The sequence below is a fragment of the Rutidosis leptorrhynchoides genome, chromosome 11 (assembly GCF_046630445.1).
Source record: "Rutidosis leptorrhynchoides isolate AG116_Rl617_1_P2 chromosome 11, CSIRO_AGI_Rlap_v1, whole genome shotgun sequence".
NCBI lineage: Eukaryota > Viridiplantae > Streptophyta > Magnoliopsida > Asterales > Asteraceae > Rutidosis > Rutidosis leptorrhynchoides.
Genome location: NC_092343.1, coordinates 83,700,398 through 83,772,486, shown reverse-complemented (window position 1 = coordinate 83,772,486; position 72,089 = coordinate 83,700,398). Strand labels below are relative to the sequence as shown.

The following is a 72,089-nucleotide window of genomic DNA, read 5'->3' as shown; positions in this document are numbered from 1 at the left end:
AAGACCATTAAAGGAAATGTCACCTCTTCTAAGCCACCTAATGTCTCGGAAGCAATGCGCATGGCGCACACCTTAATGAACCAAATTATCAGCGATGAACCGGAAAAGGCAAAATCCGAATTGGGGGTTAGCAGTGAGAAGAGTAAGTGGGACAACAACAAGTAGAGAGCCTATGATCAAACCCCTGCTAAGAGGCACAACGACGGAAGGAACCCTAACCTGAACACCGGCTCGAACCCTAACTACAAGGGCAGCCTGCCGCAGTGCAAGAGATGCTACAAGCATCACACCGGGTATTGCAACGTGGTTTGTGAAAAGTGCAAGCGGACTGGGCACATTGGTAAAGACTGCAAGATCACCAACCCAACTGTGAAGACAAACCCTACTGGTCCAAGGAAGTGTTATGAATGTGGACAACAGGGCCACTTCAAGAATGAGTGCCCGAACAAGAGAAAGGATGGTGGACCGGCTCGTGGAAGGGTTTTCAACATGAACGCAAGGGACGCCCGAGAGGATCCTGACTTGGTCACAGGTACATTCAATATCAATAATCTACTTGCTTCTGTCTTATTTGATACTGGTGCCGATAGGAGTTATGTATGTAGACACATTTGCGATAAGATAGACTGGTCGTTAGTCCCTTTAGAGGAGTGTATACTTGTTGAGGTAGCCAATGGGAAAGTTGAGAAAGTTGACCAAGTTGGTCGAGGAGCTATTATCAACTTAGCTGGTGTAAATTTCGAGATTGATTTAATACCTATCAAACTAGGAAGCTTTGAGGTGATTGTCGGTATGGACTGGTTGTCTAAGGTAAAAGCCGAGGTTGTCTGTGGGGAGAAGATTCTTCGAATACCTCGCGAGAATGGTGTGCCACTGTTATTTACGGGGAGAGATGTAACTCGAAGCTGAACCTCATTAGTTGGATGAAAGCACAAAAGATTATGAAGAAAGGACGTCTTGCTATTTTAGCACATGTGAAAACGTTGGAAACTGAGGAGAAAAGCATAGATGATGTACGAATTGTGAATGAATTTCCCGATGTCTTTCCAGAAGAGTTGCCTGGATTATCGCCATCAAGAGCAGTGGAGTTTCAGATTGATTTAGTGCCAGGAGCTGCACCTGTAGCTCGCGCACCTTATCGACTCGCACCTTCCGAAATGCAAGAGTTGCAGAGCCAATTACAAGAACTGCTAGACCGTAGATTTATCTAACCAAGTTTCTCGCCTTGGGGCGCAGCTGTTTTGTTTGTGAAGAAGAAGGACAGATCTTTCCGCATGTGTATCGACTACCGCGAACTCAACAAATTGATAATCAAGAATCGGTATCCCCTTCCCAGAATTGACGATCTTTTCAATCAACTGCAAGGATCAAGCATTTACTCTAAGATCGATTTGCGATCCGGTTATCACCAGTTGAGGGTGAAGGAGAGTGATGTGATGAAAACTGCGTTCAGAACTCGCTATGGTCATTATGAGTTTCTCGTGATGCCATTCGGTTTAACCAACGCACCTGCCGTGTTCATGGACCTCATGAATCGTGTCTACAAGCCATACTTAGACAAGTTCGTTATCGTCTTCATAGACGATATCCTCATCTACTCCAAAAGTGAAGAAGAACATGAGCAACATCTTCGATTAGTGCTTGAACTCTTGAGACAAGAGCAACTCTATGCCAAATTCTCCAAGTGTGATTTTGGTTGAAGGAAGTCCAATTTATGGGTCATGTTGTGAGTAGCCAGGGTATCAAAGTTGATCCCGCAAAGATCGAAGCTATCAGTAAGTGGGAGACCCCCACTACTCACATTCGCTAATTTTTAGGCCTCGCCGGTTACTACCGAAGATTTATTAAAGGTTTCTCTCTGATTGCGCTTCCTTTGACCGAACTGACTCACAAGGGGAAGAAATTCATTTGGGAACCCGAACAGGAATCAGCATTTCAAACCTTGAAAAAGAAGCTAACCACCGCACCTATCTTATCACTTCCTGAAGGCAGTGACGATTTCATCGTATATTGCGATACCTCGAAAAGTGGTTTTGGTTGTGTATTGATGCAAAGATCGAAGGTTATTGCCTATGCTTCTTGTCAACTGAAGATTCACGAGCGAAACTACACTACTCATGATCTTGACCTTGGAGCCGTTGTCTTCGCATTAAAGCTGAAGAGACACTATCTTTATGGAACTAAAAGTACTATCTTCACTGACCACAAAAGTCTCCAACACATATTCGATAAAAAGCAACTGAACATGAGACAACGACGATAGATCGAGACGCTGAACGACTACGATTGTGAACTTCGTTACCATCGTGGCAAGGCCAATGTTGTAGCCGATGCCTTAAGCCGAAAGGAGAGAACTGTACCTCTTCATGTTCGGGCCTTGAACATCACCATCCATTCAAATCTCGATAGTCAGATCCGAGTAGCCCAAGATGAGGCTCTCAAGGAGGAGAATATATCTCATGAACATTTGAACATTCTTGTCTCTAAATTCGAGGTTAAGGAAACTGGACTCCGATGTTATGCTGAAAGAATTTAGGTACCTTGTTATGGAGATCTACGAAACCTTATACTCGATGAAGCCCACAAGTCGAGATATTCGATTCATCCCGAAACGGGCAAAATGTACCACGATCTTAAAGAACATTATTGGTGGCCTAATCTTAAGAAGGATGTTGCAACTTATGTTGGTAAGTGTTTGACTTGCTCGAAAGTTAAGGCCGAACATTAGAGGTTTTCTGGGTTACTTCAACAACCGAAAATCCCACAATGGAAGTGGGAAAGGATAACAATGGATTTCATTACCAAGCTACCAAGGACGGTGGGCGGATACGATACCATCTGAGTTATCGTTGACCGTCTTACCAAATCTGCACACTTCCTAGCTATGAAGGAAACGGATACGATGGAGAGACTCGCACAACTATACATCAAAGAGGTTGTATCTCGTCATGGTGTACCCTTATCGATCATCTCAGATAGCGATCCCCATTTTGCTTCTAGATTTTGGCGTTCCCTACAAGAAGTCATGGGAACCCGTCTCGGCATGAGTACTGCATATCACCCACAGACCAACGGGCAAAGTGAACGCACGATTCAGACTTTGGAGGACATGTTGCGTGCATGTGTTATTGATTTCGGAAAGGCCTGGGAAAGGCATTTGCCGCTAGCTGAATTCTCTTACAACAACAGTTATCATTCGAGTATTAATGCCGCACCTTTTGAAGCGTTGTATGGCAGCAAGTGCCGTTCTCCTATTTGTTGGGCCGAAGTAGGCGAAAAGCAAATCACTGGACCCGAGGTAGTCCATGAAACAACGGAGAAGATTGCTCAGATTCAAGCGAGACTCAAGACGGCCCGTGATCGTCAAAAGAGTTATGCCGACCTTAAACGTAAAGACTTCAAATTCAACGTGGGTGACTGTGTAATGTTGAAGGTCGCACCTTGGAAGGGTGTAATCCGTTTTGGAAAACGTGGGAAGCTCAACCCGTGATACATTGGTCCTTTCGAAATCTTGGAGCGTGTTGGACCCGTTGCTTACCGTCTGGATCTTTCGACTCAATTGAGCTCAGTTCATCCTACTTTTCACGTATCGAATTTGAAGAAGTGTCTTGCTGAACCGGAACTTGTCATACCACTGGAAGAACTTACGATTGATGAAAAACTCCACTTCGTGGAGGAACCTATCGAAATTATGGACCACGAGGTCAAAACTTTGAAACGCAACAAGATTCCAATCGTCTGAGTTAGATGGAATGCCAAACGAGGACCCGAGTTTACCTGGGAACGAGAGGATCAAATGATGCAGAAGTATCCTCACCTTTTCCCAACTCCTCCATCTACCTCAGCTTAAAATTTCGGGACGAAATTTTCTTTAACAGGTGGGTAATGTGTAGTGACCCGAACTTTTCCATGTTTATATATATTAATTGAGATTGTTATTTTACATGATTAAGTGTTTCCAACATGTTAAGCAATCAAACTTGTTAAGACTTGATTAATTGAAATAGGTTTCATATAGACAATTGACCACCCAAGTTGACCGGTGATTCACGAACGTTAAAACTTGTAAAAACTATATGATGACATATATATGGTTATATATATAGTTAACATGATATTATGATAAGTAAACATATCATTAAGTATATTAACAATGAACTACATATGTAAAAACAAGACTACTAACTTAATGATTTTTAAACGAGACATATATGTAACGATTATCGTTGTAACAACATTTAATGTATATATATCATATTAAGAGATATTCATACATCATAATATCATGATAATATAATAATTTAAAATCTCATTTGATATTATAAACATTGGGTTAACAACATTTAACAAGATCGTTAACCTAAAGGTTTCAAAACAACACTTACATGTAACGACTAACGATGACTTAACGACTCAGTTAAAATGTATATACATGTAGTGTTTCAATATGTATTTATACACTTTTGAAAGACTTCCATACACTTATCAAAATACTTATACTTAACAAAAATACTTACAATTACATCCTCGTTCAGTTTCATCAACAATTCTACTCGTATGCACCCGTATTCGTACTCGTATAATACACAGCTTTTAGATGTATGTACTATTGGTATATACACTCCAATGATCAGCTCTTAGCAGCCCATGTGAGTCACCTAACACATGTGGGAACCATCATTTGGCAACTAGCATGAAATATCTCATAAAATTACAAAAATATGAGTAATCATTCATGACTTATTTACATGAAAACAAAATTACATATCCTTTATATCTAATCCATACACCAACGACCAAAAACACCTAAAAACACTTTCATTCTTCAATTTTCTTCATCTAATTGATCTCTCACAAGTTCTATCTTCAAGTTCTAAGTGTTCTTCATAAATTCTACAAGTTCTAGTTACATAAAATCAAGAATACTTTCAAGTTTGCTAGCTCACTTCCAATCTTGTAAGGTGATCATCCAACCTCAAGAAATCTTTGTTTCTTACAGTAGGTTATCATTCTAATACAAGGTAATAATTATATTCAAACTTTGGTTCAATTTCTATAACTATAACAATCTTATTTCAAGTGATGATCTTACTTGAACTTGTTTTCGTGTCATGATTCTGCTTCAAGAACTTCGAGCCATCCAAGGATCCGTTGAAGCTAGATCCATTTTTCACTTTTCCAGTAGGTTTATCCAAGGAACTTAAGGTATTAATAATGTTCATAACATCATTCGATTCATACATATAAAGCTATCTTATTCGAAGGTTTAAACTTGTTATCACTATAACATAGTTTAGTTAATTCTAAACTTGTTCGCAAACAAAAGTTAATCCTTCTAACTTGACTTTTAAAATCAACTAAACACATGTTCTATATCTATATGATATGCTAACTTAATGATTTAAAACCTGGAAACACAAAAAACATTGTAAAACCGAATTTACGCCGTCGTAGTAACACCGCGGGCTGTTTTGGGTTAGTTAATTAAAAACTATGATAAACTTTGATTTAAAAGTTGTTCTTCTGGGAAAATGATTTTTCTTAAGAACATGAAACTATATCCAAAAATCATGGTTAAACTCAAAGTGTAAGTATGTTTTCTAAAATGGTCATCTAGACGTCGTTCTTTCGACTGAAATGACTACCTTTACAAAAAAAACTTGTAACTTATATTTCTGAATATAAACCTAAACTTTTTCTGTTTAGATTCATAAAATAGAGTTCAATATGAAACCATAACAATTTGATTCACTTAAAACGGATTTAAAATGAAGAAGTTATGGGTAAAACAAGATTGGATAATTTTTGTCATTTTAGCTACGTGAAAATTGGTAACAAATCTATTCCAACCATAACTTAATCAACTTGTATTGTATATTTTGTAATCTTGAGATACCATAGACACGTATACAATGTTTCGACCTATCATGTCGACACATCTATATATATTTCGGAACAACCATAGACACTCTATATGTGAATGTTGGAGTTAGCTATACAGGGTTGAGGTTGATTCAAAAATATATATAGTTTGAGTTGTGATCAATACTGAGATATGTATACACTGGGTCGTGGATTGATTCAAGATAATATATATCAATTTATTTCTGTACATCTAACTGTGGACAACTAGTTGTAGGTTACTAACGAGGACAGCTGACTTAATAAACTTAAAACATCAAAATGTATTAAAAGTGTTGTAAATATATTTTGAACATACTTTGATATATATGTACATATTTGTTATAGGTTCGTGAATCGACCAGTGGCCAAGTCTTACTTCCCGACGAAGTAAAAATCTGTGAAAGTGAGTTATAGTCCCACTTTTAAAATCTAATATTTTTGGGATGAGAATACATGCAGGTTTTATAAATGATTTACAAAATAGACACAAGTACATGAAACTACATTCTATGGTTGAATTATCGAAATCGAATATGCCCTTTTTTATTAAGTCTGGTAATCTAAGAATTAGGGAACAGACACCCTAATTGACGCGAATCCTAAAGATAGATCTATTGGGCCTAACAAACCCCATCCAAAGTACCGGATGCTTTAGTACTTCGAAATTTATATCATATCCGAAGGGTGTCCCGGAATGATGGGGATATTCTTATATATGCATCTTGTTAATGTCGATTACCAGGTGTTCACCATATGAATAATTTTTATCTCTATGTATGGGATGTATATTGAAATATGAAATCTTGTGGTCTATTATTATGATTTGATAATATATAGGTTAAACCTATAGCTCACCAACATTTTTGTTGACATTTTAAGCATGTTTATTCTCAGGTGATTATTAAGAGCTTTCGCTGTCGCATACTTAAATAAGGACGAGATTTGGAGTCCATGCTTGTATGATATTGTGTAAAAACTGCATTCAAGAAACTTATTTTGTTGTAACATATTTGTATTGTAAACCATTATGTAATGGTCGTGTGTAAACAGGATATTTTAGATTATCATTATTTGATAATCTACGTAAAGCTTTTTAAACCTTTATTGATGAAATAAAGGTTATGGTTTGTTTTAAAATGAATGCAGTCTTTGAAAAACATCTCATATAGAGGTCAAAACCTCGCAACGAAATCAATTAATATGGAACGTTTTTAATCAATAAGAACGGGACATTTCAGTTGGTATCCGAGCGTTGGTCTTAGAGAACCAGAATTTTGCATTAGTGTGTCTTATCGAGTTTGTTAGGATGCATTAGTGAGTCTGGACTTCGACCGTGTTTACTTGAAAAATGATTGCTTAACAAATTTTGTTGGAAACTATATATTTTTAACATGTGAATATTATGTGATATATTAATCTCTTAACGCGTTTGATATTATGTGATAGATGTCTACCTCTAGAACAAGTCCCATTGACTCACCTAATAATAATGAAGAGTCAAATGTAAATTGGAATGATTCATGGATTGATTCACAAGTTCCCGAAGAGGAACTGGAAGAAGAGTCGGAACCGGAAGAAGAATCGGAACCGGAAGAAGAATCGGAACCGGATGAAGAAATAGAACCAATGGGAGAAATAATAAAACGGTTAAGTAAAAGAAAATCCTCAACAAACCGACCAAGGTTAATTATGGTCAATGGTGTTTCCGCCAAGGAAGCAAAATATTGGGAGGATTACCAATTCTCCGATGAATCGAATTCCGACGAGAATTCCGATGATGTTATAGAAATTAACCCAACTGAATTTAAAAAGGTAAAAGAAAATAATAAGGGAAAGGGCATAAAAATAGAGAAATCTAATTCCAACCCCGATGAACTTTATTTGTATCGTCAACAATGACCCGGGAACCTCTAAACCACCAGGTTTTTCTAAACCAATGTGGAGAACGACGGCTCGTATTAGGGGAACATCATATATCCCTAGAAACTTGGCAAAACGAACCAAAACTGAAGAAGAAGAAACGAGCGAGTCGAAATAAGATAGTTGTATTCGTGTGGTGTAATATATGTAATATAGTGTGCTTATGCTTTATGATATATGTAAAAATTGCTTGTATTAATAAGTATTTTTTTTTATGAATCTAACTCTTGTCTATTTTACAGTATAAAAACACAAAATGGATAGACAACCCAATATTTTAAGAGACCTACCCGGAGACATGATTGATGAAATCTTGTCTAGAGTCCGTCAGAATTCTTCGGCACAACTATTTAAGGCGAGATCAGTTTGTAAGACATTCGAAGAACGTTCCAAGAATGCCTTGGTTTATAAAAGGCTTTCGTTCGAAAGATGGGGGATATCACATTGGGAAATCCATAAGTTACGATGTGTTTACTTTGACGCATATATTGCGGGGAACCCAAATGCTATTTTACGCAATGGGTTAAGAAATTATTTTGACTCAATATATCCGAATATTGGACTTCGTGATTTAGAAAAAGCGGCTAACATGCAACATAAAGAAGCATGTTATGCTTACGGATTAGTAATTTTAGCTTCTCACCAAAGTGAGAACAAGAACATCGGGCTACAACTATTAAACAAAACATTCCCACAAGTGACGGAGTCTGTAATTGGGGTAAGAAATGAGGTTTTTAGATTGTTACGGGACTGTTGGACATTACGTAACCCTCGTCCCTTTGACGACGTTACAACACGCTGTCTTATCAACGGCCATAACGGTTATGTTCCACAAGACCAAGGATGAGAAGTAGTCCTAGTAAAACCAGAATGCATGACTTGTTTCTGGACGTATGAATTACGTGTCTTTATTGCCTTTGCTAAACAACTTGTGTACTAGCTACAATTATCTTCACAACCATCTTGTATCAAATTTATTGTGTGCTATATTTCATGCTATATGTAAAATAAGCGGTATTGTAAGTTTGTAAAATATTGTGTAAAAGTTTGAACGTGAAATATTATTATAATCAGTTTTTCATATAGAATTGTAGTAGTTGAATTGTATATTAGCTACTAAGTATGAACTTAACGGGTAGGTATTACCCGAATTTAAACTTATAAAACGCTAATATGAAGAAAAAGCTTTTATAAATGAGTTCATATTATGCTACGAAATACTATTAACTACTCTTAATATTCTGTATGATTAACTTGTTCCATTTGACTATTTTGAAGGAAATGGCACCGACTACTCGACACACCGTGAATATGAATGAAGAGGAATTTCGTAGTTTTCTAGCTTCAAACATAGCCGCAGTACAGGCTGTGCTACATACCAACAATAACCTTGGATCTAGCAGTACAGGAAATCGTGTAGGATGCACCTACAAAGAATTCACTGCCTGTAAACCTTTGGAATTTGATGGAACCGAAGGACCGATCGGATTGAAACGGTGGACCGAGAAGGTCGAATCGGTGTTTGCCATAAGTAAGTGTACTGAAGAGGACAAAGTTAAGTACGCTACGCATACCTTCGCAGGTTCTGCGTTAACATGGTGGAATACCTATCTAGAGCAAGTGGGACAAGACGATGCGTACGCACTACCGTGGTCAGCATTCAAGCACTTGATGAACGAGAAGTACCGTCCCAGAACCGAGGTCAATAAGCTCAAGACAGAACTTAGAGGGTTACGAACCCAAGGATTTGATATTACCACGTACGAAAGACGATTCACAGAATTGTGCCTATTGTGTCCGGGAGCGTTCGAAGATGAGGAAGAGAAGATCGACGCGTTTGTGAAAGGATTACCGGAAAGAATCCAAGAAGATATAAGTTCACACGAGCCCACCTCCATACAACAGGCATGTAGAATGGCTTACAAACTAGTGAACCAAATTGAAGAAAGAATTAAAGAACAGACTGCTGAAGAGGCCAATGTGAAGCAAGTCAAAAGAAAGTGGGAGGAAAACGGTGATAAGAATCACCAATACAATAACAACAGCAATTACAACAATAATCGCAACAATTATCCCAACAATCGCAACATCAATCGCAACTACAACAAACGGCCCAACAACAACAACAACAACAACAACAACAACAACAACAACAACAACAACAACAACAACAACAGCAACTACAACAATCATCCCAACAACAATAATAACCGCAACAACAACAACAATCAGAAGCAGCTATGCCAAAGGTGTGAAAAGTATCACTCGGGGTTCTGCACCAAATTTTGCAACAAGTGTAAAAGAAATGGTCATAGCGCGGCGAAGTGTGAGGTCTACGGACCAGGGGTTAATAGAACGAAAGGAACAAATGGTGTCGGAACGTGTAATGGTGGAGCAAGTAGTGTCGGAGCAAGTTATGCCAATGTAGTTTGTTATAAATGTGGAAAACCGGGCCACATTATTAGAAATTGCCCGAACCAGGAGAACACGAATGGACAAGGCCGCGGAAGAGTTTTCAATATTAATGCGGCAGAGGCACAGGAAGACCTGGAGCTTGTTACGGGTACGTTTCTTATTGACAATAAATCTGCTTACGTTTTATTTGATTCAGGTGCGGATAGAAGCTATATGAGTAGAGATTTTTGTGTTAAATTAAGTTGTCCATTGACGCCTTTGGATAGTAAATTTTTACTCGAATTAGCAAATGGTAAATTAATCTCAGCAGATAATATATGTCGGAATCGAGAAATTAAACTGGTTAGCGAAACATTTAAGATTGATTTGATACCAGTAGAGTTAGGGAGTTTTGATATGATAATCGGTATGGACTGGTTGAAAGAAGTGAAAGCAGAGATCGTTTGTTACAAAAATGCAATTTGCATTATACGAGAAAAAGTAAAACCCTTAATGGTGTACGGAGAAAAGGGCAACACGAAGCTACATCTTATTAGTAATTTGAAGGCACAAAAACTAATAAGAAAAGGTTGCTATGCTGTTCTAGCACACGTCGAGAAAGTACAAACTGAAGAAAAGAGCATCAATGATGTTCCCGTTGCAAAAGAATTTCCCGATGTATTTCCGAAAGAATTACCGGGATTTCCCCCACATCGATCCGTTGAATTTCAAATAGATCTTATACCAGGAGCTGCACCAATAGCTCGTGCTCCTTACAGACTCGCACCCAGCGAGATGAAAGAACTGCAAAGCCAATTACAAGAACTTTTAGAGCATGATTTCATTCGACCAAGCACATCACCGTGGGGAGCTCCTGTTTTGTTTGTCAAGAAGAAAGATGGTACATTCAGGCTGTGTATCGACTACCGAGAGTTGAACAAACTTACCATCAAGAACCGCTACCCACTACCGAGAATCGATGACTTATTTGATCAACTACAAGGCTCGTCTGTTTATTCAGAGATTGACTTACGTTCCGAGTATCATCAAATGCGGGTGAAAGAAGATGATATTCCAAAGACTGCTTTCAGAACACGTTACGGTCATTACGAGTTTATGGTCATGCCGTTTGGTTTAACTAATGCACCAGCTGTGTTCATGGACCTTATGAACCGAGTGTGTGGACCATACCTTGACAAGTTTGTCATTGTTTTCATTGATGACATACTTATTTACTCAAAGAATGACCAAGAACGCGGTGAACATTTGAGAAAGGTGTTAGAAGTATTGAGGAAGGAAGAATTGTACGCTAAGTTTTCAAAGTGTGCATTTTGGTTGGAAGAAGTTCAATTCCTCGGTCACATAGTGAACAAAGAAGGTATTAAGGTGGATCCGGCAAAGATAGAAACTGTTGAAAAGTGGGAAACCCCGAAAACTCTGAAACACATACGCCAGTTTTTAGGACTAGCTGGTTACTACAGAAGGTTCATCCAAGACTTTTCCAGAATAGCAAAACCCTTGACTGCATTAACGCATAAAGGGAAGAAATTTGAATGGAATGATGAACAAGAGAAAGCGTTTCAGTTATTGAAGAAAAAGCTAACTACGGCACCTATATTGTCATTGCCTGAAGGGAATGACTATTTTGTGATTTATTGTGACGCATCAAAGCAAGGTCTCGGTTGTGTATTAATGCAACGAACGAAGGTGATTGCTTATGCGTCTAGACGATTGAAGATTCACGAACAAAATTATACGATGCATGATTTGGAATTAGGCGCGGTTGTTTTTGCATTAAAGACTTGGAGGCACTACTTATATGGGGGTCAAAAGTATTATATATACCGACCACAAAAGTCTTCAACACATATTTAATCAGAAACAACTGAATATGAGGCAGCGTTGGTGGATTGAATTGTTGAATGATTATGACTTTGAGATTCGTTACCACCCGGGGAAGGCAAATGTGGTAGCCGATGCCTTGAGCAGGAAGGACAGAGAACCCATTCGAGTAAAATCTATGAATATAATAATTCATAATAACCTTACTACTCAAATAAAGGAGGCGCAACAAGGAGTTTTAAAAGAGGGAAATTTAAAGGATGAAATACCCAAAGGATCGGAGAAGCATATTAATATTCGAGAAGACGGAACCCGGTATAGGGCTGAAAGGATTTGGGTACCAAAATTTGGAGATATGAGAGAAATGGTACTTAGAGAAGCTCATAAAACCAGATACTCAATACATCCTGGAACGGGGAAGATGTACAAGGATCTCAAGAAACATTTTTGGTGGCCGGGTATGAAAGCTGAGCATCAAAAACCATCAGGTCTACTTCAACAACCCGAAATCCCGGAATGGAAATGGGAAAACATTACCATGGATTTCATCACTAAATTGCCAAGGATTGTAAGTGGTTTTGATACTATTTGGGTAATAGTTGATCGTCTCACCAAATCAGCACACTTCCTGCCAATAAGAGAAGATGACAAGATGGAGAAGTTAGCATGACTGTATTTGAAGGAAGTCGTCTCCAGACATGGAATACCAATCTCTATTATCTCTGATAGGGACGGCAGATTTATTTCAAGATTCTGGCAGACATTACAGCAAGCATTAGGAACTCGTCTAGACATGAGTACTGCCTATCATCCACAAACTGATGGGCAGAGTGAAAGGACGATACAAACGCTTGAAGACATGCTACGAGCATGTGTTATTGATTTTGGAAATAGTTGGGATCGACATCTACCACTAGCAGAATTTTCCTACAACAACAGCTACTATTCAAGCATTGAGATAGCTCCGTTTGAAGCACTTTATGGTAGAAAGTGTAGGTCTCCGATTTGTTTGAGTGAAGTGGGGGATATACAGATTACGGGTCCGGAGATAATACAAGAAACTACCGAGAAAATCATCCAAATTCAACAATGATTGAAAACCGCCCAGAGTCGACAAAAGAGCTACGCAGACAGTAAAAGAAAAGATATAGAGTTTGAAATTGGAGAAATGGTCATGCTTAAGGTTTCACCTTGGAAAGGTGTTGTTCAATTTGGTAAACGGGGGAAACTAAATCTAAGGTACATTGGACCATTCAAGATTATAGATCGTGTCGGACAAGTAGCTTACCAACTGGAGCTACCTCAACAACTCGCGGCTGTACATAACACTTTCCACGTCTCGAATTTGAAGAAATGTTTTGCTAAAGAAGATCTCACTATTCCATTAGACGAAATCCAAATCAATGAAAAACTTCAATTCATTGAAGAACCCGTCGAAATAATGGATCGTGAGGTTAAGAGACTTAAGCAAAACAAGATACCGATTGTTAAGGTTCGATGGAATGCTCATAGAGGACCCGAGTTCACCTGGGAGCATGAAGATCAGATGAAGAAGAAATACCCGCATCTATTTCCAGAAGATTCGTCAACACCTTCAACAGCTTAAAATTTCGGGACGAAATTTATTTAACGGGTAGGTACTGTAGTGACCCGAACTTTTCCATGTTTATATATATTAATTGAGATTGTTATTTTACATGATTAATTGTTTCCAACATGTTAAGCAATCAAACTTGTTAAGACTTGATTAATTGAAATAGGTTTCATATAGACAATTGACCACCCAAGTTGACCGGTGATTCACGAACGTTAAAACTTGTAAAAACTATATGATGACATATATATGGTTATATATATAGTTAACATGATATTATGATAAGTAAACATATCATTAAGTATATTAACAATGAACTACATATGTAAAAGCAAGACTACTAACTTAATGATTTTGAAACGAAACATATATGTAACAATATTCGTTGTAACAACATTTAATGTATATATATCATATTAAGAGATATTCATACATCATAATATCATGATAATATAATAATTTAAAATCTTATTTGATATTATAAACATTGGGTTAAAAACATTTAACAAGATCGTTAACCTAAAGGTTTCAAAACAACACTTACATGTAACGACTAACGATGACTTAACGACTCAGTTAAAATGTATATACATGTAGTGTTTTAATATGTATTTATACACTTTTGAAAGACTTCCATACACTTATCAAAATACTTCTACTTAACAAAAATACTTACAATTACATCCTCGTTCAGTTTCATCAACAATTCTACTCGTATGCACCTGTATTCGTACTCGTACAATACACAGCTTTTAGATGTATGTACTATTGGTATATACACTCCAATGATTAGCTCTTAGCAGCCCATGTGAGTCACCTAACACATGTGGGAACTATTATTTGGAAACTGGCATGAAATATCTCATAAAATTACAAAAATATGAGTAATCATTCATGACTTATTTACATGAAAACAAAATTACATATCCTTTATATCTAATCCATACACCAATGACCAAAAACACCTACAAACACTTTCATTCTTCAATTTTCTTCATCTAATTGATCTCTCTCAAGTTCTATCTTCAAGTTCTAAGTGTTCTTCATAAATTCTACAAGTTCTAGTTACATAAAATCAAGAATACTTTCAAGTTTGCTAGCTCACTTCCAATCTTGTAAGGTGATCATCCAACCTCAAGAAATCTTTGTTTCTTATAGTAGGTTATCATTCTAATACAAGGTAATAATCATATTCAAACTTTGGTTCAATTTCTATAACTATAACAATCTTATTTCAAGTGATGATCTTACTTGAACTTGTTTTCGTGTCATGATTCTGCTTCAAGAACTTCGAGCCATCCAAGGATCCGTTGAAGCTAGATCTATTTTTCACTTTTCCAGTAGGTTTATCCAAGGAACTTAAGGTAGTAATGATGTTCATAACATCATTCGATTCATACATATAAAGCTATCTTATTCGAAGGTTTAAACTTGTAATCACTAGAACATAGTTTAGTTAATTCTAAACTTGTTCGCAAACAAAAGTTAATCCTTCTAACTTGACTTTTAAAATCAACTAAACACATGTTCTATATCTATATTATATGCTAACTTAATGATTTAAAACCTGGAAACACAAAAAACATTGTAAAACCGAATTTACGCCGTCGTAGTAACACCGCGGGCTGTTTTGGGTTAGTTAATTAAAAACTATGATAAACTTTGATTTAAAAGTTGTTCTTCTGGGAAAATGATTTTTCTTATGAACATGAAACTATATCCAAAAATCATGGTTAAACTCAAAGTGTAAGTATGTTTTCTAAAATGGTCATCTAGACGTCGTTCTTTCGACTGAAATGACTACCCTTACAAAAACAACTTGTAACTTATATTTCCGACTATAAACCTATACTTTTTCTGTTTAGATTCATAAAATAGAGTTCAATATGAAACCATAGCAATTTGATTCACTCAAAATGGATTTAAAATGAAGAAGTTATGAGTAAAACAAGATTGGATAATTTTACTCATTTTAGCTACGTGAAACAACAACAACAACAACAACAACAATACCCAATCCCGCGCCTGCGAGGTATGGGGGAGGTAAGGTGTAGACAATCCTTCCTCTACCCTAAACTAGAAGAGAAGTCGTTTCTGTTATCACGAGTCGAGAGAATTCTCCACCCACGGTAAAGGAAATTCATCCCCCTCTCTACTCCAGGGTAGAGAGATTGCTTCCGTGAGGACCTCCGGCTAAAAAAAAGACTCTTTTTTTTTTTTTTTTTTTTAAACTAGAAAATAAAAATTAAAAAATAAATTAAAACATACAAAGATTAATAAAAAAAAAAAAATAATAATAATAATAATAATAATAATAATAATAATAATAATAATAATAATAATAATAATAATAATAATAATAATAATAATAAAATTGGTAACAAATCTATTCCAACCATAACTTAATGTGAAAATTGCTAACAAATCTATTCCAACCATAACTTAATCAACTTGTATTGTATATTATGTAATCTTGAGATACCATAGACACGTATACAATGTTTCGACCTATCATGTCGACACATCTATATATATTTCGGAACAACCATAGACACTCTATATGTAAATGTTGGAGTTAGCTATACAGGGTTGAGGTTGATTTTAAAATATATATAGTTTGAGTTGTGATCAATACTGAGATATGTATACACTGGGTCGTGGATTGATTCAAGATAATATATATATCGATTTATTTCTGACATCTAACTGTGGACAACTAGTTGTAGGTTACTAACGAGGACAACTGACTTAATAAACTTAAAACATCAAAATGTATTAAAAGTGTTGTAAATATATTTTGAACATACTTTGATATATATGTACATATTTGTTATAGGTTCGTGAATCGACCAGTGGCCAAGTCTTACTTCCCGACGAAGTAAAAATCTGTGAAAGTGAGTTATAGTCCCACTTTTAAAATCTAATATTTTTGAGATGAGAATACATGCAGGTTTTATAAATGATTTACAAAATAGACACAAGTACATGAAACTACATTCTATGGTTGAATTATCGAAATCGAATATGCCCTTTTTTATTAAGTCTGGTAATCTTAGAATTAGGGAACAGACACCCTAATTGACGCGAATCCTAAAGATAGATCTATCGGGCCCAACAAGCCCCATCCAAAGTACCGGATGCTTTAGTACTTTGAAATTTATATCATATCCGAAGGGTGTCCCGGAATGATGGGGATATTCTTATATATGCATCTTGTTAATGTCGATTACCAGGTGCTCACCATATGAATAATTTTTATCTCTATGTATGGGATGTATATTGAAATATGAAATCTTGTGGTCTATTATTATGATTTGATAATATATAGGTTAAACCTATAGCTCACCAACATTTTTGTTGACGTTTTAAGCATGTTTATTCTCATGTGATTATTAAGAGCTTCCGCTGTCGCATACTTAAATAAGGACGAGATTTGGAGTCCATGCTTGTATGATATTGTGTAAAAACTGCATTCAAGAAACTTATTTTGTTGTAACATATTTGTATTGTAAACCATTATGTAATGGTCGTGTGTAAACAGGATATTTTAGATTATCATTATTTGATAATCTACGTAAAGCTTTTTAAACCTTTATTGATGAAATAAAGGTTATGGTTTGTTTTAAAATGAATGCAGTCTTTGAAAAACGTCTCATATAGAGGTCAAAACCTCGCAACGAAATCAATTAATATGGAACGTTTTTAATCAATAAGAACGGGACATTTCATAATGTAACGACCCTGGATTTTCTAACGTTTAATTAATAATATTTATTATTAATACTTGCGCTTTAATAAATGTATTTTTTTTGTTATACATTTACTTGTTACCGTATTTAACTTTTCAGTGCCCGACTTGTCTTTGTGACACGCGTATCTTCCACGAATAATATTTGAATATTATTTACATTCTTGATTAATTATTATTAATCATTTTTAATTAACTAATGTTAGTAGTTAATTACTTATGCTTTTATTTTAATTTGTTGCATACTTACTTGGACTTGGGCTTTAATTAATGGATTTGGACTTGGAAGCCCACCCTACACTCTTAATGGACTTGTAAGCCCATGTTATATGCTAGTATTACATTAAGAATAATCATGGGTTAATTAACTTAATTTGGAGACAAAACACTTCAAGCATGCATGCATCCTTTTCCGTACTTTTAACCTTATTACTTCTTCTAGCTCTCACCTTCATCCCACACTTGAAAGTTTGCTAGTTGACTTCCCCTTTTGTGCCTTGCAAACCGTCAGCCTCTTGTGTGCCAAGGGAGGAGTTTAAATTTTTTTTTTAATACTTATTCACTAGTATCCTTCCATTTTACACACACACTTCATTTTACATTTTCATTCTCTCATCTTTTCTCTCTACCTTGTAAGTAAACAAGCTTTAATTTCTTCTTTCTTTTCTTCTAAAAACCGAATACTAGCATAAGACATCATCATCATTTGCTTAATTTGTTACTTGATTATTTTTTGTTGTTGTTAAAGATCAAACTTCCTAGTTTGCATCTCCATGAATCTTGCTTTCTTCACTCTTTTGTTTGATGAAGAACCAAGAACAAGAACCTAAACTTGTTAGTTTATGGTTCTACATTTAAATGTTTTCAAGATTTAAAGTTCATAAGTTTCATTATCATACTTGTGTTCATGTTTGTAGACTTAAATCCTAAGATCCAAACTTTGATTTGAATCTTCCTAAGTATGAAACAAACATGAACATAATACTTGTACTTTAGTTAAATTCTTTCTTTTGTAAGTAATTTAAAGTTGTGATGTTGTTAATTTGCGTAAGTATTACTAGTTAATCTTGATCTCATATTTCTTGAAACAAAAGTTAAACTTTGTAAGTTCAAGAACATGGAAGTATAACTTTCTAGTTATAACTTCATATACTTATGATAGATCTAAGTTTATATAACTTATGGTCTTCTAATTTTATTGTATATAAGAGCTTATAAGCTTACATACACTTTGCAAGATAAAAACCTAAGTTTCATGACTTATGGTTTCATTAAAGTTAAGATCCAAGTTCTATAACTTAGGGTTTAACTTAAGAACACTAGATCTAGACTTTTGAGTCTAGGATCTTCAAGATCTAACTAAGAACTATGTTCTACAACTCAATATCTTGTTTATTTAGTTTACTTTCAAGTTTGTAGCTTAATATTACTTTTATAACTCATGTATGTGTCGGATCTACGATCTTGATGTAACTTTGGTTCATCAAACTACTTACAACCCTTAATTGAGTTGTGCTACTTATCTTAGACTTACACTAGTCTATTATGATGGTCAAACCTTGGTTAAGATTATGCAAACCCATCAACGAGTTGTACACTTGAAGCTATACGCATCAAGGATGAGAACCGTGATGAGCATCAAGCACCAAGAACTCACCGGAACACCTTTCTTACTGTTTTATGGAACTTATCAGACCACCTGGGCTACTGGAAAGTGGATTTTCAGTTATTTTGGTTCGAGTAGATGATTTTCCGTTTATACTTCGTCTTAATCCGAGTTACGGTTTAGGATCTATGGCCTCCCGAAAGTCACTACACCCTATTAACGTTGTGCTGAAATTTCTGACCTACTCGCACTTAAACCGTCACCACGGTCAAACGAAGATGAGTTTGGTTCTGGAAATTGGTCAGTACCTAGGGGACGCACATACGGAGAGATGGCCACTAGTCTCACCCCATTTCAGTTTGTATAGAGGTCGTGGAGACTGAACGAAATCAGACCTTGTTTCAAACCCTAGTTTTGATTGAAAACTTACTTTACCCTTTTTGATAAATGATGAATGATGATGATACTTAAGACCTAATTTACATACTTTTAAACCTTTGGAAACGATTTACTGACTTAGTAACTTTTGACTTAGGTTGAGGACCTTCCGGACCAATCACTTGCTTACTATTCTCGCGTATCGACTTTTACTACTTTCCACTGTGAGTTATAGCATCCCTTTTTTACTTTAACTATTTTGGGAACTGAGAATACATGCGCGTTTTATGTTTTACATACTAGGTACGAGTACTTAAACTTTATATATTTGTGGGTTATACAACGGCATAAACTTTCCCCTTAGCTCGATAACGTTTAGTCATTGGTCTTTGAACCGGTGAACGCGAATCTTAGATATGGATCCATAGGGTTTGACATCCCCACTCGGGCTAGTCGCGCTAGCATTTAACAAGTGTTTAATACTTCGTAAACATACGCACTCGCCAAGTGTACTTTTAGGGGGTTATAAACGTTAAGTTAGTTACCAAGTGCCCACGGTTGAACATATACTTTTCATACTGTTTTGAAATACGAAATCTCGTGGCCTACCTTACATTACTGTTATTCTTAAACTATAGCTCACCAACCTTTGTGTTGATGTTTTTAAGCATGTTTTTCTCAGGTGCTTAAGGTTTGCTTGCTTCCGCTGTAGTTGTCATGCTTTGTAGACTCCCGCTGTGCTTATTAGAGATGTCACCGCATGAAACGTTTAATTTGCATTCAAACAATGTTATTTTTGAAACAATGTATTTGTAACGACCTATGGGTCACGTACTATTATTTTTGCTTGCTATTCATAGAAGCATACTTTCGGATGTTAAACATTTGACGTTGGTTAAAACGTCACCTTTATCATGAATGCAAACTCATTTTGAAACAGCATATAGTATTTGACCTTGTAATGATCATGTTGTTGATGATTCGTACACGATGGTTTTGTATGGGGCATCACAGCTTCGTGTGCGGCTGCCATTTCTCTGCGCACTTTGAGTAAATCAAGGTTAGTGCGCAGGTCCCGAGCATTCTTGTCCTGACTAAACAAGAACGTTCGCTCTGTGGGTACAGCTATTTCTACAGGCAGGACCGCTTCTGAACCATATACCCGGCTAAATGGTGTTTCTCCGGTGCTATTCTTCGGTGTCGTGCGGTGCGCCTAAAGGACTTTAGGAAGCTGATCCTCCCATCCTTTTTGTTGTTTTCCTAACCTTGCCTTGATCGCATGGACTATGTCTCTGTTAGGATACGTTTGATAAAACTGAATAATTTAGCGCTGAATGGTTTAGAATCTGAATGATTCAAAGCCTCTGAATAAAGTTTGTTCTGAATGAAAATAAGCTGTTTGATAATCATTTAGAATGAACAATAAAAACTGGGTAAAATTACCTTATTAACGTTAACATGAATAAAAAATTTAATATAGTTGTTGATTAAGTGTTCAGGATAATTTGAGGAGAATATTACAGAAAATTTAGGCACTTAATGGTTAAGAGAGCATTTCAGCTCTGAAAGGTTCAGCACTGAATTCTGAACCATTCAGCACCATATGTCATTCAGAGTTCAGAAACAAACACGCTGAATGCTGAACGGTTCAGCATTCAGTGCTGAACCATTACATTAAGAGGCAAACAAACACACCCTTAGTGACTTTGCATTGTCCGTTTGCTTGAGGGTGTGCAACCGACGTGAAGCTTTGTTTTATGTTTAGCCCTTGGCACCAACTGCGGAAAGGTTCTCCTTCGAATTGTGTCCCGTTATCGCTTACTATCCCGTTTGGGATACCGAATTTGCAAACAATACTTTTCCCGAAAAAGACCCAGGCGGTTGGTGATGCATTGAAATCGAGAGGGTCTGATTACAAAAGGAGTAACAAGGTTCAAGGTGTTGAAAACAAATGAAATTTAGGTCAATTTAGTTGGGTCATGTTGGTGTAACAGTCTCTCATTTTGGTGCGCTTAAGGTGTACCTTGTGTTGCATTGGAGTTTCATGATGAATATTAATGAAAATTTTTAGCTTTTTTAAGAAAAGTATTCTTAGAATAAGTAATATGTTACACTAGCATCTTTATTGGTAAATTATGAGAAACCAACAAACACACGTAATGCATTATTAGAAGTATTCCTCTGTTTTATTTCATTTCAAGCATTTCCGAAAAAAATAGCTTGTGTTTTCACTACAACAGAGAATTTAAATAGACCCATAACTCGTAGTGTCCTTAGACCATTCTCAACCATGACACCCTTCTTCAAATTAACACACTGACACATCTCTGCTATGGACTTCACCTGAACAATATATTTGCATATCTTGGACTCAGCTCCTCACATCGATTGGACACTCAAATCACCTCTTATCTAATATGTCGAGACTCTGTTAGACCATACTATGAACCATCACTAGATGATCCTCCATATTTCATCTTTCTCTCCTCTCCAGAAGAATGAGAGGTCATCCACAGAGATAACATACGAATAGAGAGACATCTAGAACAACTTGTGAATATTCTGAACTGTATTAGTGACTCTATCCAAAACAACCTATAAAGGGCTTATTCATGGAGTTCACATGTTTTCCAATTAATTCTAAAGCTACGTCCATAAGTAATATACTAAGACTTGTGTTCATCATCCTATGTTTACCTGTTTATTATCATATATGCTCAAAAGTGTAATAACTTATGTATTAAACTCGGATAAGGAGTTAAGGGGGAGCAATTCTCGAGGGCGAGCTTAGTTCTAGGGAGAGCTAACCATTTTTGCTTCGGCAAAAGGGGGAGAAAAAGTAGAGTAAGTGATGTTAACACTTGTGGGTTTATGGAAAGTTACCTATCATCACTTATAGGTTTGTTGCCACTGCTTCCATGCTAAATACTTACTAAAAAAATGGAAGATGATTGGAATTTTCTTACAAATATTCTTAAAGCAGATTTCTCAGAAATGTTTCCAATGCTCGGTACTTCATCTCAATCTCAACCTCGAACAATAACACCACCACCGCCATCACCACTGCCAGTTCCAAACTGTCATAATGAGTACATAGAACTTAGATACAATATTCCAGGTCTGGGGGGTATCCTGCAGGAGGCTTATCATCGGAGAAGCGAGGTTCAACAAAAAGAGGCTGAATATTTGAGAACTACCTAGGAATTTATAAGAGAATTTCTTGAAGGGGAAACATATGATGATAGCGTTGAACAAATTTCGTGACTTTATGTGATACAGTGGGAATATCCTAATGGTGGTAATAATAAACCGTGTTTTCTTTTTTCACATTAAACTTAAATCAATCGTGTATTTTTTCACATAAAAGTTAAATAATCAATCAACTTGTTTTTGTATTTGCATGAAGCGGAATAGAATTTAGGAGCAATACCCGGTTGTTTGAATAAAGGCAAAGTCGATAAGGGGATTGGTGTTATCAAGTCTTGTGTTCCAAATGCACTGGGTGATTTTACAGTTATGTTAAAGGATATTACAGGTTCTATTTCAGATGTAATTCATCACAAAATCCTAATAGAGGTCAAGGGTTATATGTTTTAGATGTGTTCTGGTAGTCCAAAATGCTTGTGCATATATGCCTCATTCATCATGTCGTTCTCTTAACATTACAAAAAAGAACTTAGTAAAGCTCTTCTACAAAGATGGTTATGAATTTACATCAACGTTTAGCTTTTCTCAAAATATCAACGTCTTTCACGAGATAAATTTGTTTCAAGTATTGTTGTTTAATTTAATATTTAGATGTCATTTCCACAATTAATATGTATTAGACTTTTGTATGTTATTTTATTATTTTTTAAGCACCAAGTTATATATTTATACTAGTTTTATGAGCCCGTGCGTTGCACGGAAACGTTCAAAATTAAAGAATTAATCAATTACTACCTCTGTCCCACCAGAAGTGTCGACTTTTGACAGTGTTTATTTGTCATCTTTGACTATAAATATTTATGTTCGTGTTATATATTTGATGAAAATTATATGAATGAATTGAGTTTTAATTGTGTTTTCACTGATATAACTTTCATCAAATATAATATAACACCAACAAAAATATCTAAAGTTAAAGTTAAATAAGGAAGACTGGAAAAAGTCAAAGTGGACACTTCTGGTGGGACGGAGGTAGTATAATAAAAAAAATATTATATGAGCCCGTCGGTTGAAATCGAACAAAAAATACCAATTAGTTAGTTATAAGAAAAACGATACATAGTTTTTCAAAATAAATGAGGTTACTTCATTTGTGAACCAAATATATTATAAAAATCAATGCAAATAGTTTTATGAGTCCGTCCGTTGAATGAAAACATAAAAAATACTAAATAATCGATTATAAGAACAACAATGCATAGAGCTTTTTTTAAGCAACGTTTAACAATTGTTATCTAATTAAATTATTAGAGCTGAATGTTAATAACTACACAATAAAGTTTTTCTAAAAATCAATGCAAAGTTATTAAGATACATGTCAATTAAAATGACCACCAATATGATATTTTCATATTGTATATTTCAAGTTTTTTAATTACATTATTATTTTGTTAATTAACAGGATAGGATACATGACAATCAAATTGAGATCAATTACAACAATTTTTTTTTTTTTAAATACATAAAAAGTTTATGAGCGGATAAGCCCATAAATCATAATATTATGATAATATGGATATTATTATGATTATGATATATGATATCAATAAAACCTCCTTAAGTGTAATCTTAAAAGATAATGTAAAATATCTAATTTATTTCTCTGTATATATAATATCATAAAAGATTTATGATGCTATGTTTCACAATATAAATGTGTTCCGTTTTCTAATGATTAATTACATTCCTTTTATTCACCCTTTTTTATCATACGAATTACATATACATATCTTTTAAGATTTGGACAAATTTTATTTAATATATCTTTTATTAAGATTAAGATTTACTTAAATATTACTTTTGTTGAGAAAATGACACGTAGGACTATTTGGTTTACTTTAAATAAGAAAATTATACGTAGGATTATTGGCACGCGCTTTATAATAATGTATAGATATATATACATATATATATATATATATATATATATATATATATATATATATATATATATATATATAGTGGTAGGATCAAGAGGGAAGTAACCAATCGGGGGGAAGCAAAAACTTTTTTTATGCTTTTTGAAAAAACTTTGTTCACGAACATTATAGATGAGATGAAAATATGAACATTTAGTAGAGACACTTTGTGATAAATGTTTTTATTTTGGCGGAAAAACGCTCAAAGAAGTAATATATAACAATTATCGTGTTTTTCGAGCGTATGTTGAGGTTTTAGCTATTGGGGTTTAGATATTAGGGTTTAGATATTAGGGTTTATAGGGTTTAGATATTAGGGTTTAGAAATTTAGGGTTTAGGGTTTAGATTTAGGGTTTAGATTTAGGATTTAGATTGAGTTTTTAACACGAACGGTTTAGAGTTTAGGGTTTAGGGTTTAGGGTTTGGTGTTTTGAGTTTATGAAATAAACCCAAAACACCAAACCCTAAACCCTAAACCCTAAACCTTAAACTCTAAATCGGGCTAAATTTTACTTCACAAAACATGGAAGAAAAAAAAACGTTCATATTCTTCATGAACAATATTATCTTGAATGGTATATTTGTCGATCGTTTTCCCGCCTTAATAATAACATTCATCACGAAGTGTCTCTTCTAAATGTTCATATTTTCGTGTGATCTTGATGCCAGGAAAAAAAATTCAAAAAAAAAAAAAAAAATTGCTTCCCCCGCTTCCCCCCGATTGGTTACTTCCTCATTGATCCTGCCTATATATATATATATATATATATATATATATATATATATATATATATATATATATATATATATATATATATATATATATATATATATATATATATATATATACCAACTCTCAAGGTATACTTTGCGACACTTGCTCCTCGTACAAATAATACGCGTGGCCCAAATTTGACCGTCACTCGCAATTCCCAACGGCCTCGTGCGACTCGTGTTGGCTCGACCATGCGTCTAGGTCCCAGTTCGGGACATAAAAGTCCTCGGCACAACAGGGAAACATGACGAGTCACACAATGGGTTTGCGACTAGTGAGGGCCTTTCAATAATAAGTTTTTTTAAGGACGATTTGTTATAGATCGTTGGTGAAATGGACGTTTCGGTCAATATCCCTATTTTTTCTCCAATATATTAGTAGTAGTCGAACCTATATATTAGATGATGACAAATCAGTATCAACTTTGTCTTTTAAGAAGGACAAATGCTACAATGTACAATTTATTTTACAGCTTTTTAAGGTAACATGCATCATGTTTTGAAGCTCATTATTAATCATCCGACATAACATAGCTAAATAATGGAGCACTAAGAATGCATCATATCAAAGGTACCCAACTGACTCATATCACGTCGTCTTAAAAGTAAAAGGTACATCAAGCTCACTTAACTATATAATAATGGGTAATAATGGGTGATGACATGTACACAACAACTGAACAAAGTAAAACATGATGTTTGTATACATAACAAAAATGGGTTGTGTACATATCACTCCTCTATAACAAAATGATTAATCCTAATATGATTTAAAATCTAATAATTTAAATTTTTTGATTTAATTAGTTTTGAGTGATAATAAAGTATTTGATAATCATTTTAAATGATCATTCTAAAATATTGTAGAATATCATATCAACTTTTTACGTGAATAAATAAACACAATATAATATAGTTATTTTATATTGTTCTAGATATAATTTAATAAGAATTTTAAAAAAATGAGGATGTTTAATGGTTAAAAGGTAAATAAACCATGTAAGGTTCAACGAGAGGGGCTAAATGAAGCTGTCAATGCACACCGAGTTTGGGAGGTTTGAAGGAGGGTTCTTGTTATGTTTTTTTCGGGGAAAATTTGTTGTTACATTCAATTCGGATGCTAATCTCATTGCTGATAGCTCGTGTGGTGAGAGTTCTAGATAGATTAAGAATAAAGAGGGTAAGGAAATTACTTCGGAGGGTGTTAAGTCGGGTTTAATCAACTCTAATCTCAACAAGAAAAAGAAGATGAAGGCAGTTGATAATGATGCGGAAGGTGATCCGAATGGAATGTAATTTTATTTCTCAAACCGCTTGGGTAAACCTATTCGTTCTTCGAAAGTGAATGGCAAACTTCTAATACCGATTCCTTCGGATAAGACTGTAAGCATTGAAGTGGAGAGATTTTGTAAGAGTATGGATGGTTTGTGTGGTGAGTCGAGTCTGTCAAGTACTTAGACAGAGTTGTTGTCTTCGGTTGGGTCTTGTTTCAAGGTTGTTTTGTTTGTGTGTAGTCTCGCAGGCTGTAGGTTTAGTTTACTGGGGAACACTTCTATTGCAGTTATGTTTTGTACGTGTTTGTAATTTTGTTTGCGGGTTTCTTATTTGTTGAAGGGTTTCCCGTTATTAATAAAGTTCGTTTTTCGGCAAAAATAATAATTAAATGAATAGTTAAATGAGCATTTTTTGGACATTCAAACTTCAGTCATTTAGAGGTTACAAATAAACACGTTGAATGTTGATATGTTCAAACCTTCAGTGCTAAATAATTTAAAGGCAATCAAACACACCCTTAGTGACATGTTTCGAGGGGCCAACTAACTTTTCTAACGACACCAACTAATTACACGTTAAACGCACATCATAACTTGAATGATCACTTATATATTATACATTTAGGGTTCGTTTGTTTTTCAATCTACAGATTTTAGTATGTCTTATTTCTGCGCGCCCGCGGACATTTTTACTGCAGACTGTTTGTTTTTCTGAAGACTTAAGATCAAATGATGTCTTATTCTGTCTGCAAACTCGCAGACTTATGTAAAGACCCGTCCTAATCCATAAGAACGAATACAATAACATATGATTACATCGCGAGGTATTTGACCTCTTTATGGTACATTTTACAAACATTGCATTCGTTTTAAAAGACAAACTTTCATTTCATCGAAAGTTGACAGGCATGCATACCATTTCATAATATCCATCTATAAATGATCTAATCTGTCATTTACTTAAACATAATCTTTACTGAACTCAACGACTTGAATGCAACGTCTTTTGAAATATGCCATGAATGACTCCAAGTAATATCTTTAAAATGAGCAAATGCACAGCGGAAGATTTCTTTAACACCTGAGAATAAACATGCTTTAAAGTGTCAACCAAAAGGTTGGTGAGTTCATTAGTTTATCATAAACGATCATTTTCATCATTTTAATAGACCACAAGATTTTCATTTCCATTTCTCATAAATATACGTCCCATACATAGAGATAAAAATCATTCATATGGATTGAACACCTGGTAACCGACATTAACAAGATGCATATAAGAATATCCCCTATCATTCCGGGAAATCCTTCGGACATGATATAAACAACATCGAATTACTAAAGCATCCGGTACTTTGGATGGGGTTCGTTAGGCCCAATAGATCTATCTTTAGGATTCGCGTCAATTAGTAGATCGGTTTACTAATTCTTAGGTTACCAAGCAAAAAGGGGCATATTCGGCTTCGATCATTCAACCATATAATGTAGTTTCGATTACTTGTGTCTATTTCGTAAAACATTTATAAAAATTGTGCATGTATTCTCAGCCCAAAAATATAAAGGGTAAAAAGGCAAATGAAACTCACCTAATGTATTTTGTAGTAAAAATACATATGACTATATTGAACAATGCAGGGTTGGCCTCGGATTCACGAACATATATCATTCGTATATATATTAAAACATATATTCGTAATCGAGCAATTATATATATATTTTGTTATTAATAATATACTTGTTATACTATATGTTATTTTAATATATTTAGTTTATATGTTTTATATAACTATTACTTATTATTAATAATAAAAACTGTATATTAAGGTTTAGTATATATATTTATATATTAATTGATATAACTTAACTAATATTTTTTTAATAATAAAAGTGTAGCGTAATGTATTTTTTACATAAAAGTATCTATTTATGATATTATTGATATTTTTTTTTAGTGATAACAAAATAATAATTTTAATAAGAATGATAATAATGATAATAAGTTTAATAATAATACTACTAATGATTATATTAATAATAATAATGATAATATTTATAATAATACTTATGTTACTAATAATAATAGTACTAAAAGTAATACTAATACTAATTTTAATCATAGCATTTATGTTCTCATGATAATACATATATTAGTTGTTAAAACAAATATAGTAATAACCATGATAAAAATAACAATATCCTTATTTATTACTATAATCATATTAATAATAATAATAATAACTAATAATACTTAATGGTACTACTTAATAATAACTAAAAATGGTAATGATAATAGTCATATTATTAATATTAACATAATATTAACAATAACAATATTTAATAATAATAATAACAATAATTTTTGATATTAAAATCTACCTTTGAAGCCTTTAAAAAAAAATAGTTGCACCAAGCAAGGATCGAACCCGAGACCTCTCGAAACCCATCAATCCCCTAAACCATCTGGGCTATGCCCGTTTGTCTGTTTAAACTCTATACCAAAATCTATTTAACCCATTTTCAAATATTCATCTTCTTCTTCCTTTTAACCCAATCAACCCAGGAACGAATCAAATCAAAGAATTGGTTACAAACAACTTTTAGGTTCCTCCAACTAGTTACTAACTCGTCCCAAATTAATTGTTTGCAATAAAAACGAAAAAAAAATAAAAAGAAAAAGAAAAGGCTGCTGTCGCTGCTCATAACAAAAAAAAAAAAAAAAATTTGATTAAGAATTTGAGGACGTTTTGGCTAAGGATTACAACACGAATTAAGTTTTAAATCACTCCTAGAATCTTTTGTAATCATCAATTGAACCGAAACCATCAAAACTAAATCGAATTTCACGAAGAACGAATCTGTTGACTTTTTAAATTTAAACTTTGACTTCAAAATTTGAGATGAATTGAAGGAATTAACAACTGGAATTTAGCAGATAGTTTGACCAAATAAATCCTAACACAACTGCATTTTTACATTTTGTAATTAATTACGAAATCAATGTTTGAAAAAAAATGAAAACGAGCAGATGTAACGATGTAACACCCCGTTATTCCGTACACGCTTAAAGGTACACACCTAATCAATTGTACGTCTATAACTTGCTCGATATGCGGCTAGAATAGCTAACTTGTTAGTTGTGTGTGAATGTGTATATAAATGCATATATATGTATGTAGATGAGTTTGGGTAGTGTTCGGTCTCGTGAGACTTAGATTGAGGCTTGGACGCGTATTGGGGAAACGAGGATGAAGTAATTAGTCGAGGAAACCTTGGAATTGTGTAAAATAGTCGAAGGGGTCTGTTGCAGTCAATTGTCGCGCCGCGACAAGGGGGTCCGCGCCGCGGCCCACCAAAGGATTTTAGAACAGGAACCAGCCTAAACTGAATAAACCTTTTTAGTGTATCGTCGCGCCGCGGCAGGCCTGCTGGCCAGATTTCGGATTTAGTTCAAATTAAGGGATTTTGAGGGGAAAAATGGTAAATAGACGTATAGATCAGATGGGTGCATTAAATCTGGTCCACTAGATCATTTATTTCATTTTCCTTTTTCCTTTTTCTTCAATTTCTCTCCCAAAACTTTAACACCCAATTTAATTCAAAGTGAGATTGAGAGAGGAAGAAGTGAGGGTTGATCTTTGGAGCTAGTATTAAAGTTGATCCTTGTGACTCTAGCTACGTGGTGATAGTCTCGGTAAGTTCTAACTCTAAGTTTCGCGTTTTAATTGATTATGGCTAGGGTTTTGGTTAATAGAAACTTGTATGACCCATTTGGGAGTAAAATGGGTGAATTTGGGTTAGGTTGTTATAATGAAACCCTAATGGCCATAATCTAGGATTTTGGTCTTGTAATTGTGAGTTTGAAAGTGTTAATGGCTTTGTAAGCATTAAACACTTGTTAGAATTGAAAGAGATGTCAATTGGGTCAAGAATGTACTAGTTGACCTAGTTTGGGTAAAATGGGTGTAAATTACCCTAGGTGGATGTCATTTGAGGCTAGTAGACTTTAATGCACTAATGTTGGTAATTAAAGTCGAGTCTTGGCCTTTAAGGGGGCGGTTGTGGTGTAGTTGGGTCATTCAATGCGAATTGAGTCATTAAATGCCCAAGTAAATGTAATGTGGTTAATTCCACTAGTTTATGTATTGAATTGGTACTTAATGTAATAGGTACTTGGCTTTGAGTTGGAAGCGAATATTCATCATCCTTGCGTCAAGGTGAGTGGAATAATTATGCGTGAACGTATATAATGTATTTATTTGTGTGGTGTGAATGTGGAAGTGTCGCGGTGTTTAAGACACCACATTCTAAGTAACGAGTAGCATTGTCGCGGTGTTTAAGACACTACTCATGGTATGATTGACTTGTGGTATTGTCGCGGTGTTTAAGACACCACAATGTCATGGGAGTGGAAGTGTCGCGGTGATTAAGACACCACTCATTGTATTGAATGAAGTGTGGATTCGTCGCGGTGTTTAAGACGCCACATTGTTGTAAGGGTGAGTTAGTCGCGGTGTTTAAGACATCACCCGGGGACTAGTGATTACGCGGTGTGTAAGTAACACTAGTGGACGTTATGAACTCCAAGGGTCTTGTAAGTACCGCTTCCCATGTTCGAATTGGTTAACCAAGGTTATGTGAATTATGTATTGGAAGTATTAATTTATGAATCGTATGCTATTGTACTATTAGCTACTTGTGGGATTGTGAATTATTGGTATATGCTTATTAATGTAGCATGCTTGATGAATTGTTAAACTCGAATATGATGCTGTGTAAGTGATGCGAGTAAGTAGATTATATATGATCATGTATAATTATTGCATTCACTAAGCGTTAGCTTACCCCTCGCGTTGTTTATCTTTTTAGTTGCAGGTGAGGATAAAGGGAAGGGGATTGTTGGACACTAGATGTCCTTGACGATGTGCTTGTAGGAGCTTTTGGAAGTTGACCACCTTTTGGGTAGTTTAGTCCCAAACCATGCTCGTTGGGTCGTTTGGTTTATAAACTATCATTGTATTCGGTCAAACTTGTATTAACTTAATTAATGGCCTTTGTGCCTTTTGTAAACATTGGAAATGGTTGTACGTTTTAATGGAACTTGTGATTTGGTCTACATATTTAATTGGCGCATAAATGTGTATATATATATAAAAAAAAAAAAATAAAAAAAAAATAAAAATAAAAAAAAAAAAAAAAAAAAAATTTATCGTACGGAGTACGGGTTGGGTTGTTTCAAGTGGTATCAGAGCATGGTCTAAGGGATTTAGGTGACTTGGGATAGGCGCCTAGACTTAGACTTTTGTGTGTGCATTGTGCGGACTTGTAGGACTTTGGGTCGGACCGGGTCTTGGTTAGCGCATGGGTTTATATGAACTAATCATGCGTTATTGTTTGTGTTGTATAGCAATCATCGAGCGAAATGAACGTTGTACTAGCGAGTTAACGCGACGTGCCCGCGTAGTAATGATTAGCTACCCTTACTACGGGTGCAAATCGTGTCAAACAAGCGATGTACGACGATTGTCGAGCGAGATGGAGTGGTATGATGTATATGTATATATGTGTCATGTCTTTAGTTTCGTTGTTTAATCTTTTCCGTTTTATAGAATGAAGATGAGAAACGGACACGACACCGATATTGGGGGCACGAGCGAGGACCCCGAGTTCACGGCCAAGGTCGAGGCCATCTTTCAACGCCAAAAGGCGGAGTTTCGCGAAGATGTTAAGAAGATGTTTCTCGAGACGATTGACGAACAAGTCGTCACTTTGGTTAAGGAGCAAATTAAGATTGCTCTTCAAGAAGAAAATGGGGGAAGGCGTGACTTTTTCTTCAAGAACTTTAGGGATGCTCAACCTCCTACTTTTGAGGGCGATCGGGACCCACTCAAGAGTGCCCGATTCATCTCCGATATGGAGGGGGCCTTCCGTACTTGTGAGTGTCCACCCGACAAGAAGACTAGGTATGGTTGTAGCATGTTAAGGGGTGACGCGAAATTGTGGTGGGATGCTAAGATCCAACTCTATGGTGAAGAACAATGTATGGACTTCACATGGGAGGAATTTAAGGCGGAGTTCTTCGATGAGTACCGAACTTCGGCCGATCTTACAAGACTTAAGGACGAGCTACGTACCTTGAGGCAAGGGTCGATGGACTTGAACACTCTCAAATCCGTGTTCTTGTCCAAGACGCAATTTTGCTCGGAGTATGTCGGGAATGATAAAATGTTGAAAGAAGATTTCTATCGAACCTTGAATGATAGTTATCAAGAAAAGATTAGCGTAAACGTGGTAAAGAGCTTCGATGAGTTGTTTAATATGGCGAAAGGGTTTGAAGCGATTGTGTTGAGGAAGAGAAAGTATGAAGGTTCGAGTCACTCAAATTTTTCAAGCAAGAAGTCAAAGAAAGGCCCAACCGAGAGTGTGGGGAGTGTGAAGAAAGGTGCCACGGGGGATTTCCCCTATACTTGTCATAATTGTGGGCGAAGGGGGCATATGGCTCGTGATTGTACCAAACCATCTTCTACTACAAAATTCACTTGCTACAATTGTGGGAAGGAGGGACACAAGAAACCCGAGTGTCCCGAGTTGCGTAATGATAATGCTAAGCGGATAGAGAAGGCAGCGGGTACGGCTAGGGGTCGTAACTACTTGATGTCTAATGAAGAAGCCAAACAATCCAATGAAGTCGTTTCAGGTACTTTCATGGTTAATTCTAATCCGGCTCGGATACTTTTTGATAGTGGTGCTAATTTGTCTTTCGTATCTCCAAGATTTGTGCCTAAGTTAAATAAACCGCTAGTAAAGTTGAGTCGTCCGGTAGAAGTTGAAATAGCGGATGGCAAGACGGCGCTAGTGGTTGATGTGTGTAAAAATTGCAATGTTGTGTTTGGCGCCGAAAGTTTCGAAATTGATCTTATTCCGATGACTTTGGGTGATTTTGATGTAGTCGTTGGTATGGATTGGCTCGATCGTTATAGAGCCGATATTGCATGCCACGACAAGTTTATTCGTGTAAAGACCCCAAGTGGGGGAGAGATGATTATTCATGGTGACAAACGAAGGAGATCGGTGCCGATATGCACTTTTGCTCGGGCACGACGTCACGTTATTACCGGTGGTATGGCTTTCCTTGCTCATGTTGTCGACACTCGTAATGAGCCACCACCTATTCGTGAAATTCCGGTAGTTAATGAGTTTGAAGATGTCTTTCCGGATGAGTTACCGGGTGTTCCGGCGGAAAGACAAGTAGAATTTCGCATCGAGTTGGTTCCGGGGGCTACCCCCATTGCTAAAACTCCTTATCGTTTAGCACCAACGGAGATGCAAGAGTTATTGAATCAAATTCAAGAATTGCTCGAGAAGGGTTTTATCCGACCGAGTGCTTCGCCATGGGGCGCTCCGGTCTTATTTGTGAAGAAGAAAGACGGTAGTATGCGTATGTGCATTGATTACCGTGAGTTGAATAAAGTGACGATCAAGAATCGTTATCCACTACCTAGGATCGACGATTTGTTTGATCAACTTCAAGGCGCAACGTATTTCTCCAAGATCGACCTACGGTCCGGCTATCACCAAATGCGGGTCCGTGAGGAAGATATTGAGAAAACGGCTTTCCGAACGCGTTACGGGCATTATGAATTTGTAGTTATGCCCTTCGGTCTTACGAATGCACCAGCGGCATTCATGGATCTTATGAACCGGGTGTGCCAACCTATGTTGGACAAGTCGGTTATTGTGTTCATTGACGACATACTAGTCTACTCGAAAAGTATGCACGAACATGAACGTCACTTGCGTGAAGTTTTGAAGACGCTAAGAAAAGAGAAGTTGTATGCAAAGTTCTCTAAATGTGAATTTTGGCTAAGGGAGGTTCAATTCCTTGGTCACATTGTGAACGAAAGCGGTATCCAAGTGGATCCGGGGAAGATTGAGACGGTGAAGAGTTGGGGACGACCGACTACGCCCACGGAGATCCGAAGTTTTCTCGGATTGGCCGGTTATTATCGTCGGTTTATCCAAGACTTTTCTAAGATCGCTTCTCCATTAACGAAGTTGACAAGGAAGAGTGCTAAGTTCAATTGGGAAAACGAGCAAGAAATTGCTTTTCAATTATTGAAAGAGAAGTTGTGTCAAGCTCCGGTGTTAGTGTTACCGGAAGGTGTCGAAGACATGGTGGTTTATTGTGATGCTTCCTTAAATGGGCTCGGGTGCGTTCTTATGCAGAGGGGTAAAGTCATTGCTTATGCCTCTCGGCAATTAAAGGAACACGAAACGAGGTACCCGACTCATGATCTTGAAATGGCGGCGGTTGTGCATGCGTTGAAAATTTGGCGCCATTACTTGTATGGTGTCAAGTGTACGATATATTCGGATCATAAAAATTTGAAACATCTTTTTACTCAAAGAGATTTGAACTATCGTCAACGTAGATGGATGGATGTGGTGAAGGATTTTGATTGTGAGATACTTTACCATCCGGGTAAGGCGAATGTGGTCGCGGATGCGTTAAGTCGGAAGACTCAACATCCGGCGATACGTGTAGCATCGTTACGTTTGATTATCACTAATGACTTTCTTGAAAAGATGGTTGAAGACCAAATAGAGGCTTATGTTCACGATAAGCACGCGGAACGAATTGTGGGCCAATCGGAGTTCATTACAATGGGCCCGCGGGGTTTATTGTCGTTTCAAGGAAGGGTGTGGGTGCCTAAGGCGGGTGATTACCGACGGGTGCTACTCGATGAAGCACATAAGTCGAAATATTCCATTCATCCGGGTGCGACGAAAATGTATCATGACTTGAAGAAAGATTATTGGTGGCCGGGCATGAAACGCGATGTTGTAAAATACGTCGAACGATGTGTTACTTGTTTGCAAGTTAAAGCCGAGCATCAAAAGCCGTATGGTAAGTTGCAACTGTTAGAAATCCCGAAGTGGAAATGGGAGCACATTACCATGGATTTCATCACTAAATTACCTAAGACGGCGAGAACTCAATATGATTCGATTTGGGTGATCGTGGACCGGTTGACGAAAAGCGCTTTGTTTCTTCCTATTAAAGAAGCAATATCGTCGGAGGCCTTGGCTAAGTTGTTTATCAAGGAAGTGGTCTCGCGACATGGCGTTCCTATATCTATTATCTCGGATCGAGATACCCGTTTTACATCTCGATTTTGGGAAAAGTTTCACGAAGATATGGGTACACAATTAAAGTTGAGCACGGCGTATCATCCCCAAACGGACGGTCAAACCGAACGTACAAACCAAACTTTGGAAGATATGTTACGGGCGTGCATTATCGATTTCGGTGGTAGTTGGGATGAGCATTTACCTTTGGTGGAATTTTCGTACAATAATAGTTTTCACACTAGTATCGGGATGCCACCGTACGAGATGCTTTATGGTCGAAGGTGTCGAACTCCCATTTGTTGGGGAGAAGTGGGTCAAAGAGAAATCGGAAGTACCGATTTGGTTTTAGAGACGAATAACAAGATTGATATTATTCGGGAGCATTTGAAGAAGGCTCAAGATAGGCAAAAGTCGTATGCCGATAAACGTAGACGAACGATCGAATTCCAAGAGGGCGACATGGTTATGCTTAAGGTTTCTCCATGGAAGGGTGTGATTCGGTTTCGAAAGCGAGGAAAGTTAGCTCCTCGGTTTATTGGTCCTTTCAAGGTAGTGGCACGTGTTGGTGAGGTTGCTTATCGATTAGAGTTACCCGAAGAACTTGCGGGAATTCATAATACGTTCCATGTTTCCCATCTTCGCAAGTGTCTTGTGGATGACTCGTCTTGGGTGCCGTTGGATGAGATTACCTTGAATAACAAGTTAGAGTATGCGGAAGAACCGGTCGCAATCCTTGATGAAAAGGTTAAGATGTTGCGGAACAAGGAAGTTAGAACCTTCAAGGTACAATGGCGGCATCGAAAGGGTTCCGAGTTTACATGGGAATCCGAAGAGTTTGTTTTGGTTTACCTTCCGGCTTGTCACGCGGCTTGGATCGCGAGGACGCGCTCCGATCTAAGTGGGGGAGAGTTGTAACACCCCGTTATTCCGTACACGCTTAAAGGTACACACCTAATCAATTGTACGTCTATAACTTGCTCGATATGCGGCTAGAATAGCTAACTTGTTAGTTGTGTGTGAATGTGTATATAAATGCATATATATGTATGTAGATGAGTTTGGGTAGTGTTCGGTCTCGTGAGACTTAGATTGAGGCTTGGACGCGTATTGGGGAAACGAGGATGAAGTAATTAGTCGAGGAAACCTTGGAATTGTGTAAAATAGTCGAAGGGGTCTGTTGCAGTCAATTGTCGCGCCGCGACAAGGGGGTCCGCGCCGCGGCCCACCAAAGGATTTTAGAACAGGAACCAGCCTAAACTGAATAAACCTTTTTAGTGTATCGTCGCGCCGCGACGATTAATGCCGCGCCGCGGCAGGCCTGCTGGCCAGATTTCGGATTTAGTTCAAATTAAGGGATTTTGAGGGGCAAAATGGTAAATAGACGTATAGATCAGATGGGTGCATTAAATCTGGTCCACTAGATCATTTATTTCATTTTCCTTTTTCCTTTTTCTTCAATTTCTCTCCCAAAACTTTAACACCCAATTTAATTCAAAGTGAGATTGAGAGAGGAAGAAGTGAGGGTTGATCTTTGGAGCTAGTATTAAAGTTGATCCTTGTGACTCTAGCTACGTGGTGATAGTCTCGGTAAGTTCTAACTCTAAGTTTCGCGTTTTAATTGATTATGGCTAGGGTTTTGGTTAATAGAAACTTGTATGACCCATTTGGGAGTAAAATGGGTGAATTTGGGTTAGGTTGTTGTAATGAAACCCTAATGGCCATAATCTAGGATTTTGGTCTTGTAATTGTGAGTTTGAAAGTGTTAATGGCTTTGTAAGCATTAAACACTTGTTAGAATTGAAAGAGATGTCAATTGGGTCAAGAATGTACTAGTTGACCTAGTTTGGGTAAAATGGGTGTAAATTACCCTAGGTGGATGTCATTTGAGGCTAGTAGACTTTAATGCACTAATGTTGGTAATTAAAGTCGAGTCTTGGCCTTTAAGGGGGCGGTTGTGGTGTAGTTGGGTCATTCAATGCGAATTGAGTCATTAAATGCCCAAGTAAATGTAATGTGGTTAATTCCACTAGTTTATGTATTGAATTGGTACTTAATGTAATAGGTACTTGGCTTTGAGTTGGAAGCGAATATTCATCATCCTTGCGTCAAGGTGAGTGGAATAATTATGCGTGAACGTATATAATGTATTTATTTGTGTGGTGTGAATGTGGAAGTGTCGCGGTGTTTAAGACACCACATTCTAAGTAACGAGTAGCATTGTCGCGGTGTTTAAGACACTACTCATGGTATGATTGACTTGTGGTATTGTCGCGGTGTTTAAGACACCACAATGTCATGGGAGTGGAAGTGTCGCGGTGATTAAGACACCACTCATTGTATTGAATGAAGTGTGGATTCGTCGCGGTGTTTAAGACGCCACATTGTTGTAAGGGTGAGTTAGTCGCGGTGTTTAAGACATCACCCGGGGACTAGTGATTACGCGGTGTGTAAGTAACACTAGTGGACGTTATGAACTCCAACGGTCTTGTAAGTACCGCTTCCCATGTTCGAATTGGTTAACCAAGGTTATGTGAATTATGTATTGGAAGTATTAATTTATGAATCGTATGCTATTGTACTATTAGCTACTTGTGGGATTGTGAATTATTGGTATATGCTTATTAATGTAGCATGCTTGATGAATTGTTAAACTCGAATATGATGCTGTGTAAGTGATGCGAGTAAGTAGATTATATATGATCATGTATAATTATTGCATTCACTAAGCGTTAGCTTACCCCTCGCGTTGTTTATCTTTTTAGTTGCAGGTGAGGATAAAGGGAAGGGGATTGTTGGACACTAGATGTCCTTGACGATGTGCTTGTAGGAGCTTTTGGAAGTTGACCACCTTTTGGGTAGTTTAGTCCCAAACCATGCTCGTTGGGTCGTTTGGTTTATAAACTATCATTGTATTCGGTCAAACTTGTATTAACTTAATTAATGGCCTTTGTGCCTTTTGTAAACATTGGAAATGGTTGTACGTTTTAATGGAACTTGTGATTTGGTCTACATATTTAATTGGCGCATAAATGTGTATATATATATATATAAAAAAAAAAAAAAAAAAAAAAAAAAATAAAAAATTTATCGTACGGAGTACGGGTTGGGTTGTTTCAAACGAGCTGCTGCATAGTTCTTTTTTATTTTTTTCTTTTTTTAAATTCACTCTAACAGCAGAAAATAATTAAAGAGGGTAATTGAATATTTGATGTGTAAACCTCCATCGATCTTTGGTTGATTAATAGAGAATATATGGGATCGACAGGTGCAAGAAATCAGATAGGGAATATAAGAAAAAAAAATGGAATTGAAAAGGATGCCTAACTGTTTTTTTTTTTTTTTTTTTATAGCTGAATTATTGTACTTGATGTAGATCCTTAAGATATCATATGCGTTTTATATATTTTGTATGTTTCTGTATTGGAATTCAACTGGTAATAGATTTGCAGACAAGGAAATCGATCACAAGGATAATAGGAAAAAAAAAATGATCTTATACAGATTTCGTACCCTTTTTTTCTTGTTTTTATATAATTAATTAATATTAATAATAAATATATTAATAACAATAATAATACTAATTTAATAATAATTATATTAATAATAATATTATTATTTATAAGGTACTAATAATACTAAATTTAAAAATAATAATATTATGATATTAATAATATTGGAATTGATAATTTTAATATCAAATATAAGTTTAATAATAATTAATGATAATTATAATAATAAGGATGATTTTAAATGGGAACAATAATTATAAAAATATAAATAACATAACAAATTTAATGCATCAAATAATAATATTCATATTAATGATATTAATATTAATATTAATATTTATTTTATAATAATAATGAGAGTAATAATAATAATATTATTATAATAACTATATTTTTATCTTGTAATTACATATATTAAGATTACAATTTATTAATTATGTAATATCTAATAATTTTATAACATATATATAATAACATATATTGAATATTTAATATTTATACAGTTTAATGCATTACAATATACATATAATCATTAAGTATAGATATCATATATATATATATATATATATATATATATATATATATATATATATATATATATATATATATATATATATATATATTCATATATAGATTTATATCGTATATATACATATATATATTTATGTATATATTTATCCTAATAGAACTTAATTATTTTATTTGTTATTTTTACATTTTAATTCTAATGATCCATTTATATTTTATGATTTCCAATACATACATTTATATATATATATATATATATATATATATATATATATATATATATATATATATATATATATATATATATATATATATATATATATATATATATATATATTTACAAACAGTTGTTCGTGAATCGTCGAGAATATAGACAAAGGTTCACTGAATCCATATAAATAGTTCAAAGGTCAAATGCATACATGAACACGGTTCAAAGTTTATGAGACTCAGTTTAACAGACTTTGCTTATCGTGTCGAGATCATATAAAGATTTAAGTTTAAATTTGATCGAAAATTTCCGGGTCGTCACAACTTAGAAATGTGATTCTAAGTGCTGCAAACATATAAACAATCAGTCTTCAATATTCATCATAAGACATTTAGACCACATCTTCTTTACAGACATGGTCCGCACATGTTCAGACAAAAACATCTTAAGAACAAACAGCACCTTAATGTTTAATTTAGTGTTTTAACATATTTTCATTTGTCAGAAAAATGGCATAAGTTGAAAGAACATAAAAATTTACGTGCTTCACGGCCTCATTACTTCATATGATTGATGTCATATATCGGTGTACGTCAACGAATAAAATTGGAATAGATGTATTTAGTTCTTTTTATAGTTTTTTCCATTGATTTTTTCACAACTTTAACCTACAACAAACACATTTTGTGAATAGTAGATCAAACTTGCAAAATAATTTTCCGCTCAGTATTACCCTCCATCTCACTATAAGTGTCCACATTTAACTTTCAAAGTCTTACTATATTCACTTTGACCGTAAATATATTTTTTATGTGTTATATAATATTTGATGAATTTATATGGATGGATTTGGTTTATAAAAATGTTTTAATTTATATAATTTTCATCAAATAATATATGACACAAATAAAAATATTTATGGTCAAAGTTAACGAAGAAAAGCCTTTAAAAGTCAAATATGAATACTTATAGTGGTCGTAGGGATTAGTATAATTGCCTGCTAAAAGTTTTGTACGTGATAAGTTGGGATCCCTCTATATCTCATACAAGTAGTAAAAAACGTGGTGGTCATTGTATGTAAAGCGCCGAGACGATGTTTAATAATGTAAACCCTCTGTGTAGAGGATATTATTTAACTACATAGGTTACACTAAAACCCCAATGTACTCTACAAGAAAAATGCTCATTTGTGACGATTTTTTAGTGACGACTCAATATTTGATCACTAATAATGCTATTTAGTTACCATTAAAAAAGTGGTCACTAATTTTTGGTCACCAAACGATATTAGTGACCAATCAAATGGTCACTATAGTGACCAATTTTGATATTTTGATCTCTAAAAATATTTTGTGACGGATCTATAGTGACAAGAAGTGACCAACCTATTTTGGTCACTAACTTGATTTAGTGACCATTTTACTGTTATTAGTGACCAATAGTCTTCGTCACTAAAGCTCATTTTTCTTGTAGTGGGTAACCCTAATAGATTTTAAACACACAATTGAAGTTAAACCAATAAACCTAATCTATCATCAAATAAAAACAACTATCATAAAGACTTTAACTATATAGTTGTCCCCCTTCATCATAGTTGACAGACATAAAACGAATAAGATGTACTCCGTAGTTTATTGACACTTATACAAAATAATGTTGTTTGAAAGAAGATGAACTTATGCATATGAAAAACACAGATTTGAACAATCTACTATGGGCCGGAGTAATGATATTGGACCACCACACTTTATAGTTAACTCCTCATTACTCGCTCTAAATAGGTCCACTCCACTTGCACCAACTATTATCATTATTAAATGACTAATAATTTCATCGTTCTCATGTTTATAATAACTTTTCAAAAGATTATTAATGTTTGATTTTATTCGGAGAGGACGAGTATTTTATAATCAAATATACGTAGTTATGTGGTCGCCCAAAATATGGTGTCACTGTGGTTCGAATTTGACACGTCTTGTGCAGGTATCAGGACTCCAAAATGATGGTTAAACTTATAACAATGTTATTGAACAATATATGTCACACAAAAAAGCATCAAATAAGTAAACTATAAACTATAGAGTATAACTTAAAAATCGCTATCGAATTGCAAGCGGATATTGACATGTGGTTGAGTAATTTAAGCATGGTACCACTTGGAATGGATATAAGTACAAGGGGCTTCAATTGATTTCGATCGTAGGAATAAATATAAAGATAACCTTAAGTTGCACATACAACTATATAGGGATTAAGGGATGTGATCGAACATAACATTTTTTAACTTGTATCAAATGGTTGATGAGCTATTGTCCAAAAATAGCAAGGACCATCTGTAATAAAAGCGCCTCAAAGTGATCCAACAAATGTCTCAATATTGAAAGTGAAATATGTTTGACTCCATCTTCTATTACAGCTTTGTAGGAGACCCACGCCATATGCCATGCACACCAAGGTGTTGTTTTTGGCACTTTTCATCTCCTTTAAGAGATTTATGTTCTCCTTTAAATGATTTATGTTTAATGAGTAAATCACATAGTTGTGGTTGAAATATTTATATCCATCGAGATGGCCTAATAGTTGGCGTTTAGCATCACATCTTAAATTTAAACCTCATGACCAACACATTTTGAGATCGCTATGGAAAGGATCGGAGTTGGTCGTGGAATAACCCAATTAATTCGCATACATTTGAGTACAAGTATTGTATCAACCCTCCATTAAAATATGCATTAAAAAAACGGCAACTAAATCGAAGCTATGAGTAAAAAGATATATCCATTCAAAGTTCTGGAGCAAAAAGCATCATGCACCAAACACCAGACACCGTGTGTGGTACTTGGTACGTGGTGAGTGTGTCGCGAGGGAAAATGGTTGTCTTGGTAAGGGGCAGATCCACCCAAGAGCAACCGGGGTCACCCGCCCCCGAGGATCGAAATTATTTTTAACAAAATTATCATTGGTATTTTTAATAAAAAGGTTGTTGGGCTCTGTGGTTATCAAGGTTGTAAAAGTCGCGAGTCGGGAAAGCATCGGTCGAGACCTAAAAAGGATGCGTCGGCCGAATCGGGGGACGCGTCTGGGACACATCGGTCGTTGACCAACGTTGACTTTATTAATAATTTCTTAAATATATATTTATATATATGTAAAATAGTTGATTATATACCATAAATTTCTTAAATAAGAACTTGAATTTAAAACAATCAAACTTCAAACTCAATTAATGTTACCGAGCACATAATCAGTAAGAACACATAGAAAAGAGCGGCCCAAAATATGAAAATAAACCCTAATTTTAAAATATATCAGATCTTGACGAAAATTTGACAGACTTTGACCGTCTTTGACAGACTTTGACTGAACTTTTAGCTCTGACCGTCTTTTGAGTCGTTTTCAGAAAAAACGGGACGGAGAACCCAAAAAACGACGCATCGGCCGACGCGTCGGTCAAGTCGGACGACTTTTACAACACTGGTGGTTATAAAGTAAATAAAAAAAATAGGTTCGCTGGTTAACTTAGACCACTCCTTATCCTCATGTCAAGAGGACAGTTAACACTCGCCGAGCATAACATGAGATAGGGAGCAAATTGTTAAATAGGTTGTTAGTTAGGCCTACAATGAGCCTCTCACAAAATCAATGGGACTCACAATCTTATTATTTGTACATTGTGTTTTACATATTGTACGCATTATATTTTATCCATATATTTGTGGATATTATTTGGTGTAAGATAAGGAGAGTTAGTTAAAAGAATGTTAAAGTTTTTTGTGTAGTTGTGAAGAATAGAAGTTCGGTTATAACTGTTAAGATATGGAGTGGTCTTTGGTAGTTATACAAAAGTATTTTAATCGAAAGGATGCATGTTTGATACTTGCACGGGTCATACTATTTTTTATATTAACTTTCGACATAACCTTTACACTTCTCCTTTTGTCTTAACTAGTTTTCGAGCCCTCGCTTCGCGTCGGGGGGTTCGGTTCTCAATGTATTTTATTGCGTTTAGTTTGTAAAATTATTTCGTGGCTAACGATGATGTCGTTGAAGCACAACTCGGGTCGAACTAAAACGTATAACCCGTGAAAAATTTAAATGTTATTTTAAATTAACAATATATGTGCATCTCCGCGTTTCGCTATAGAATTGTATACTTTTAAAAATTTAATGCAAAATCAACGTGTATGAAAAGTACCCCAAATATTTAGTTTTTTTTTAAAAAGAATCCGTTTTGCGTATAGTTAGTGACATTGTGTTCGTAAAATTATTTCGAGTTTAACGATGATGCCAGAAAAATTTAACTCGTTGCGAGCGAGAAGATATGACCCGTTGAATATTTGGGTGGAGTTTATTCAAGATTTTTTTATGAAAATGTTGATTTGGCATTTTATCCCCCTGTTTGGGGGGTCGGTTTTAATGTTTGAACAAAGTGTGTGGGGTTTTTTTGGCAAAGTAGAAATTAGTTAAAGAAAAGAAAAGGGAAATGACGAAAATACCCCTGATACTATTCATCATTTTTGTCTAATAGTTAATATGGTAATTAATGAATATGGAAATATTGTTAATTTTAATCGTTTTAGTCTATTCCTACGTCCCAAAATAATTGTCCTGTTTTTGACTTTTTGAGTCTTTTTCTTCAAATTTGACTTTAAAATATCTTTTTTTGTGTTATATAATATCGAACGAAAGTTATACCAAATGAAAACACATTCGAAAATCAATCTATTCATATAAATTTTATCAAATTTTCTATAGAAAAACCAACAAAGATTGAAAGTCAAAACTTAATAATTTGACTTTGAAAAGTCCAACAGGACAATTATTTTGGGACGGAGGGTAGTTTTTAACGTTTTGATGTTGCTTTGTACAATTTCTATAATTCATATTTTTTTTCTGCTCCAATCGAAATTTTTTTATGAATCTGCCTCGATGAGTATATCGGTAACACGCATCACGCACCAAGCACTAAGTATGGTTCGTGGTGTGTGTTTACAGGGCATTTTTGTAATTTGATACACACTATTTGTGGTGTGGATTTTGGTCGTTCCCTCATAACCAAAACGACATTCCACACTAATTTTACAAAACAGCTCCCTCAACTACCATTGAAATTACAATTTTTTCAGGGGTATAAACCGTCAAATCATTATTCTATTAAAAAAACCTGAACCAAACTTCACCAAAAATTTATCGCCCCGTATCTTCCCGCTCGCCAAGCGTTAAATTTTTCCGGCACCAGCGTTCAACTCGGAATAATTTTACGATCACAACGCAACTAACTATACACGAAACGGCCATCTTTTTAAAAAACTTTAAACACACCGACATCTAAAACAAGGCTTAATACATGGCCGTTTTCGCCTCTGTAAATACATTACGCTACGTTAACTATGAATATGTAATCCGGAAGGTCCCGCCGCAACACGCCAGCCGATCCGAATCTCGTTACGATTATTTGAGGGTACATTATTAAACACTTTCACAAATTTCCAAACAAGTTTATAGTATTAAAATAAAATATCAAAGGGTTTGTGTGTAATTCAAGGTGGGAACATTTTAATATGAAATATTAAAAATTATTGTTATGAGTTAGGCTGCCTTTATTAGTTTGGGCCTAATCTTAAAGAAATGTATAAGCAACCCAATAAGAAACTACTACTTGATTTGGACTGAAATTTAACTGAACACGGCCCAAATAAATAACTAGACTTCTTTTTCATAATATATTCGAGCTCACAATCATGCTAATCTCAATATGTGCATTTTACAAATATATCCAGCTTATATGCTTGAAAACTATTTGCTGATAAGCTAATAATTCTGATTTATTAAAGATATTGATATTGATAAAAGCACAAGTGCATTTGATAAATTTTAACCTATCTTTTCATGAAAAAGTTAATAAAATACTCGTGACTAATGGGTTATGTAACATTATGTTTAAATATTTTGACTTCATATGTAAAAATTGACTTTTATTGAATAAGAGTAGAGTTATATTCGAATATACCTTTGTTTCTTCATGGATCTCACCATATTATATATATATATATATATATATATATATATATATATATATATATATATATATATATAGGGTGAGAATCCATGGAGAAACAAAGGTAGTAGAGAACACATGGAACTCGTGCAGAATGAGTCAATCTGCTGCAGATTAACGTTTTTTTTTTTTTTTTTTTTTTGCAGATTTTTTTTCCTGTGCAGATTGACTTTTTTTGTGTGCAGATTGAGTCAATCTGCTTGCAGATTAACGTTTTTTTGCAGTTTTTTTTTTGCAGATCGACTTTTTTTCTGTGCAGATTGAGTCAATCTGCGTGCAGATTGACGTTTTCTTGCAGTTTTTTTTCTTTTCAGACTGACTTTTTTTTCTGTACAGATTGATTGTTTTTTTTTCAGATTTTTTTCCATAGATTGAAGCTCAATCTCCACATAGATTGAAGTTCAATATGAGTTCTATGGGTTCTCTACATACTCTAGTTCTCTAGGGATCCTTTCACTATATATATATATAGGGGCAGGATCAATGGGGAAGTAACCAATCGGGGGGAAGCAAAAAAAAAAATTTTTGTTTTTTTTTTTGAATTTTTTTCCCGGCATCAAGATCACACGAAAATACGAACATTTAGAAGAGACACTTCGTGATGAATGTTATTATTTAGGCGGGAAAACAATCGACAAAAATAACATTCAAGATAATATTGTTCGTGAAGAATATGAACGTTTTTTTTCATGTTTTGTGAAGTAAAATTTAGCCCGATTTAGAGTTTAGGGTTTAGGGTTTAGGGTTTTGAGTTTATTCCATAAACTCAAAACACCAAACCCTAAACCCTAAACCCTAAACTCTAAACCGTTCGTGTTAAAAACTCAATCTAAATCCTAAATCTAAACCCTAAACCCTAAATTTCTAAACCCTAATATCTAAACCCTATAAACCCTAATATCTAAACACTAATATCTAAACCCCAATAGTTAAAATCCCAAAATACGCTCGAAAAACACGATAATTGTTATATATTATTTCTTCGAGCGTTTTCCCGCCAAAATAAAAAATATTTATCACAAAGTGTCTCTACTAAATGTTCGTATTTTCATCTCATCTATAATGTTCGTGAACAATGTTTTTTCAAAAAACGAAAAAAAAAAATTTTGCTTCCCCCCGCTTTCCTCCGAATGGTTACTTCCCTCTTGATCCTACCAATATATCTATATATATATATATATATATATATATATATATATATATATATATATATATATATATATATATATATATATATATATATATATATATATATATATATATATATATATAATATATTTTGTTTTTGGAATTTTTTTTCAGGCATCAAGATCACACGAAAATATGAACATTTAGAAAAGACACTTCGTGATGAATGTTATTATTTAGGCGAGAAAACGATCGACAAAAATAACATTCAAGATAATATTGTTCGTGAAGAATGTTAACTTTTTTTTCTTCATGTTTTGTGAAGTAAAATTTAGCCCGATTTAGAGTTTAGGGTTTAGGGTTTGGTGTTTTGGGTTTATTCCATAAACCCAAAACACTAAACCCTAAACCCTAACCCTAAACTCTAAACCGTTCGTGTTAAAAACTCAATCTAAATCCTAAATCTAAACTCTAAATCTAAACCCTAAACCCTAAATTTCTGAACCCTAATATCTAAACCCTAATATCTAAAACCTCAACATATGCTTGAAAAATACGATAATTGTTATATATTAGTTCTTCGAGCGTTTTTCCGCCAAAATAAAAACATTTATCACAAAGTGTCTTTATTAAATGTTCATATTTTCATCCAATCTATAATGTTCGTGAACAAAGTTTTTTCAAAAAACGAAAAGAAAAAAAAAAGATTTTGCTTCACCCCGTTTCCCCCCGGTTGGTAGGATCAAGAGGAAGTAACCAACCGGGGGGAAACGGGGTGAAGCAAAATCTTTTTTTTTCTTTTCGTTTTTTGAAAAAACTTTGTTCACGAATATTATAGATGAGATGAAAATATGAACATTTAGTAGAGACACTTTGTGATAAATATTTTTATTTTGGCGGGAAAACGCTCGAAGAAGTAATATATAACAATTATCATGTTTTTCGAGCGTATTTTGAGGTTTTAGCTATTGGGGTTTAGATATTAGGGTTTAGATATTATGGTTTATAGGGTTTAGATATTAGAGTTTAGAAATTTAGGGTTTAGGGTTTAGATTTAGGGTTTAGATTGAGTTTTTAACACGAACGGTTTAGAGTTTAGGGTTTAGGGTTTAGGGTTTGGTGTTTTGGGTTTATGGAATAAACCCAAAACACCAAACCCTAAACCCTAAACTCTAAATCGGGCTAAATTTTACTTCACAAAATATGGAAAAAAAACGTTCATATTCTTCACGAACAATATTATCTTGAATGTTATTTTTGTCGATATTTTTCCCGCCTAAATAATAACATTCATCACGAAGTGTCGCTTCTAAATGTTCATATTTTCGTGTGATCTTGATGCCGGAAAAAAAAATTCAAAAAAAACGAAAAAAAAAAATTTTTTTTTTGCTTCCCCCGCTTCCTCTCGATTAGTTACTTCCCCATTAATCCTGCCCATATATATATATATATATATATATATATATATATATATATATATATATATATATATATATATATATATATATATATATATATATATATATATATATATATATATAGTATAAATTAGATGCATAATCAGTTTCCATTTCATATGAGCTCTCAGGGTATCATATTCCATGTGGACTTATTGATAGAGAAATATTACGTGGACATCTATTGAAATGACACCGTATGATTAAAAAAAGAAGAAGATAGATTGGAATATGATGCCAGAGGTATAACTCAATAATTGTAATTTGTGGATACGGTTCAACCAACTTGTCATCAACAAATTAATCCATTTATTAAATCACTAGCTTAAAATCTAATCATACAAAACAAATTACATCCTATAAACTTATACTATAAGCGATATAAGAGGATATATATTTCATTTTATTTATGGGAAAAAAATATTTGCACTAAATGTACGTGGTCCGTGATCGCTTATGACCTTTTCCTCAACCACCCCAAAATGAGACTTTGTGTGCTGATATAACTTTCGAAAAAGGTCAAAAACCAATTCTAATCATTTGATGACCCAATTTGGGAGGTTTTTTTTTTTTGGCGAAAAAACGGATAAACTTATATACTCCGTATAACGAAAGAAGGCTCATAAAAAATGAAACCTCCTTTAAACTTACAAATGATAAAAACCCAAGCATAACTAACCAAAACCTACAAAAAGCTCGCAACGCTAAATATGAAAATAAAAGGCTACGAAACAAAAACAACAAAAAATGCAATCTAATCTAACCGATGAACGGAAGATTAAGATCTATATTCAACACGACAACAAAGGATATCCGCCAGCACCTAGGACACAAAACGCTCAGAGATCTTTAATAAAATTGTCAAACTCCTTCAATTCCTCTACATGAGTCAACTTCTTTTTTTTTTCAACTCTCGACTTTCAATCTTGCATCAAATCGGATAGAGGTTTGCTAGACGTGAACTCGACCCTCTTTTGAACGTCTTTCATATTGTCCATAACATCGATAAAAGCAGTGAGACGATTGGGAACAAAAGGTTTTTTCCACCTAGATTTATCGAATTTCGACTCTATGGATCTAGAATCATTATGGCATTTAACCACTTCCATATTGTTATTGTTATATTTTTTATTTAATAATAATAATTAAATTAAATAATACAATGTGGATTTAGAAAGGTAACATGATGTTGATGTGCAAGTAAAAGTTAAAGTACCAAATGGATACGGTCCTATAATATATATTTGATGATTTGATGATTTGATTCCATACGTAATAACAACCCCCAGGGTTTATTTGTTCCTTTTCCCCCTTCTTTTTTTTTTTTTTTTTTTTCTTCCTGAAAACAACTTAACTCTGTTAGGCTTCCCCTAACTTTCTCTCAGACATTTTCACAAACACCTTGCATACATTACAAAAACTTCAACAAAATCAAAAAATGAAGTACGTATTGGTGACCGGTGGCGTCGTTAGCGGTCTCGGTAAAGGCGTCACCGCTAGTAGCATTGGCGTTGTTCTTAAAGCCTGCGGCCTTCGCGTCACCTCAATCAAAATCGGTCGATTTTTCTTAAAATTATCAATTACTGTTGTCCATGTATACATATAGTATGTATGTATAGACGTGCTTATTTATCAATTAGGTTCCTAATTACGGAGTATGAATTTACTCATGTTTTGTTGATCCTTATTAATTGATTATTATTTGTGTTCAATTTATGTGAGAAATTGCTAATGACATTAAATTTGAATACTGCATGTTGAGTTTCGTACAAATTTGTTTTAATTTTGCTTACTGAGATTATTAGGTATCTGATCATGCATGTTACAACTATTGGCATGGTGATCCGGATATTGATTGTTGAATTTTACTGATTTAAAAGTATAGTTTGTATATGAATATATTTTTTTAATGAAGGGGATGTATGTATATTAATATACTGTAATGGTGTTTGGTGGTTGCAGATCCTTACTTGAATACGGATGCTGGTACGATGTCTCCGTTTGAACACGGAGAGGTTTTCGTTCTTGATGATGGTGGAGAGGTGCTATTTTTTACCTTTAAATTATTTCATCAGTCATTGCACATGTTACAAAACGACTGTACATAACTACAACTTGAATGCTGTGACTTGAGAAACGACTGTTCTTTCGCCTTTACTAATGTTTTTTGATCCGTAACCGCGTTGGCCTTTTTAGGATCAAAAGAAGTGGTCAAGTCACTGTGTTCATTTCATATAGAGTTGTTTTAACAGTAAATTTATTGGTGATGCTATAACATTGAAGCTGTTTTCTAAGCAGTAACATATATACAGAGTAGTATAAATAGTTCAAACTTAAATGAAAGTGTCTACTTATGAAAGTCATCTCTTTTGTTTTATATTACTTCAACCACACTTTAAGAAGCTTTAACAGGGGGCATACCTGTTGTGTAAGCCAAATATAAAGGAATGACCTGATTTTAATGTATTTTTTATGAATGATTTTTTTCCCCGTATGATAGGTTGATCTAGATCTTGGAAACTATGAACGGTTCTTAGATGTGAGGCTTACCAGGGATAACAATATCACAACTGGAAAGATCTATCAGGTGATTTTATTTTATTTTATTTTCTATTTTTTTTTTTTTAATGATTGGTGTAGCCTAGTTTAACCAGTGAAGATACTTAATATGTGAATTCTGCTTTTTTTGTCAGTCTGTTCTTGAGAAGGAACGAAAAGGAGATTATCTTGGAAAGACAGTTCAGGCAAGTAATGTGCATATATGTAACTGTTTCATTTCAATACATGAAGAGACAGATTAATACTTACTCCTGCTCTGCTTGTTTAAGCGTATTTTAGGTGGTCCCACACATAACAGATGCTATTAAGGATTGGATTGAGTCAGTTTCTGCTATTCCTGTGGATGGGAAAGAGGGACCTGCAGATGTGTGTGTAATAGAACTAGGAGGAACAGTTGGTACTATCCTTAACAAATCATGACTTATGCATTCTTATAAAATCTAAATGATTATTTATTTATTTATTTATTATCTTTGTTATTTCTTAATAGGTGACATTGAGTCTATGCCCTTCATTGAAGCTTTGCGACAATTATATTTCTCAACTGGTAAGTTTATTGTTATGTTTCATTATATGCTCTGTTATCAATGTGCTTATGATGATTCTTTGTTTATGTTGGTTTTTCAGGACCCGATAATTTCTGTTTATGATGATTCTTTGTTTATGTTGGTTTTTCAGGACCCGATAATTTCTGTCTTATTCATGTTAGCCTTGTACCTGTACTTGGTGTTGTTGGGGAACAGGTAATACCCGACTGTTTCCATGTTTGATTTATCTCACTTTTGATGTTTTGGAAAACGTTACATTATTTTGATTAGCCAAGTCTCTTATAGTGTCAGTTGATTTTTGTTTTTTTAGAAAACCAAGCCTACACAACACAGTGTTCGTGAACTACGAGCTTTAGGCCTGACTCCCCACTTTTTAGCATGTCGTTCTGCTCAGGTATGTTTTTGTTTATCCTATGCAAGCATAATTTATAAAATGTTGTATACAAGTAAATATTATATGCCAACTAGCTGATATAACTCAACCTGTGTACTGGTTTATTCATTGTGGATTGTATAAAGAATTAGGTATTAAATAGCTTACATGATTACCTTGCAGCCATTGTTGGAAACTACAAAGCTGAAACTCTCACAGTTTTGCCATGTATCTGTAAGTTGACACATAAAGCTTTACTTAATCTTTTTAGATTATATTTCTTTCGTGTATTTTATTCTCTTATGTTTATTAAACAGGCGGCTAACATTCTCAATATACATGATGTACCCAACATTTGGCACGTCCCTCTTTTACTAAGGGTATGTAAACATGAACAAAAATTTTCTTGTATTCATTTAAAATTCTTAATATCATCTCTAAAATTCTTTTGACTTTGTTTTAGAATCAAAATGCTCACGAGGCAATTTTGAAGCAGCTAGCACTACTTGGGTGAGATTTTATATTTACATTTCATCATCTTCACTCAATAAAGGAACATGATTTATTATAATGGTAAAGAATAAGTTTTGCATAATTAAGGCCTGCAATGTTTGAAATCTGACAGTATTGTCTATTTTCAGTGTAGCCAGCCCTCCAAATTTACAAGAGTGGACTACAAGGGCAGAAACATTTGACAACCTTACGAATTCTGTTAGTTTCATCCTAAAAAATGTTTTTCCCTTGCAACGTCTCATTTCAGTGTCTGAAGAACAATTACTCTCTGCAGGTCAAGATTGCAATGGTTGGGAAATATGTTGGCCTAACAGACTCCTATTTGTCTGTTGTTAAGGTATGATTAGTGTATTTTAATTCGATGCATAATCCCAGATTAAGAATGGTATGTCTTATATGAAAATACTATATATGGTTAGTATGTATTTATTCTTGTTTTCGTCGATAAAATGTTGAACGAGAAATATAACACATCTGCTGCTAACACAGAATCTTTTATGTAGTCTAAGACTTGTATCTATTTGATTCTTTGACCAAACATTGTTTACTGCATGATATGATTTATCCACATTAGTATTGTTACAATTATTATAGATATTAAACTTCTTGCTTCTAGCTTTATACTTTTCAATCCTTAGTTTATTGAGTTCAACTGTGGACTTCACATTGAGTTACACATATGTCTTACTGAACTTAAAATACAGGCCCTTCTGCATGCCTGCATCTCATGTTCGTTGAAACCTTCCATTGAATGGATTGCAGCTTCCGATCTTGAAGATGAATGTGCCAAATCGGTAAAAAAAAACTCATATTATTTCCATGAATTTAGATGCTAGTATCATTATAATATACCATATTCTAGGCTTAAAATGTTTATTTGTTTGCAGGCACCAGAAGTTCATACAAAGGCCTGGGAAACACTAAAGGTATGTTTGGTCAACATATTATTTTATAGCTTTGAGTACATATTGATATATTTGCGGTGGTATGTATATAATGATATGCTTGAATTATACCTGGCAATTGAGAGCCATACTTTCAACTTTGGATCAATTGGGTCAAGCTTTCGGGTCGATTGGTCTTGAGAAAAAATAGGTCCGGCAATGTAAATCAAAACTTAAAAACAGGTCCATTGGGTTTCTCTCCAACCTATTGGGTCCTATACAAATTACAAAAAAAAAAAGGTCTAATGGGTATCAATTCCCAAAGCTCTATAAATTGAGATAGGTCGGTCTTGTGAATGGGTCTAATGGGTCTAATGGGTCTTGTGAATGGGTCAAATGGGCCGAGCATAACATGTTTCATCCGCCAAACATCTATGAAAACATTCATGGTTATATAACTTATTATGTAATATGTATATTAGTATTAATATTAATATTAATATTTTCTTATACATAATAAATAAATAATAATAACTAAAACAATATAATAAATGTAAAAAATCAATGTAAAAATATATGACCCGTTTGGACCCAATTGACCCGTGACCTGTTTCGACCCGTTAGCCAACCTGACCCATTTGGACGCGTTTAAATGTTTGGCCCTTTGGACCCGTGACCCTTTTCAACCCAAAACCTTTTTGACCCGTTACCCACACTGACCCAACCTGACGCGTTTGCCAGGTATAGTTTGAATATTGAATATAATTACTGTGTGTAAAACTATATATTGTTATGTTCAGAATTCCGCATGTGTTTTGGTCCCTGGTGGATTTGGAGATCGTGGTGTGAAGGGAATGATACTAGCTGCTAAGTATGCCCGAGAGAATAAAGTTCCTTATCTTGGCATTTGCTTAGGCATGCAGATTTCAGTTATCGAGATTTCTAGAAATGTAGGTCGTTTCTTTATATATATTTAGAAATGTAGGTCGTTTCTTTATATATATTTAGAAATGTAGGTCGTTTCTATATATATATTTGTTTTCTCGATATTATATTTTCTCACTTTTAACGAATTTTTCTAGATTCTGGGCTGGAACGAGGCAAATAGTACTGAATTTGATGAGGATACTGTCAAACCAGTTGTAATATTCATGCCAGAGGTATTTCTGCTGTGTGTATATATATATATATACACACACAAACACATGTATGTATATGTGTATCTGTATGTGTATGTATATGTATGTGTATGTGTATATATGGAATATCAGCAATGATTCTTTTAGCATTTACGTTCAGGGTTCAAGAACGCACATGGGAAACACAATGAGACTTGGCTCTCGAAGAACTTTACTGCAGACCTCGGATTGTATTACCGCTAAACTGTATGAGATTCAAACTATTGAAATACATTAAGACGCCCTTTTAGATCCATTAATTTTACTGTTCTTAGTATAAAAAAATAGCATCGCGAGAACCTTCTGTTATAATTATCATGTTCTGTTTTGTGGCAGTTATCACAATCCGGACTATGTGGATGAGCGACATCGACATCGTTACGAGGTTAGTCATCGTAAAGAAATGTAGATGATCATTATAAAAACACACGTTAAAGAAGTTTTTTCTGTCCTTGTTATGTAGGTGAATCCTGAGGTGGTTGGTCATTTAGAAAAGACGGGCTTAAGGTTTGTTGGGAAGGATGAAAGCGGTCAACGAATGGAGGTTTGTTTTATGACGGATACCTAATTTTAGGACGTATTTAATCGCCTAGTTCAACATTGAATGATGAACCGTTTTGCATTCAACACATTTGTTTGTGTCCTCTGAGTGACAAATATGATGCTTGCTGAGTGAGAAAAAATGTGTGTTGAATCATTCAAAGTAAAAATATTTTCTTAATCATTCAACACCTCAATTTCCTCTATAATATCCTTCTTAAATTACATCAAGAACACTATTAACTATATTATCTTATTTGTTCATGTACACGGTTAATACAATAATTTTACATTTAATTTAAATTGATAATCAAACAGGTTATTGTGGTTCAGAACCAATGGGTGTTTATAGATTGAAGCTTATATACGATGCGTAGAGAGAATGCACTCATTATAACTATTGCAATATCTAATTATAATAAAAATTAAATTAATAACAAATATTAGACCGTGCTAATATTTTCATCTTTTGTTCTGAAGATTTTAGAGCTTCCAAGCCATCCGTTCTATGTGGGAGTACAGTTTCATCCTGAATATAAATCACGCCCTGGAAAGCCTTCAGTCCTATTTTTAGGTAAATCCAACCTGTTCTGAAATTTTAATATCAAATGTGTTCGTACCGATACATGTGCGATTCAAGCTACTTCCACACAAATTTCTTGGGTTTTTCTTAGTTCTTTGTTATGCCTTGCAAACGGGTCAGTTTGGGTAACGGGTCAAACTAATTTTGGGTTGAAATGGGTCATGGGTCAAACGGGTCAAATTTTTAAACGGGTCCAAATGGGTCAGGCTGGGTTGGGTGGGCTAACAAGTCGAAACAGGTCATGGGTCCAAATAGGTCATATACTTCTATATTGAATTTTTACATTTATTATATTATTTTAGGTATTATAATTTATAATTTATTAATTATTTATATGAAAATTTTAATATACATAATAAATGATATAACTATGAATGCTTTAATAAATGTTTAGCGGATGAAACTTGTTATGCTCGACTCATTTGACTCATTCACAAGACCCATTAGACCTATCTCTATGTATTGAGCTATGAGAATTAATACCCATTAGACATGTTCTTTTATATTTTGTATAGGACCTAATAGGTTGGAGGGAAAACTATTGGACTTTTTTTTTTAAGTTTTGATTTACGTTGATACACCTAATTTTTCTCGAGACCCAATTGACCCAAATTTGAAAGTATGGGTCTCAATTGCCATGTATAGTTCTTTGCTATATAGTTACTTTTTAATTATGAAGATGTATAGAATGAAGTTTAGGATCTTCTGAAATTTTAAAGCTTGAAGCTGAAACTGGTGGCTGACTATATTTTACTGCAGGTCTTATATTAGCGGCAACAGGGCGGTTGGAAGCATATGTTAAGACACACCAGAACGGGTCTATATAATTGTCTTCAAACTCTTTATAGCAGGTATAAGGTTGATAAAACTTTGACATGCATCCTTATTAATTTGTATTAGTCTATATTAGTATATTTCATTCGACGTTCCTATTAATTACTTTCGGGTCACAAATATTATATGTTTCTTTTGACATCCAGGGGAAAAAAGGTTTCGTGTTTTAGAGAGTATCAATGTTTAGGTGTGATGGGGAACAGGAACAAAACAGGTCACATGTAGCTGGCAACGATAATTTAATTTTAACTTTTGGAATTAGAATGGGCATGTCTGTTGGTTTTTTGTGGAATTTGTCTTGAAATGACATTCTACTTTGTTTCAAATCCAGGAAAAAGTTGTATGCTTAATATGGTACTTTTGCAAGGACAAATTTGTTTTTACATAATTGTTATGTGGTTGTTATGAGTAATGTTGCTAGAGTAAGTTGAAACACAGTCAATTTTGAGCTAAGAGTGTAGTTCAAAACTCGAAGTTTTAAACACGACTTTAAGTTGATCAAGCGTTTATCTTCTAGGTCAAGTTTGGCTCGGAAGAACATCACAAAAGTTGATTAACTATATGTGGTCACCTAATGTACAATTACAAAAATGATAACAAACGTAGAATAAGTCAAGCTCGATTTAAATCGCGACCTATACAGTTTCATATTTTAGCACTTAAGCGCTAATGAAAGTCTTATATGAAATTATGGATACCTGTGGTTGGCTCGGTACCGATACCGTACCGGTATCGATACCGAATGGTACCGATACCTGTATTAACTTGACTTAACTTGATCAAGCGTTTATCTTCTAGCTCAAGCTTGGTTCGGCTTGACCTGACTCAAACTCAACAATGAATGTCACAAAAGCTCATTAACTATATCCGGTCACCTACCTAATGTACAATTACAAAAAGGATAACAAGCGTAGAATGAGTCAAGCTCGATTTAAATCGCGACCGATACAGTTTCATATTTTAGCACTTGAGCGCTAATGAAAGTCTTATATGAAATTATGGATACCTGTGGTTGGCTCGGTACCGATACCGTACCGGTATCGATACCGAATGGTACCGATACCTGTATTAACTTGACTTAACTTGATCAAGCGTTTATCTTCTAGCTCAAGCTTGGTTCGGCTTGACCCGACTCAAACTCAACAATATTAATGTCACAAAAGCTCATTAACTATATCCGGTCACCTACCTAATGTACAATTACAAAAAGGATAACAAGCGTAGAATGAGTCAAGCTTGATTAAACTCGCGACCTATACAGTTTCATATATTTATAGATCTTGAACTCAAAATGAAGTCTTATATGAAATTATGAATACTGGTGGCTGACTCGGTTTAAACTGAGTTGAATTTTAGTTGGTCACTTGCTCTCAAGTAACTTGTTTGTTGGTGTGACTTGATTACACTGAAAGGTTCCAAATTACGCTGATATGTTCTTTGCAACATTGAAATTTCATCAACCTTGACAATAATCCAGCTAGAACACAAGTTTAATGTAAGCGTTGTGTAATGTAACTAGAACACAAGTTCAATGAACTATCATAATCAATAGTTTTTTTATTAATAAATAAATAGGTTGAAAGATAGTATATACAACAATCCCTTTATGAAAAATTTCGAAGCATCATAACAAAGTCCCAAAATTGAAGGCGAAAATGCCAATGACAATAATCTAATCACTTCGTCTTCGCGTATTAACTTGTCTTTGAAGCTTAAGTTGTTCATAAAAGTTAGCTATAAACTCTTCAGCCTTAATGTCAATCCCTCCTTGTTCAAACATTTCATCATCATCATCATCATCATCATCATCATCATCATCATCATCATTATAATCATCTTCTTGATCATCGTACTCTTCCCCATTACCAATCAAGAAACTTTTTCTAGCCTCATAATTCGTGTACTCACTCTCATCATCAAAATCAAATAAATCAGAACAATCAACGTGCGGATTAATACAAGGAATATGAGGCAACTTAAACCGCATTGAGTTAGGCCTTGACATTTTCACATGAATCATAGGCGTTGCATCAAAGGACAACTGGCGATCTCCATACTGGAGAGCGCCATTGCCTTTGTTTGTTTGTTTAAGGCTTTTGACAAAATGTTGTAAGTCGAGTACAAGTCTTTTCTTCAGAACAAACACACCACCTTTTCTTGCCCATAATAAGGCTAACCTTAATATGTTCCATGCTCTTCGACTCACATCCGATCTCGATCTCTTTTGCATCATTTTCATGTTTTCTTCGTTGATAGAAAGTACTAGTTATCGTTGTTGGTTTTGTTCTTCTTATGATTGTTGCTTTTGTTGATGAGTTGAGAAAAAAATGATGGTGTATTTATAGAGATAGAAGTGGGACCATAACAAATATAAAACTAATATTTGAATAATGATTTTTTTAATAAAATTTATATATTTAAGTACGATACGCGTTTAAATGAAATGTATATGAAAAGGTTGAAAGCGGGGGGTTAAATAAGCAGTAGGGCTGGGCTGGGGAGCGTGTCGGGTACGGGGCTGTCCGTGGGCCAACTTTTCGTATATTACCAAAATTGCCCTTTTCATTTTTTTTTTATTGCTGTCTGGAAATAGTGGATATTAGTTATTTACACATTTATCCGTTTACAAATAATTGTATGTAAACTTCTTTAAATCTTTGCTACCCTTTGTTATGTTATTACTTCTAATAAGTTAATACGGGTACTATATATATTCATTAAAAGCACAATTATATTATATATTTATATATTTTGTGTGGTTTCATTTATCTATGTAAAACTCATCTTTTCATTTTTTTTATTTTATTAATTATTATGAAATATCATTAAACAGTGTATTTGGTGAGAAAAAAAAGCTGTCCTCCTACTAACAACAAACTGGAGACGAAGACTTTATTTTATAAGTCAATCAATTTCTTAATTTCTTAAGTTAATTAATTTATTATTGTTAATAAACATGCACGCATTTTCCACCATGCTTCCGGTGTCTAAGTCTCAATTATTAATTTTTTTGTTCATCTCACCAATTATTGGGATTAGTGACACGTACAAAACATTCGTTTGTGAATATTGGTTCATTTGTTTCCAACGCATTTTCACCATTTCATTTCAGTTTAAGCGTTTATATGTCTGTCGATCTAATTAATTCTCTAGAGAATGTTACACGATATATTGAGTTTGGCCCAATGAGCAAGTTAATCTCAGTGGCGATTCAGCTTATTAATATGTGACGTCATGTAATACCACTAACTATGTAATTTTTTTTTATATAGAATATATGATATGATACAATCAAATATAATTACAGGGCTCCATGTGTCTGTAAGATTTATGATTTTATAGTATAGACCATAAAGATATTTAGATTAGTTTACTTTGAAAGTCTTTTAAGTTTTAATTATAGATTCGCAACTGGTTAGACTAGACTACTCATTTATGCATTTAAATCCGAAAACTGGTAATTATCATGACAAAATTCCATATTATGACATGATGCGTAGAAACTTCATCTGAAAGAACTAATCGAACCTTATGTTTATGTAGGGTAATTTAATTACAAATCTACGACTCATTATAACATCAGTTTCTATTGGACAAGTAAAATATAATAATATAAATGAACAAATTGATTTGTTGTATTGGTTAAATCCTTAAAAACTTAGCTATAGGTTTGTTAAACTTTAAGCCTTCAAGGGATAGCCTAGAGGTGAGGATTAAAAATCTCTAGTGAAAATTCAAGTTCTATCCTCATTAATTATAGTAATTTAGAGCCTAAATAAAAAGCTATAGAATTATCATGATTTGCCTCCTACGAAGTGAAATTGCAACTTGGTCACCTTGACCGAATTGTTATATCTGTTAGCTTTAACCACACCATATCTTTATACACTATTTAGCATAATTTTCACGCTGAGACGGCGCTTAGACTTTGTCATAGAGCTAGTTGGCTCTTTGCGAAATGCGGTGTTAACGATTTAATAATTATCTTTGTAGTTTTCCTTCACAATTCTTTTATAAATACTTATAGAAGATGATTTGTACATCATCAAAATTTATCCATACATCACTAATCATGTTTTAAGTTGTTGGTAATGACTTTGGTATCATTTAACAATCATTTTAGTTATTTGTGATTTACTTGAAAGCAATAGCTATCTAGTAATGCATAACAATGAGTTCGGAGAGTGTGAATTGCACACTCGTTAGAATTTACTGGACACTATCTCGAAAGTAGCAGGAGTCCGAGGGTCGCGCTCCCTTGCGGGATTCAAGCCCTAACCTGAAAAATTTGGGTACTATACAATGTACATAAGTGATGCATTCCAACCGATTTTTTCACCAATAGTCACAATACATGGGTTAGCAGCTTTTTCTGTCAAAACGAAAGCTCCTATTCAATTTGCAACCATATTGATCCGTTTTCCCTCTAGAAAGAAAACCGAGCTTTCATTCCAAAACATACAAAAACACACACGCTCTTTGATATTTGCATTTGAATTCTTCATGTTTAAAATTAAATCGTTGTCCTTGTCTCATCCCAATTGAAATTTCATAAACACAAAACTTGTAGGGTGGAAATATTAAGTGAGAAAGTGTTTTACAATTTAACAACCAATCAGATTATAAATTCCATACTTTGTCACTAATAGTTGTACTTTACAACAATGTAATGGAGATATGGTGATGTATAGCTGATTTTGCAATATGGTGATGTATAGCGATTTTGTAATATGATGTATAGCTGATTTTGCAAGTGTAATCACCACTCATAAATGTGTAAGTGTACATATAACTATTCATAAAGATGTAAGTGTGCAAATCACCATTCTATTCTATAAGTAAATTATTTCACAATTAAAGATGTGTAAAATCGAATACCTTATTTGCATTTAATAGTGTGCGTAAATCTTTAAACACTTTTTACGATGAATGTTAGATGGATAATTTTTTTTATATGTTTTATATATATTTGTTAGTTTATGTTCTATAAGAGTCTATTTTTATTCTAGTCCATTAGATTTGTATTCTAGATAGCTATATATTTTGGGCATATATCAATTGTAAGGCGTGAATTCATATCAATAAAATCACGGCTTATCAGTGCAATCATCCTATACTGCTTGTTATAACGCACTTGTAAAAATATGAAAATTTTAATATCATGCACTCAGGGCCGGACCTGGGTTGGGGCTGGAGGTGCAACCGCACCTGGGCATCATGTGTTCAATGGTTGTTCTTGAATTTTTACAGATTTGAGATGTGTAAGTGAGTAAAAATCGAGTTTTGAACAATTTAATTATGTTATATGATACTTATACAGTTTTCCTCTAGTATGCATATGCTCATTGCATATCTCCAGCTTTTGTACACTGCCCTGTTTTTGCTTCTCAATAAAAATTGCCCTTTATCTTTCAAAAAAAAAAAAAAATAATAATAAATAAATAAATAAATAAATAAATATATATATATATATATATATATATATATATATATATATATATATATATATATATATATATATATATATATATATGTGGTATGTTTAGATGGTTAATTTTTGTTTTTTGCAGCAAACTTAAAAGCTTCATTTAGGTTTTATGGGGTTAGGATGTTGCAGAGAATTTTGGGAAAAATGTGAGGAAGGTGATTCCCTGACACTATCAATTAACTTTTTTGCTACTTACCCCTTCACTATTATACTAACTTACATATTAACCATTCTCTTTAGATTTTATTATTTAAAACATTTTATTAATACTCCATTATTGTAATTATATACGAGTAGTACTGTATGTGAGTATATTAAGGAATTAAAGAACATTTTTTACTTGTTATACAAAATAAAATAGGACCATATAATGTACTCGTATGTTATTTAGTTTGTGTCAATTTATATCTAGACTAAAAGATATAGTTTAAATTAATAAATTAATAAAAAAGTATTTTAATATTAATATATAAGCATATTTGAAATCTAATTGAATGAATATATTAATATTACCGTGATATTTTTACAAACTAGAATAAGTGAAATATTTATTTGAATTCTTACTTTTGTTTGAGAATCATACAATCACATATGATTGGATCTTACAATCACATATGATTGTCATGACAATCACATGTGATGGATCCGCCAAATTACATTTGATTTTAATTCTAGCCATTGATTATTTTAATCCAAAGGTTGAGTTTTAGCTCTTGGTTTTCAAACAAAATTAAGGATTTAAATGAATATTTCTCAATAGAACATATGTAGCATGTATTAATAAACCTTGCAAGTTGACTTGAAGTGAGGTTATATTTTTTTAGTGTCTATATTTCTATATTCTTCTATAAATGTATGTATTATAACATATAATCAGTTAAATAAAATATAAAATTTAACACAAGGTTATAACCATTTATTTATACTTATATTAATAAAGATAGTATAATAGTACTATTTGCTTACAAAAATTAAAGGGGCATATTTTTATATTTACGCACAGGGCATCAAAAATGATAGGACCAGCCCTCCATCCACTCAAAAATGCATAAAAGCAACAAAAAATTGTGTACATTCAGTATTTGTTGTAGTGTACATACAAAACAATTGAAAGTGGCTAGCTAGCAATTAAGTAGTAGAAAGTAATTTGCAAAGTTGTTGATAGTACGGCTGTATGTTTATGTACAGCTGATCCACCGAATTCAAGTATTTTATGTTTCAAATTCAACTATTAGTAATTAATTAATTAATAATTTATATATTACTCGTACTCGTATTAGCTTTGTTGCCTTCTTCAATTCTATGAGTGGTTCTCACATCACATCTCATTTTTTCCTCCCACATATTCCTTATTATTGAAGTTTTACTCCGTGTTATTTTAAAATTACTCATTGATATTTTTGCTTTAAAAACAAATTTATTTTAAAATTACACAAGATTTGAATGGCCAATTCTACTTCGACCCCCGTCCCCCGATTCGATTGTTTTTCAAGCGCTCGACCGAGTCTAAGGAATTCGTTACCGAAGACGATATATTATTATATTTTAATAAATATTATATTATATTATTATTATTTATAATTATAATTATAATTTTTAAATGAAATATTCAATTTTTAATCCCATGCTCTCTCCTCTCTCCAATCATTTTTCGCATTTTGTTTTACCAATACATACATTATAAATTATTATAATACAATATACGGAATAATACAATATACTCCGTATTATATAATAAACTTATAAACGGGAAACAAAAGGTGATATTTCTTGTATCTTATTAGGGTGATGATATATACACAACCAATTTTCACAAATACACAACCAAACATGCTTTACAGTGTTGTATAGTACAACACTGTAAAGCATGTTTGATTGTGTATTTGTAAAAATTGGTTGTGTATATATCATTACCCATCTTATTATGGATACACAAATTGGTGGGTTATCAAGTAGAGATACTATGAATGTGTACGGTTCACTCTCAGATTAACATTATTGGCAACATGAACTATTCATAATACAAAATCACATGTATTAGAAAAATGAAGAGATGATCAGTAAATAGTAGATTTGAATACTATTGTATAAGGTATTAAGTCTATTAATAGATGTTTACTTTATTTGTAGTTATTAATAATAGATATTTACTTTATTTGTAGTTATGGAGGATCTAATTATAATGAATGGATGAATGAATTTTTTTTTTTCAAGAATAACGATAACTTTCATAAAAAATGAAAATGCTTTCGAAAAAAAAAAATGAATTCAAAATATACAAAGAAATACCCCGGCGAGACTCGTACTTAGAAAACGGCTACCAACGAACTATATATACTAAGTCTCAACTAACCTAATCTGAAAAACCAAAACCAAAACCAAAAAGACAATGCAATACAAACACCATATACTACAACCAATCAAAAAAATCAAATCGAAAAGTAACTCAAATGTCCTTAATGAACACGCCGAATTTAGCCATTTCGGCGCCTTGAACCAATTTCTCTTTACCCTTTTGGTGATTCTTGATCCAAGCCAGCGCATGCGGGTTTCACTAGAAGAAAGCCTGACCGGTGAGCGCTCGGCCATATTCGTCATCATAGTATCAAAAGCCGCAAAAGCCTCGTCACTCATACCATACCTTGCCAACCCCGAAGAAGCGCCTTTGATTGGATCCGCACCACCACTCTTCTTCTTTTCTACCTTTCCTGCCATAAACAAGTTTTGAATGGCGATCTATTTATCCAAATCTTCTTTATGATCCACGAGCTTAAAAGATCCCGAGGTAGATGCTAAATTCCATCTTGACCGCAAATTCACACCTTCGAAAAGATCCCTAGGAACCTTCCTATTTAGAACATACCACGACTAGCAAAAACCTATACCAAAAGGATCCTCGCGGTCACAATAAGATCTTCCACTACGCCCAATCAAAATCGGTAAAGGTATATCCACTTTCATTGCCTCCTTTCGACTTGCCTTCGATTCAATCTTCTTTTTATTCTTCTCAATCTTTAAACGTGCCAATCTTTTCGCAAAAGAAATATTGTCATCATTAACAACAACACTTTCGGGGATGGAAACCGAGCCTAACTGAGACGACCCGGAAATTTCTGACCAAATTTAAACTTAATCTTTAAATGATTAATGTTTTTGACACGATAAGCAAAGTCTATAAAGATGAATCTCAAAATTTTTGAGCTACTTTCATATATTCAATTACCCATCGACTGTTCACTACGATTCACGAACTATTATGTGTAAATAGATATGTGTACTATAACTTGAAAGCGTAACAAAGTTTTAATTGTATGATACCGTACATTAAACTTATTGGTTTAAATATCTATTTGAATATATATGATAAGTTGGAATATTAATTGTATGAATAACTTGCGACGTGTATTTAAAACGTGTTTATGAATATTGAATATATATATATATATATATATATATATATATATATATATATATATATATATATATATATATATATATGATTTCAATTAGTTAAGAAAACGATTGCAACACTTGTTTATTAATTCGATTGATATTTAGATATGTTTGAGAAGTTAAAAATAAGACGTTTGATAATACTATTATATTAGTAAATAACGAGACGATGATTTATAGAAGCAAATGACCAAAACACTCAAATGTATGAGTTATATTTCGAGTGGTATAGTTTATGGATAATTTAAGTCTATATTTTGACAAAGGTACGAGTCGCGAAACGTAAAGTACAAGCTTTCTCAGTGTACGAAAGGACGTTCGAAAAATCGGAACCCGGACATAAGTCGAGTGACGACGTACGACTTATAGGAACAAAAATTTCAAATCAACTATGCACGGGAATAAAATATAATATATAATTAATTAATTTAATTTATATAATATATATTATATAAAATTATGTCGACAAACAAAGTGACAAAACATTTATGAGCTGGAAAGTAGGCCTCCGCGATCGCGGAGCACCTACACACAAAAGTATCGCGATCGCGGAGCTGTAGGATCCAATTCTGGATATTTTGGCCATGCGATTGCATGAAAACATAACTAAAATCCCATGCGATCGCATGGGGACTGATTTCAGGAAGTCTATAAAAGCTCGACCTTGTTTCTGCTCAATTCATTTTGCATTCATCTCTTTGATCTATATATTATTCCGTATATTATTTATTTTATTTTATTTATTATTATTAATATTATTATTATTAATCTTATTATTATTATTATTATTATTATTATTATTATTATTATTATTATTATTATTATTATTATTATTATTATTATTATTATTATTATTAGTAATATACATAAAATACTACGACGAGGTCATGAGTGTGTCACCTTCAAAACGAGTTTTCAAACGGGTTTAAGCTAAGAAAACTATGGGTTATAGCTATGGTTTAACACCCCGTCAAAAATCCCTTTAACGGAATGTTAACTTTGTCCCAGTGCTTGGTTTGACTTCTACGTAACAGCAATATTCTACAGCGGAAGCAATTAATACCTGAGAATAAAACACGCAAAACGGATCAACAACAATGTTGAGTGAATCTACAGGTTTTAGGTAAACAATACAATATGTTTAAGAAATACATTTCGAAAACGGTTATTAGTGGAAGACCACCAAGGTTCAATGTTAAAAGTTAGACAACTCCGTGTCCCATTTCAAAAGTTTGTTGACACTACCATGTCAAGTTTCAATCATTTGTAGACAATACCATGTCAAGTTTCAAATATTCGTAGACAATACCATGTCAAGTTTTATCTAATTTGTTCGTAAACCACAGTTTTAAATAACGTTGTATAGTATCTGAAAAACAGTTATCAAAAATATAGTTTAGTTTCCTTGACCACGAGATTTTACAAGTACAACTACAAGTTGCGAAACGTTTGCATAATCTATGAACACCTGAATACTACCAATGACCCAAGTATAGAATCCACTATACCTGCCTTTACCTCATAAAAATGTTATACACTTGTACGAATGTATTATGTTCAAAGTAAATGCACCACAGTTTTTATAGAGGGTGAGGTTGTCAACCTAACGGACCCGTCCATCTAAATTGTGCCTACACCGATGGTATTTAGAGTATTCAAGCTAGAGGCTTTTTGAACAAACTCAATATGCAGATATAGTACTCGTGTCAATACAAAAAGCATTTGATAATGTAAGTATAACAGCGTGTATTCTCATCCCTGAAAACATGTAAAAAGCGGGACTGTAGACTCACCTTTGAATAAAGTTCGGATTGAAAAGTGGACAATTTACTTGTACGGTTTATAGCCGAGTAATACAACCTAAGTATATGTATTTAGGTTGGTCAATAAATATGTCTTAAACAAGTGTGGTTTCATAGTATAAGTTGTCTTATTGCTCGAATCGACGTGTTTCAAAGTAGAAGTCAACATACAGTCAACTAATTCATGCAAGTCAAACAAAGTCAACCGAAGTCAAACCGAAAGTCAAACTTGGTCAAAGTAGTCAACTAAAGTCAAAATCAGTAGGTTCATGTCAAATGTTGGTCAACATATCAAACCTAAGTCAAACAACACGTTTTAGATCATAATTGGTCAATTTTACAATTTCAGTTTATCGTTGTGCACAAAGTTCATGTACATGTAGCAAACTTAGCATATTATCTCATAGTACAAAATTCAAGTAAACATGAAAAACTCCAGATCATAAGTATACTCAAAATTGATTCCAAAAAGTCCGGCCAGGGTCTCATACAATGATTAAAAGTCAGGAATCAGAAGGGGTACATTTGGGGTTCACCAAGTCAGTTTCTGACCGCGCACTGATTTGGTTTTAGCTATAACCGGAGTTAGGAACATGAAATCGATACAAGACCAGTGGCCATAGTTCAAAAACAAGTTAAACTAACACATATCAAAAATCGAGCAATTTTGGTTTAGCCGATTTGTACAGTTTATTCATGCAAATTGAACATTCAGTTTTTCAGCTCAAATCAGAATTTACATAAAGTATGGCCCTATTGTGCCCAATGCATAAGGTTTCAGAGATTGACATAAACTAACAATAAGTCACATATCATGTTAAAATTCATATTCCAGAAGCTTACATGCTCATTCAATAAACACAATCCACAGAGTATAAAACAGAGAGCAATTTACAGATTCGATTCTAGTTTCGCTAGTCACATTCGCACGCGATTAGCCGAATATCTAGATACAATTAGCCTATGATATGTACATGAAATATGAAGTAATTTTTGTGTAGATTTCAAATATGCAAAGCTTTAATCACAGAAGCTAACACATTTTATCATACAAGGTCGTTTTCATGCAAGTGCTGTATAAAACTACTTTTACACTAATTCAGGCATATCTTGGGTTTTACATAAGCAAACGACATGATATCCTAGTGTAAACTGAGTGTTCTTAAATTACCTATCCAATGGTATAAATTTCACAATCCAATTCGTGGTCTATCAAACCCAGATTTCTGATCAATCACAAAAACACAACGTTAATTTCAATCGACCATAACTTGATCATCCGGAAATGAAATCAAGCGAATCCAAAGCCTAAAATCAATAGTTTTTCGCAAGGAATCTAATTATAATATAATATCATACAATTGAAAAATTAAAATTACTGTACACATCAAATACAAATTCGGTTTTCGCATAAAACTATCAAGACGAGCAATTTATTGCATCTAGTATTCATCAAACATCAAGACTTGAGCAATAGACAACCTAATCCATGAAACCTTAATAAAAAACTGATTTTAGAGATTAGAGTTTATGTGTTTATACCTTTGATCACAAAATCATTTATACAAACGCGTAGAGAACGATGCAAGTAACAATATTGATCAAAGAAGCAAAAACAAGAGATCAAAACTTGATGGAGAATTATAGGGATGAAGGTATGGGATTATTTGGTGTGTATGGGACTGCAATCATGGAGCAAAAATGATATGAAAAAGAATGTGACATGTTCTCTTATTACTTAGAAATTAAGAGAATATAGTTAGTGTCCTAAACAACTAAAAGTCAACAAACATGGGCCTAAACTAATAGTCAACATGCATTGGCTACTCATGGGACCAAGGATGATGAGGTATGAGGTCATGGACATGTGGCATCGGGCTCGGGTCTCGGGCTCGGGTCTCGGGCTCGTTTTGTGTAAAAGCTCGTTCGCGCGTGGTTCGTTTCGAGTGCCATTAACCGTACCGAATCTCCGGAATGTTAACTAGTCGTTGAAACAAAATCACCGTGTTTAATTCATTAAGTAAATAATAAATTAAATTTCTTTCATAAGTTCAATAATTATTAAGAATAATTATTCTATCGTTTTTCTGAGTTCCGTTAACTGAAAAGTTTTCTAGGCGATTAACTTTAATCGTATCGTTTCTAGTTTAATTCGTCAACCGAATTAAGTTCACTAATTAATATAACATATTAATTCAAGTAATCCACTAAGGATCAAGTACGCATTTAATTACTTTAAATACGAAAAAGTTTCACATAGCCACTGTTAACTATTCTGGAAGAAAAAAAAATTGGCGTATGAAAATTGTATGATTTAACTAACGATCGTCAAGTATTTAACGGAAGTTTTAACGGAAAAACTCGGGTTGTTACATATGGAGGTTATGGGTAATGTTCGTGGGTATTGTTTACAAGTTAAACCTAGTGTTTATCATATCTGTTGCGTCTACGTACTTTCCTGCAATATTGAATCACAATATTGATACGCGAGCATTCATATCTTATCTTTTATATATTAATAGTATATCCATGTCTAGTGCTTGAGTACATATATTTATGCATGCTTGTATGCTAAATCTTGTCGTTAGATAGTTTATGATGAATCACGAATTTAATACATATACTGCTGATAAAAAGTATATGATATGCATGTTATTGGAAAGCTGGCGAAAAATCAATAACTTTCCATTTAGAAATCGCGTAATTTCGATGAACGAATTAAAAGATATGGTCAACTGAATTATGATTGACGTTAATTGAAATTGCTTTTGAATCTGCAATTAATATTTAAACAACTTGTTTATAAGATTGATAAATTGGATTTTTAAATATTATTAGCCGAGTAAATGAATTCTTATATAAGACACGTCTCGTTTTGTTGAACAATTGTCAAAATTGACATTTTGAAATGACTTTTGATAACTTCTGTATGTCGATCTCGAGCATTAGGATTGTGATACACTATGACCTGACCTAGCTTGATAGACATTTATTGACCAACATATGTTCTCTAGGTTGAGATCTACGGTTATTTGATATTCCGAGTTTCGGTCACATTTCGGTGAACGACTTTATGTGCTGCTAAGGTGAGTTTGATTTGCTTTTTTTTTTAATTGCTTTTGCAATCTATATTTTTGGGCTGAGAATACATGCACTTTATTTTAAACGCAATGGATACAAGTACATACTTAATTCTACACTGAGTTTGAACAGAAAATCCCTTAGCTTTGGTAACTAGTAACTGCCGGTTATAAGAACTGGTGGGCGCGAATAGTGGTATATGGATCCATAGGTCTTGACATCCCCGTCTGTTCTAGGTATAGAAACCCTAGCCTAAACTATAAAACAGACGTATGCTATTTGAGTTTAGTACACGTTGGATTGCGTGTATTGTACATGTTGGTTGCATGTATGTTAAAACAGGGGAACTTATAATAACGTTAAAGTTTAGTTACCAGGGTGCTCAATTTCGTAGAATATTTTGATAAACGTTTCTGGATGAAACAACTGAAATCTTGTGGTCCACCTTTATATACAGTTTATGCGAAACGTTAGAACTATGAACTCACCAACCTTTGTGTTGACACTTTCAAGCATGTTTATTCTCAGGTTCCTAGAAGTCTTCCACTGTTTGCTTATATGTGATACAAGCTATGTGCATGGAGTCATACATGCTTTATTCGAGAAAATGTTGCATTCACAAAATCATCACCATATATCTTATTTTTGACTGCATTATCAACGGATGTAGTATTGTAAATTATTAATTACGGTGATTGTCTATATGTAGAAATCATCAAACGTCAAAAACCTTGGAATTTGATATTCAATTATGGTGTGCCTTTTCAAAAGAATGCAATGTTTACAAAACGTATCATGTAGAGGTCAGTACCTCACCGTGAAATCGATGAATGATGTATTCGTCCAAAGGGATTTGGAAGGATCGTCACACTAACCCTGGCCCAACAGGAGCCGAAGTGGGCTCAACTTCACATCTAAAAACACTCGACTTGGACCCTCAAGGCATTTTCTCTACCCCTCCTTACCCTGCTAAATCAGGGTCACCTTACGTCCTTGAACCGATAACCATATTTCGGCTAATCTAGCCTCCTCCGTTCCTTGGGACTAACAAGGGGTAGTACATGAATATTCACCTGTTGTCCATCGACTATGCCTTTCGGCCTGATCTTAGGCCCTGACTCACCCTCCGTGGATGAACCTTGCGGAGGAACCCTTAGGTTTTCGGGGCATTAGATTCTCACTAATGTTTGCGTTACTCAAGCCGACATTCTCGCTTTCGCTTCGTCCATAGCCGCTCGTGCGGGTGCTTCACTCTAAGGAGGAACGCTCCCCTACCGATGTATTTTTACATCCCACAACTTTGGCAGATTGCTTAGCCCCTTTGTAACACCCGCGTTTTGGGCCTAGTTGAAATGACCATGGTACCCTTGGGTATGGCGTAATTAGTGATTTTAATAATTGTATGTTTTTGATTATTTGATGATTTGGTTAAGACCAGTTTGTGACAAGGGTCACAGAACAGGTTCGTTTATTTAATTTAGACTCCGTTAGGGCCGCCTAACGAGGTACGTAAGTTATCAGATAACTGGTAAATACCCGTGTGTGATGGGGTATTGTATTTAACCTAAATATAAAAGCAAGAAGTCAGCTACTTCTCTTATTTTCTTGAAGCTTTCAAATTATACTCCGTACCTAAACTCTCACTCCCTTGAAACTCTATTTGATTTATGCT

General features: G+C 34.2%; 2 protein-coding genes across 2 annotated transcripts; one reads left to right on the top strand and one right to left on the bottom strand.

Moving 5' to 3' along the window:
- Positions 1-49,953: 49,953 nt before the first annotated feature.
- LOC139877332 (uncharacterized) lies at positions 49,954-56,996 on the top strand. The gene is made up of 23 exons (XM_071864749.1): positions 49,954-50,137; positions 50,544-50,623; positions 51,082-51,168; positions 51,275-51,325; positions 51,420-51,537; positions 51,631-51,687; positions 51,819-51,883; positions 51,999-52,082; positions 52,245-52,295; positions 52,379-52,441; positions 52,525-52,571; positions 52,703-52,772; positions 52,849-52,911; positions 53,279-53,368; positions 53,462-53,500; positions 54,259-54,408; positions 54,541-54,618; positions 54,758-54,843; positions 54,973-55,021; positions 55,100-55,180; positions 55,657-55,750; positions 56,519-56,610; positions 56,740-56,996. Exons 1-22 carry the CDS (start codon positions 50,020-50,022, stop codon positions 56,584-56,586), a joined length of 1,689 nt encoding a protein of 562 aa, XP_071720850.1. The 5' UTR covers positions 49,954-50,019; the 3' UTR covers positions 56,587-56,610; positions 56,740-56,996.
- A 1,269-nt stretch (positions 56,997-58,265) lies between these two features.
- LOC139874728 (uncharacterized) lies at positions 58,266-58,832 on the bottom strand. The gene is made up of 2 exons (XM_071862134.1): positions 58,460-58,832; positions 58,266-58,360 (listed from the first exon to the last, which is right to left on the bottom strand). Exons 1-2 carry the CDS (start codon positions 58,830-58,832, stop codon positions 58,266-58,268), a joined length of 468 nt encoding a protein of 155 aa, XP_071718235.1.
- Positions 58,833-72,089: the final 13,257 nt, after the last annotated feature.

Coding starts and splice junctions, on each gene's coding strand:
- LOC139877332 (XM_071864749.1), top strand. CDS start 50,020: ATGAAGTACGTATTGGTGACCGGTGGCGTCGTTAGCGGTCTCGGTAAA. Junction 54,619..54,757: donor TTGTAATATTCATGCCAGAG/GTATTTCTGCTG, acceptor ATTTACGTTCAG/GGTTCAAGAACGCACATGGG. Junction 55,181..55,656: donor AAAGCGGTCAACGAATGGAG/GTTTGTTTTATG, acceptor TTTGTTCTGAAG/ATTTTAGAGCTTCCAAGCCA.
- LOC139874728 (XM_071862134.1), bottom strand. CDS start 58,832: ATGAAAATGATGCAAAAGAGATCGAGATCGGATGTGAGTCGAAGAGCA. Junction 58,361..58,459: donor TAGAAAAAGTTTCTTGATTG/GTAATGGGGAAG, acceptor TGTTTGAACAAG/GAGGGATTGACATTAAGGCT.